This window comes from Prosopis cineraria, unplaced genomic scaffold (genome assembly GCF_029017545.1).
Source record: "Prosopis cineraria cultivar Desert tree isolate PC_DT_omini unplaced genomic scaffold, ASM2901754v1 PC8, whole genome shotgun sequence".
Classification (NCBI taxonomy): Eukaryota; Viridiplantae; Streptophyta; class Magnoliopsida; order Fabales; family Fabaceae; genus Prosopis; species Prosopis cineraria.
In genome coordinates this window covers 21868594-21940682 of record NW_026555339.1, presented here as the reverse complement: position 1 = coordinate 21940682, position 72089 = coordinate 21868594, and the positions used below count along the sequence as shown (strand labels likewise).

Genomic DNA, 72089 nt, shown 5'->3' with positions numbered 1-72089 from the left:
AATAGCAACTTTCATTATCGTTGTAAATAGAATCAGTTACAAAAGCTCTTGTAGCCACCTTAAAAACCTTTAGTGGTGATTTTTCAACTTTCAGCAATGATAAAAAGTCAAATTTTTTGTAGTGAATTATTATTACAAATTATATCTATATAAATTGTCATAAGTTATGTAAGACTTTGTTCGTGAAACAGTTGGTTAGTCTTATAGTTAAACATGATAGATATCTATAACAGAAGACAACACCTTAATTTTGACCAAAGCATATGTATCATGTTATTATGTTGACCATTGATGCAAAGTTGAAATAATCTTTTCAACTGAAGAGTGTCTAGTTAGCAAGTCAAGATATAGACATATGTAAATTGTGAAATTAATTAACATTGTTATAATTGACAGTTAGTTTGGGTACGTTGATAGACTATTTTGCTAATAAATACCTAATTAGTAAAACATGGGACACCTTAAACATGATTTTGATTTTAAAATATAAGGTTTCAATTACTCTTCCATAAATACTTTAAGGACAACAATACTCTTTAAACAAAAGACAATTTGAAATTAATAGTCAACATGAATATTTGTTAGTCAAGGGGTGATTTTGACTCTTGAAAGGTAATATTGCTCTAATGAATAAGTTAAAAAGATCCGTGTAATTAATTCAAAGGCAAAATAATGCCCTTGAACCCTTTTTAAAAAGAAGAAAGGGGAATGACTATTGAGGACCAAAAGATTGAATTTAGGGAAAGTGACAATTAGAGATCACCCATACACATTAATGGCAATTACAGACCCTGAATGATTGAAAAGGATAAGACTTATGAACTTACATTCAAATACTTAATATACTTGTCCAATCAAATCAAGACAAGTAAATTTTAATGTGTTAATAATATTAATAACAAGATCATCTGTTATAAAATAAATAATCTATAAAAAGTCCACATGTCTTGTGTTAATTGGAAACAAACACTTTAAGTATTTAAAGCTAAGTATATAATTTTTTCCCTTATTGAGATCCCAATAACAAACCATGATCTTTACTTGTAATTAAAAAAATGAAAATAATTAGTTGGGAGATCAACAAAAAATACTTGGATTTATTTATAACATCAGTTGTGAATTTATAAAAGTTAATTGTGAATCTTAATTTTTTGTTATCAATATACAAATAAACTACTTGAGAAATCAAGAAAGTACATTTGAAATTATTTGTAATATTAGTTGAAAATTTACGAGAGTCAGTTATAAATTGTAAGTCAGTTACTTGTGATTTTTTTTGCTATTAATATATAGATAAATCACTTGAAAAATTTATAAAAATATACTAAGGATTATTTATAATGTCAGTTAAAAATTTACAAAAGTTAGTTTTAAATCATAAGCTAATCACTTGTGATTTTTTGTCACCACTTGGAAAATCAATAAAAGAAACTTGAAAATCCTTATAACATTAGTTAAGAATTTATAAAATTCTATTGTGAATCTCAAGCCAATTTACAAAAGGTACTTATTGTAAGTAAGGATCATAATTTGTTATTGAAATTTCAATAATTCAGGGTTTTTAATTGTCATTAATGTTCTTATGGGGTCTCCAATTGTCATTTTCCCTTGAATTTATTCATTATCATGAAAAAAACAATTTGAGAATATCATAATAAATATCAAAGGTGTTTCAATGGTTTGATATACTCTTGGTCCTTAAGGAAATAAGATGGTATTTTACATCCTTTAGGATTGAAAAAGCAATGGTTATTGTCTATTTCATTGCAAGTGACAAAGTCTATTATTAGGGATTCACCTGAGGTTACAAATAAGATCAAACTTGCGATCTCTCACTTATAGAAAAACTTACATGCCACTAGACCATAAGACCATTGATGATGTTGTCCTCTTTAGTGGCATTTTATGGAACCACGGTTTCAAGAAATATGAACATGCTGGACCTTGACAATATTTCCATATCACATTTCTTTATAGGTGGCTTACAAAATAGAGGATGATGTTTGACATGGAGAAGATTTTGTGCATTAAAAAACTCAACATAGAAGACTAGGCTGTTGAACAATTAGCAAAGAATATAGTGAAAGTAACTTGGAAAGAAAAGAGGAGCTAACAAGATAGACTATCATTACTCATATGTTTTTGAACAGTGTCCTATCTTTTTGGATATTGCAATAGGTTACCCATTAATAAGTCTCATGGTGCAGATACATATAAGTCTTATGGAATTCATAAATCACAATCAAGTCCCTAAGTACTTGAGTGCAATTTGATATTGAGGTGTAGAGAGAATAATGCCCCTAATAAAAATACATTACATCAATTAAATAATTTACAATTATTTCATTAGTAATTTGCAATTGTCACTTCAACTTCTTATAACTATAACTGTACATATCTAATAGTTGAACTAATCATGTGTTATAAGTCTAATGCTAATTGTATGCAAGTACCTTATCAATAATTTATAATTATCACTCAAACATTTTACAACTATAACTTTACATATATAATAATCAAACCAATCATGCATTACTAATAAAATTTAACACTAATTATTTACACTACCTAATAAGTAATTTACAACTATCTTTAATATTTCATAACTGTAACTTCACATATCTAATAAGGTCATTATTGTCTTTGCACCTCAATTTTAAATTATACTCAAGCCCTAATGGACCTAGTTATGATTTCTAAATTTCATGAGACTTATTTATAAATAAGTTTATTTTACGAGACCTATATGTAATTTTTTCTGATTTTAAGGGTGGGATAGGGATCTTTAATATAAATTGTGTTGTTGTTTGGTTATCTTGTTGGCCTTTTTGTTTATCCATATTTCAATTGGCTACATTTGTTTGTAGCATATGCACTAATCGACTAGGTTCCATGTAGTGGATTTAGCTCCAATGTTGACTAACTAACTAGGACATCATAATGTCTTTCATTTTTGTTTTATTACTTAAAGAGGTCAAATTTAAAGAAGGGACACTTACAACTATGAACTATTTTCCTATGAATTCAATAACTAAGGTTTTACCTATGATGAACTTCACCCATCAAGTGTCTACAATACTTATATGATTGGAAATCAATATTATTTTATGTTTGTAAAAAATTTTGCGTAAAACTATTAATAAAAGTTTTCCTAATAAAATCTGAATTCGACAGCCCAAACAACTACTTGTTTAGACATCAAAAAATAAGGAGAATTACTAGGAAGTTCCACCCCATAAGGCTAAATACATTATAGTCCTATGAAATCTATAAATAATACTGAAGCTCCAAATCCTTAAATTGTAAATTTCCTATGCAATTACCTTAGTGCTCTGCTGCATTAAAAAGAAAAAGAGCTTATCAAAAAGACCTTGAGCTTCTTTGACTTCCTTCTTCTTTGTCCCAAGATTTCATGAGCTTAGTTTGAACCCATCATTCTTTTTAGTCCAACTTTAATTGTAAACTATATACCTTGTTTCATGAATAGCATCCAACAAAGTGTTAGGTTAGAGAAGAAAAGGAGGGATGTTGGATTATAATTGGGGCAATTCTTCAACTATAATGCTCATTAGAAATAAAGAAGCTATTGCCACGGCCACAACTCCGAACAAATGCATCAACAAATCTTTGACCACTACAATTCTCACCTATTCTTATTGACCAACTTATTTCTTAAGATCCATTAAGACCTACACTTATGACCAATACTGGAAACTACATGCTCGACGGTGGGCTTCTAGTTATGCCCAAGTCTAAGGATAGGTCAACCTATAGACTTATCATTGTCTTGAATATGACTCAACTTGGGCAGCTGAACGTACTTCTCTAGCTCTGAGGATAACTTCATGAGCTAGCTTTACCATTGGTCCAAGCCTAGCGAACCCATTGTAACACAGGATGAGGAAGAGAATAAGAGTGAAATAGGAAGTAGGGAAGTAGAAGAATATAGAAAGCGCAAATCTTTTGAAGCCTTGAACTTGGTAAAGAAGTGATAGGAAGTTAAACTGAGGTGGTTTTATGGAGCTCTTAGTCATAGAATTTAGGTTAAACTTGAGAAGAGAATATTCAAAAAGTTTGAACCTTTTATTTTAAGAGGGGATGTAAAGAAAGTGGGAGAGAAAAGAAGGAAGATAGGAAGGCATTTAGGTAATCACATAGGAACACTTATTTACAGTTTAAGGATATGGGACTTCAATGTTATTTGTAGATTTCTTGGGAATATAATGTTTTTAGCCTTCTAGAATGGGACTTCCTAGTAATTCTCCCTAAAAAAAATAATATTCAATTTTATCTAACTTGTCCTTATTAATATCAATAGAATTTCTCTCATGTTCTTACATTGGGATATATCATTGATGTACATTGTTAGGAAAATATTCTTCTACACTAATTTAGTTGAATCACTTTTAAAGTCATAATATTTGAACTATTTAGGATAATTTTGCCTATCCTTAAGAAACTATTAAAATCTTGTGCAAATCTTGTGCTCCTCTAGCTTATAGGCAATAGTTGTACTATCCCATATAAATTCAAATGGGTCTATCTCCAAAAATAGAAATTATGTGCCAACCTTTATTATCACTTTACATTCTATTTATAAATACTGTGAAAATGTCATCATCATATTATTTTCTTAATCAAGAACTTTCATGGTTTATAAGGTTCCTTGTAGAGTTTAGATGAAGTACAACAACTCCAATGAGCCATGATTGTATTTGCACACATAGTTCCTGATTATGAAATCTAGTTTAACATTAGAGTTTTATGAAGTTAATCTTCCTAAGTCTTTGTTCAAACAAGATTGTATTATTTTCTTAGTATTTGAGTAGGATTCCCCCTATATCCACATGTTATGAGGTAACTAGTAGTCCCTTTTGTGTTTATTTACTTTTAACGATGTGCAAAAATTTTAGGCTTTAGCATTTGTTAATTTTCATGATCAAATTAAGTAATCCATATGTTAATGCCCTGTGCAGCTAAGGTTTAACATCCTCCTCATGAAGGAAGTCCCTTATAACTTGTTTTGAATATCATAATGCCTTAGAAAAGGTTAGAACACCTTAGAAGGGTTTTAGAAATTAGAAACAGGGTTCTAAGGATGTTCATTCCTAGATAAGGACATAACAAAGAGCATAAGCTCTTTGTCCACGTCTATGGGCAGACGCAAAGTGTGTTGTTCATATTTGAGGTTGGATATGAATAGAGGTGATAGCCTAGTCACTAGTCTTTCATTTGCTAGAAAATATAAAATGCACTGTCATGACTGCTAGCAAATGTGGATGAAATCTAACCAATAAAGTAGTTTACACAAAATTCTTAGGGTTCTAATCATTCTAAACCTCCCTTTAGCTATAAAAAATACCCTCCTCTACTAGGGATTGAATGTTTTAAGATTTAGGGAAGGTTTTGGGGCCTTAGATTACCAAAGGTAACTTGCTTTAGCCCCTTTTACCCCCTGAATGGTTAGTTTTTATACGTACTTTTCTAGTTTGAGGTATGGAATTTCTTGTTTAAGTTAGTAAAGAAAAGTTAGATTTCAGAATTTTGTAATTAGTCTACATGTTCTTTAGGGTAACATTAGAGTATAAGTTTTAGAGAACTAATACATCATTTATATAGTATTTTATTTAACTTGTATTTATGACTTTTACCTATGGAGGTAAGGAGTGAAAGTCCCCCCAAGAGGCGGGTAAATTAGGCTTTATAAAATTTAGCTAATAATAATAATTTTAAGAGATGAGTTTAGAATGATATCACCAAACATAGAGAGAGTAAAGAAAAGAAGTTTGCTAAGATATTTATCCTGGTTTAGCATCAACCACTTGAGCTTACGTTTAGTTTCTAGGTACCACTTGAGATTTTTTTCACTAACTCTACTAAGATTAATCTAGGCTCTTGGTAGCTTCAGTACAATCCTAGACTCATACTAGAGTCTAAATTACTCTCTCTTACAAAGGTAATGTATATCCCTCTTAAACTCCCCAAGTTTAAGATCCTCTATTTCAAGAAAGAAAAATAGAGATAAATAGAATAAGTTCAAGAATGAATTACTTCTATCAAATACTTTCTCTAAAAGTTTTTTATATAAAATCAATAAAGCTCTCTAATTTATAGTTGGGCTTCATAAATGATCTATTAAACTCATGAATACAGCTATTAGAGTCATCGTCTTTTCTCCTCTAAACATTCTTCGAAACAAAGCAATGTAATTGTGCTTTATGATGGAGCTTTCTCTTTTATGAAAAGTAAGAAAAGTAATGTCTCTTTGCATTAAATATTCTAACAAAGTAGGAGATAGACTCTTTCAAAAGAATGAAGCTATTTGATTAAGAATAAGGATTTTTTTAATAGGATTAAGAGCTTAATCCATCCAAAGTTGTGTTTAAAATGATTCTAGATAGATTAAAACATGAATACAACTCTCAGAAAATGAAAAGAAAATAAATAGAAAGAGTTTTAAATAGCCCCTATTATCCTCATGAAAAAAAAGCACGTAACACCGTGCTTATTTCGAAATAAATGGGCCTATTTCAAAATAGTGAAGAACAACCTCATTGAGGATACTGAGAATGCTATTTCAAAGCAACAAGCTTATATTGAAAGAGGATTATGTACGCGTTGATCTGAAGTTCATTATTTAGGAATAAATAAAGCTATTCCCAAATAAGCTATTCCTAAGTACGTTATTCTTGAAGAAGCTATTCCTGAGTAAGATGTTATGAAGTTATGCATTGAGAATAGCTAGAAGGAAAGAACCATTATTATTAAATAAGGATAGCTATTCCCTAATAAGTTATTTTTGAATAAGTTGACAAGGGGATATTTGGGAATAAGGAACGTGCGCACAAATAAGCTATTACGGAATAAAGGATGCTTATTCTAGAATAAGGACCATTTTATAAAAAATTGGCAAAGGCTCTCAGATTTCAAATTTTTTATCCTAAATTCATTTGAGATATCGTTCAAGTAATACAAGAGACCCTTAATGAGTTAAAATCAAGTCAAATACTTAATTTTGAGAGAGAAACACTTTAAGAAAAAATATAGGAGAAGTTTATATGATACTTGGCTATTTGGAAATAAGACACTTATTTGGGAATAAGAGTGCCTACTTGGGAATAAGGCCAAAACCTAGAATATTTTAAAGCAATGAGCACGAATTCCCTTACAAGCTATTAATATATATTTATTAAACTTGTAAATACAAACTTCTCTCATTTTCTTATCATCAAAAACAAGGTTCAATAAGAATTTCTAGTTAATAAGTCCTAGCTATGATTTACCCATTTATTTGGAGAGGCTCTACTATGAGAAAGAGACCTTAAGTTCTATGCTAAACTTGAGCCCAAGTAATCACTTTATGGTTATTTAGTATGCACTATTAGTAGGCAGTATATATGGTTTTAAAATAAATGGTAAATTGAACTAATAATTGAGATTGGTTGTATTTTGGAAAACCTAGTCTAATGGATAGGACTTTCCTAATATAACTCATTAAGTATATGGAATTTGGCATATGCCTATGCTAATGTGAATGTTTAAAAACTTAGGGATTAATATAATTGCTGAAGTATTGTAATAATGAAAGTAGCTTGTATTTGAATTGGAATTATTATAATGTGATTGGCTAGGTTATTAGTGTCTTGATAACAATGTTGCTTTACACCAAATTAAATTCTAAGCTAAATCCTAAGTGTAGCTAGGATGTAACCTAGGTCATCTTTGTAGGAATAACTATGATGAATTGATTTTAAGGTTATTCTTGAGTGTTTATAAGTTACCACAAAGTTAATTTCAAGTAATGACCTAAGGAATTTTGGTGACTATAAAGAAAGTAAGCAAAGCAAGTAAAAGTGAGTGAGTGGATTCAATAAATGAAGGGTTCCTTAGAGGCAATGAATTAGACAATAATAGTTCTTAATTGATTAATATTGACTTAGGTTTCTCTAGCTCTCTTGATTTCAAAATGATCACACCATAGTACTAACCTAGCCTCAAGACCATCTTGAAGACCAATTTAGTATTCTAGTGTGTGTTCTAATATATAAACCAAGTTACGGATTGATTAAGTCCTCTTATAAGCGTTGTGTGTGGTGTGTTCTCTCTCCTAGCAAATCCAATTAAATAAGAGAAATGTCTACTCTAGTCAATCACAAGCCATATGATTAAGATGAGAGGGGTAAAATGAATCAAACACATTTTATTGATAGAATCAATTTGCAAGGTCAATCACAAGTATGAATACCAAGAACAACATAACATTCAAACAATTATCTTCTCTTTACAAGTTTCCAACTAGGTAAAATCAATCTAGATACATCAATTCAATAATCATATTAACATATAAAGATTGAAAGAGAAGAAGATAGGAGAAGACAGTCTTAGCCTAGTTGAAGCCATCTTGAACTCATGTCTTCATCAAAGCTCCTTGGAACTACATGAGAATTAGCTTTCCATCTTCATCTTCAATACCTCTGGAGAATCCTCCAAGAACACGTGGAAGAGATCTATCCAAGTGAAGATTTGAGCTATGGATGAAAGTGAATTTAGTAGGGCTTGAAGGAAAATGATAAGATGAAGAAAATGAGACTAAGATCGATGGAAATTGTTGAGAGATGAGAAATTTATAAGTGAGAAATTATAAAAAGGTAGAGAAAATGAGAGAAAATTAAGGAAAGTATATGAAATGTAGAATTATGACTCAAGTGGAGTAAGATGATTATGGTTAAAACTACCTCATTGCAAGTGGGTGAATTTTTGGAAGGAAAGGTGATAATTCTAATGCTAGCATTTATCAAGTGTGAACCATTCTCCCAAGATCTATTTTCACCTTCTCAACACATGACTGCGGCACCATCTTCCTTTTGTCAAGTGACTAATTGGTAAATGTTACACACACTTTCATTCTCTTCATTTATTTGTCCTATATCCCAAGATAAAAATAATCAAATAAACCATGGTGTGTGACAATTTAATTTAACTAAGGTGAGAGTATTAAATTCAAGAATGTGAAGTCAAATGCAAAGTCAAGATACAAGTGTAAAGATAAACATAGAAATTCACACACACTTGACTAATATGCAAGGCAAATTCACACTCCTTCATAAAATATTATAGTATTATGTCCTTTTCAAATAACTCTCAAACCTAGTAAGAATCAAGAAAAACCAATTCCACCAATCATCTTTTCTCAACAGAAACCATAATATCAAGTCTTAAGTAAAACTTTGAAAAAAAAGTTACTTTTATGCCTAAAATGTCTTCAATAAATGTAATAGCTACAACACTTAGGCAAATTAGCATAAGATACACCTTTTAACACCTTTTAACCCAAATAAGTCTTTTATGATATGAAATGTAGTAATAGAATGGCTTATCATGTACCTTGGATATATAGATGATATAATGTATGATTGTAACCTAATAATCATGGAATATGAATAATTGACTTATATTGGTTTATTGTATGTATGCTATTACTGGATGATTGATTGGAATTGAGTCTTGTTGTTCAATTCATGATGAACAATAGGATTGGAATAACTATTATAATTAGTTGACAAACATTAAACTATTTATTTTAATGTTGTTATAACTATATGAATAATTAAGACATATCACAAGGAGGACGACATATTTGGGGAAAATTATGGGCAAATAAGGTAGGTTATAATCATACATCTGCCCCTTTATAGATCTCAATGAGTGGCATTCTTGTACCTAAACCACCTCAATCCTTTAACTAAGGTCGAGGCAAGTTCTATACCAAGTATGGTACTCCTTATAATCAAAAAGGGAGATTTCAGGGTTTGATTGAGAGTACTAAGGCTTTTGGCAGAACATTATCTCCTATTGCGTATGATCTGTACCAAAGGAAATAAGGTGGATAAAGAACTAAGATAAATGAAATTGGACTTTTATAATTAGACTTGTTCATAAATGTGATTTTTATTTTATATTATCAATTGAAAATGACTACTTACATGAACACTTTGTTAACTATATTGAATATGTTTTACATAATTGATTATTTGTATTAGGTCACGAAAACTAACTAGATTGGACTATCAACCAACCATGGATACTTTGTAACCATTTAATGGTTATGAAGACATCTTTCTCACCCCTCTCTAACGTTTTTCAGGGGATGCTAGTAGAGCTATGGGAAGGGAACCCATATAGGGACCCAAAACTCATGAGAGTAATGTCTAAGGAGGTAGGACTGCTGATGTTTCCATTTAAGGATAGATTCATTCACAAGCATTTTCATTTATTTATTAATGATATACTTGAAATTTATTTTTGGCCTTTGAGCCTTATGGTTGGGGTTAACTAAAGTGCAAGTTAGATATTGGTTAGATCTTTACCATTTTTTATTTAACTTCATTTTAAGGTATTTTTATTGTAATGTTTGCGTTAACATTGCTAGAACATATCATACAAAATCACATCACATTAATAATAAACAAAGGGTTAATAATTAAATTTGAATGTATAGAAAACCCAAGATCCTGCCAAAAACCTTATCAAAATGTTGGTTGAGCTCAACACGATTTAAATCAGAGTTTAAAGCACTAGGGAAGCATAAGGACAAAACCATAAACAATTATTTAACACTAGGGGTAAAACTACAATTTCTCTTAAAAGGGGACAATACACCACAGCATACAATAGATGACATAGAGGAGGAAACCTCCTCGATGTGCCATACGCCATAGTGTGGTGACCTCGTGCCTCGATGCATTACTGCTCTCATGATAGCACACCAAACTAATTTCATACATGAGCTGATTCTCTATTCGATATCCAATTAGAGTGGTTCTAGTGCTCATACCTTAACATCTTAAAAATCTTAAGACTCAAATTTATTTTAAAATAAAATATCTATAATTAAATTAAAATTAAGGACAATTTGATAGAGGTTCAGAGTTCAAATTTTAATAAGAAAAATTTTAATTTTATTTTATTTTTAATTATGAAAAAAATTAATAAAGTTGACCCGAGCTTTTATGCTATGATAAAAAATGTTGGGCCCTTCCTTGTAATTTTTTCCAAATTATTTAAGTCAACTTTTTAAAAGAAAATGCATGCAAAAAAGAAAAATGAAATAAAGAAACTAAAGAAACAAAGAGCAAGAAAATGAGAGAGTGAGAGGAAGAAGAAAGGAGGAAGAGAGGGAGTCAGGCTTGGATCTAGGAGACTTTGCGGCCATTGCGAGCTTTACTACATAATAGGTAAACTGTCTACTTTAATTCTCTTCCTTCTCTCTTGGTTTTCTTATGTTTTTGGAATAGAAAAATTTTTTATTTTGATTCTAAAGGCTTTATTCTTGTAAGTTTTGATTTCCTTGGGTCATATGGAGGTTGTTTTGAGTTTTTATATGGTGCTCTAATGTTTTGAGTGGGCAATTGGATGAAAAAGGGAGTTTTAGGGCAAAAATCAAAACTTAAGAAATTGGATTTCACTCTTTCATGGTTTAAGTCTATTGATTTAATTATAATTTTTCTATTTAAATTTAATAAGATTTAAATTAAGCATTGATTTTCGTTATAAGTGCTAATTATGAAAGTTGGTGACACTAAGTAAGGGTTTTTAATTGATTAAAAATTATATGATTTGAAAATTAGCCTAGTGGTGGCTAATAAATAGTTTTGATAGTTAAGTGATACTATATGAATGGTTGATTTAATATATGGACTATTAAGATGGATTATGACTCATTGATCCAAGTTGTGTGGTATGAGTTATAGTCTTCATTAATGCTATTTGTCATAAAAAGTGATATGGATCACTTATTGGTGGAACTTAATTGCAGGATAAAGAATAAGCCAAGTTTCATTTTGTATTTTTGATATAAAAGAGTTGAGGTAATAGGAAAACTTATATTTCTTATTGCTTTGTTTATTTAATTTTGAATAAATATTACTAGCTATCATGCATTACATGTTTTAAATGATTAAATGTAATTAATTGTGTTTTATGAAGACTTCTAGGGTATTACTTGGATAATAATGCATATATGTTTTCTATTCATTTAACAATAAAGTTTTTATAGAAATGAGGTTATTTACATGCATTGTAAATATAGAAAATGAAAGTTGCACTTAAGGAAGTGTAAATGGGTTAGACACCTTAGATATGCTAAGGAACTGCTTAAGGAAGGAGCAATATTTGTTATATTACCTTAGAGTGTTGAAGTGATCAATACTTAGAAAAGGTAGATAAGAGTGAAAGGCATGATCTCAGTGGGAGTTCACCAATGGAGAGGTGTGGACTTGTGATATTCTATGACACATTGCCAGTACTCAGTGTTGCCTTTCGTATTGTGAGCTTAGTACACTAAAGTGGTTAGTGGATTGAGTGTTTGACACCTCTTAATAGGGAAAGAAATCTGACATATGAAGTATGAGTTTAAGTGCCTAGGCTAAGGTAGCCCTCACATAGAGAGTAAGTCGGACTAGCTCTGGGAAGGAGTTAGCTTTAGCTTCTCAAGATTCACGTTGAAGGAGCACAGGTAGTTAGGTGGATTCGATCATGCCTTAGATTATGTTTTGTACTTGTGGAGGTACAAGGGGGTATAAGGTTTACTTGTGAGCTAAAGAGTGTCAGGGGGCATTATGTCAATCAAGAAAGGTCATACCGGCCTATGTCATACATTCATACACTTTAAATGATTAAATTATATGTTATGTTTAATCTATTATTCATTTATTCGACTATGACTTACTTTATAATAATAAATGTAGATTTCTTTATTATTGAGACTGTGGTTGTCTTACCCCTTTCTTTTTAATATTTTCAGGTCTAGGTAAAGGATCCAATGGTGGATGGGAAAAGGAGTAGCGCTAAGGGTTGTTTGTAGATTGTAAAGGACTATAATCCCTTTCTTTTAAGCAAATCTATTATAATGTATTTAGGATTAAGGTGCCGAAGGATGTGATTATGTATATGTGTTTGAATATGTGTAGATTGTATGATTTTGTATGAATTTTTGTCTGCTTGTAGACTTGTGACTAGGAAACTTGGCTACGGTGTGTGATTTTGATGGATTTATTTGGTAGACTAGGTTTCCACTACAAGCAAATATTTATTTTGGTATTATGTGATTATACAAGCAAATATAAAGTGATTGTATTGCAAATGGTGTGTTATGGGCAAACATACACTTTGGATAGAGAGAGTGGGTGTGTAGGCCCCATAAGAATCTTTGAGCCAAGTGAAAATATTTAGCATGTGTATTCATATGTGTATATGGTATTTGGAATGGTTTTTTACTATTCTTGTGTGATTTGTAAATTTTAAGGGCTTAAGGTCAATTTTAAAAAATGGCATTTAGGTGGTTAAATTTTGATATAAGGGGTTTTTTCATCATTTAAATATTTTATCAGGTACTCCTAGTCCTATTTTTTATGTCCAGAGTGTTTCCATATGTTTGTGACCATTAGGGTAAAATTTGGATAATTTTGAAAATAATTTTTACCAAAAAGCTGTACTTTTACATTTAGGTGTCTAAATTTCAATCTGATTGTTAGATTTTCTTGAAATTGGTTCACAAGTAAAAAATTTTATAATTTTTGTGTGAGTTTTGGAATCACCTTGATCAGACATCGAATGGAGAAATGGAGCGCTCCGAAAGTTACTCTGGAGAAGCTATCATGACAGCAACCATTGTTAAGGTTGGGATGCGCACGAAGTTTGATCAGATCATTGGATCTTTTTGAAATTTGGTACACTTGTAGTACTCTTTGAATGTGACGTGTGGGCTATAGAATCACTCCAATCGAAGGTCGAATGATGAAATGGTAAATTTTGGAAGCTGGTCCGAATGTGCTGTCATGACAACAAAAATGACAAACTTGTAACATGTCCAAATTTTAATCCAACTGTTAGATCTTTTTGAAATTTGGTGCACTACTAATAATCATTAAAAATGATATGTGAGATTCAAAATTACCTCAATTGGAGATCAAATGGTGGAACGGCGACTCCTAAAAGTTGGTTTGAGAGGGCTGTCATGGTAGCAATTTAATGCTGTCATGACAACATCTTTTTACCCTGCTTTTGCCTAGTTTACTTTCATGTGCTATAGGTGAAACCTATAAATTTTTTTAAATATTTTAAATATTTATTTTATGATGGTGTATTTGTTTAGTGATTTAAATGATTTGTTTTCTATGTTGATTTTAGGATCAACTTTTTAACCATATTTAGTTTATTTGAATTGTATGATTTTTGGATAACACTCGGGGCAAGTGTTACATATACAAAGCTTATTCAATTATCTAGCTAAGAAAACTAGTTTTATACCAAAATAATAAGTCGTTTAAAGGTTAGATACCTGAATGCAAAAGGTCACATTTTCAAAACTTATAATGTAGTAAGTTTAATATATATAGATATATATTCATTTACACATTATATAATCATAAGTCCAATGGCATTTACAAAGTAACAGAGCTGATCTACTCTTTGCCCCAACTGGCTTCCCCCATGCCCCTAGCCGCATTGTCATCTACAAAATTATAATGAAGGGATGAGATACAGTCCCAGTAACTAATTAAACTACACTACTCATTAACTAGCTAAAACATAAACAAGTACGTAAAGTGGGGGTACATATCTTAGCACAATCAAGATATATATCATGTACATATATAATAGTATACACATGCATGATCCCAAGTCTAATTGAACCTCCTCAATACTGACAAATGAGTCTATAGGCTAAACACACAACTGAGCCAAGTCTATGTGACTAGGCTAACCTGAGTTGACCTAATAAGGAAGGCAACTAGACCAAGGTTGCATTATACTTCCAAACCATAGATTCTCCCTTTACAAATAATCAAGGTGTTATATGCCAAATTACCTCTATATGTAGTGAGCTAAGACTTTCAAATAGATAAGTTAAACACTAGGGTTACTTATAGTGTCAATGAGTACCATATGGTTTTTCACACTTCTTCACACTTAAGGTGAACCTCCCACCCTTACATGCTCACAATCATGGATCACAATATCACATGATCATATTTATGTTCTCTTTTATCACAAGATAACATCATAACCTTAATTGCAATAGCATAGAGGTATATGAAATCAAAGTACTCTTTTCAATGAAACACTTACTCACTTCACATGTTTTTCTAAAACCAACTCACACACCCACATGCATACACATATAACTACTTATATAGTAACTTGGGCAAATATGCATTTTTTCCCTTAAAGTATTCTCTTCTAAGTGCTCAATATCTTAAACTATTAATTGAAGCAATTTTGCCTTTAAATTAATTAAAATGGAGCATTCTTGCCCATTTTGTCATAATAAGCTATCAATTGAAGCCAATTTGAAGTATTTAACAATAGGCCTTGGCCTGGAGACATCTTCAAGAGCAATGAACAATGCATTCTGTAGCCTACATGTGTGACTGCTGCGGCGACGAGGAAAATTGGCATAAGGTATTGACAAAATAAATGATATCAAGGTGTGTAATAGTTAAGATAAGCAACCTACTAAACGATAGTAACACCCTTCATCAACCAGTGGATCATCATCATCCACACGAAGCCCACAATTTTGCTCCATTGGGAAACCACTTGTGTGACTACCCATCAATCTTGTTTCCTTTAAAATATCCAATCTATACTTACATTGACTAAGCACAAAACCTTTTGGGGAAAGAGCAACTTTGATGCCAAAAAAAAAATACTTCAAGACTCCAAGATCTTTTGTGCTAAACTGATCATTTAGATAGTTCTTTACTTGCATTTTGGTTAAATCAACACCCTCAAGTAACACATCATACACATAGAAAAGTGTAGTAAGAGATACCTTATCATCCTTGTAGAAGAAAAGCGAATGATCAGCCTTAGACTGGATGAACCAATAGATTTTAAGCCTTTTGAGAACTTCAAGTACCAATTATGGGAAGCTCATCATAAGCCATGAAGAGACTTTCAAAGTCTGCATACTCGTGTATTGCCTTGCTTGGCAAATCCTTGCAGAATACGCATGTAAACTTCCTCCTCAAGATCTCCATGGAGGAATGCATTATTTACATCTAACTAATGAACATGCCAACCTCTCTTGGCTACCACTTCTAGTAATGTACGAATTATCACTATTTTGGCAATGGGAGCGAAGGTTTCACCTTCTTATTGAGTGAACCCATAAGTAACAAGTCTTTCGTGCCTTGTATGTAGTTGTAAGGTTTCACGCTCGTCACTGCATACACCAATAGAGCAAATAAACATTAGTTGTTCTCCAGCATGCACATGTATTCATGGGCTTTTTGTGGATTATTATACTTACAATATAGCTTCTTGGATGGACAACAACTTGGCTCTTTTATCAAGTTTGACACAGAATGTATGAAGAGACACCATGGGTTACATGTTAAAGTTTGGCTCAACTTAGATATGCTGCTCATTTTATGAATATAATTTATTCTACAGATAGGCTATCAAGTTGAGGCTCTCGGCTATATTGTAAATGAATCTTTCGTTTTGCTTTAATTGTTTCAGGGTTGGTCACGTTAAGCATCCATGCCCTTTCAAGTATTTTTGACTCAGTTTCATCAAACAAATACATTCTTGTACTCTTCATATTGGTTTGCTTTTTCAAGTAGATAAAAAATACATTTTTGACATGATAATTAAATAAAAAATAATATATATATATATATGATATATACATATATATATATATGATATATACATATTAAGAAAAATATTGACAATATCATTTTTTATTTAAAGTTGTTCAATCATAATATATTAAGGTTTCATTTTTTCTGTTTTTTTTTTCCCATATGTGTGTGTGTATTTTACCTAATTTATACTTTTAAAGCAAATGAGCTTTCATTCATATAATACCTATAAACAAATCATGCATTCAAAATTTTATTATAATAACTCACAAGTAAGTCGGTATTAATATTTTTAAAGTAAATAATATTTTTTATTACTAAAATAAGAATAAAATAAGGGTTTAAAACAATTTAACTATTCTAAATTTCGGGTTAATTTCATTTCTATCAAAATGCAACATTTTAAAACAGTTCAATCACCAAAAATAGTTAACAAGATAGTCCAGGTTTGAAAACATTGTGCCCCTCTATACCTATCTAAGGTATACACGGATACACCAGATCAAACTGTTCATCCTTCTTGTTTGGGGTTTTTTTTTGGGTCATGTCTTGTTTGGGATTATTGAATGTATTTTATTTTCAAATGAAAATATATTTTTGCTCTTATATGTATATTTTTTAAAGAGTGCTGAGCGCTGTAAATGAAACATTTTTTAAAGAAGAAAAATCCCTCCTCCCTCTATCGCTTTAATTTTCCCCCTCAATCGATCCTGTTAAAACGTGGCGTGATGTGGCAATTTATGATTGGCCTGCCCACGTAGCACCCGGCCGGGAGGCGCAAGGTCGCCTGCTAGAAGAACGCCTGGGTTTTACTCTTCTGTACGTCGAGACTCGAGAGACTTCCCTCCTGCTACGATTTGGCGTGCCAAGTCCCAGAGGAAAACGATGAGAAAGCTCCAATTTGAATCGCCATTTTTTCCAGCTCTGTCAATCTTTTTGTTATTTTTCTTGCACATCAACTCCACTCCTTCTTACGCACTCTACGGATCATCATCACCTGTGGTTCAGCTCAATCCCTCCAACTTCAAGTCCAAGGTAAAAATGAAATTGAAAATGATTTTGCTTTCTCATTTCAATCGTTTTTACTCGTTACCCACTTCGTGATCCACTGTGTTTGTTGCTCTGCGCGAAATTGTGATGCAGTCAAGCAAATTTTGCGTCTTTTGTTTTTAAAACCATGTGGGTATTTCTTTTTTACCTTTAAAGTTGGTTATTTGTTCGAATTTCTGATGAAGATGCATTTTGTTTTAGTGAATACTTATGAATGTATGCAGTTTATAGATCTATTCTAAGGAACTAGCCATCATGTGCGTTTGATTCTGGGATCTTATCTTTCATAATTGAATCAATACATTCTAATTCTATTGCAGTGTAATTCCTTCTACTATCCAATCATATTTCTTTTGTGTTTTTCAATCGTCATTTTGCCTGTAATATAGAAATTTTTGGAGTCACAACTCTATGCAATCAATATATCAATCATCCTTGTCTACCAACTATATATATATATATATATATATTAATCATCCTCGCGAGCATGCGTGCAAGTACGAGGTCATGTTGTGCTCACTTTGATGGGATATGACTTTAGGATTATCTTATTATTATCCTCATATAATTAGGATTATTTGTTTTGTTAAGATTAGGATTAGCATTTTCTGTTTTATTAGGATATTGATTTGAGTGATTTGAGTTTGTTTTACAGTTCTTTTTTCTTTATTTTAGAATAGGATAGTTCTTTGGTCATATCTATTTTTTTTTTAGACTTGTCGTCTCTCCCTACTCTCTTTTCTCTCTTCCCCCCTTCTGTTTCACATCATACTGCATGTGTTTGGTTTTATAGCATTTTCATTGAATTGTATTTAACATGCATATTTTATTTCCTTGTAATTCATTGTCTAATTCTAGCTTGCTATTCCACTGTTGGTGAAGCTCTTTTTATGTAATACTTTATGAATAGAAAATCATTGTTTTTATTTGCTGCTTTGATCATTTCAATTTATATTTTCTCTCTGTTTGAATCCCTCTTGGGATCAATATTTCTGTAGCTCTTTGTTTAATCAAGTTAGTAATGCAACTGAATTTAGGAGTTCTATCTGAATGCCGCAGGTCCTCAATTCAAATGGAGTTGTTCTTGTTGAATTCTTTGCACCTTGGTGTGGTCATTGTAAGGCTCTAGCTCCTGCATGGGAGAAAGCGGCTTCTGTCTTAAAGGGTGTAGCTACTGTTGCAGCACTTGATGCTGATGCTCACCAGGCTCTTGCTCAGGTTGCTTATAGTTCAAATCTTCATAGCCCTGTGTTGTGTTTTGTATCATAAGGAATCTGTTTAAACTGATTTATCCCTTCTTGCAATGAACCTTCTTTTATTATGAAAATGATTTATTATACACACTATTAATGCTAAACCTTTCTTTGGAGGACCAAGAATGATGTAAAATGTCAATTGTTATATATCATCACTGATTTCTTGAACGTGGTATAGTTTGATATAAATCATTGGAATAAGATAAAATGGACCTTTCCATTTTGGACGTTTTGATATGCCTTGCATTGCGTCGTTGCATTTGGTTATAGAAATAACATGCATTGAATACTAAGTATATTGTATCAGTAAATTTTTTACCACCTTTCATTTCTAGCATCATTTTATAACTGAACATGACAAATAGTATCTCTGCTGCATTTGTTTTTAGTATTCTTTATGCAACTAAGATGAAACCAATGTTTAATATTTATTTTCTTTTTCTGTTCCTGTCTCCAATATAACATGTATTGCTGTTTAACTGATTAAATATATTACCATGTACACGTTGGTTCCTTCAGTGATAATGTACACGATTTACTATTTTCCTCTCTAACACTTTTATTTGAGCTTGTTTCTTTCAATGTATTATAGGAATATGGGATTAGAGGATTTCCAACTATAAAGGTGTTTGCGCCTGGAAAACAACCGGTAGATTATCAAGGAGCTAGAGATGTCAAACCTATTGCTGAATTTGCTCTACAACAGGTTTGTGAGAGCTTTTATAAGCTCTCTTTACATTTTTTTCTCCTGATGTTTTGCATGGAACTGTTACTGTTTGTGTATCATGTATGAGAAGCATTGTTGATATCCTCATGCAGAAATTTTTGGCATGGGAAAAACAATTTTCTTTTTCATTTAGGAAAAGTTGGATGGCTAAAATGTTTATAACAAGAATTTACTTGGACTAGACACATTTTTTGTGTGTATTGCTTGGAGTCTGAGATGAGTTTCAATGTTCATGGCTTGAATATGGTTTGTATAATTTTTATTTTAAATTAATTTTCTGGCCTTGCTAAGATTTTGTTTTGTTTTGTTTTTTTTTTTTTTTGTGGGAAGCTAATCTGGTAAGCTCAAGCAAATTTTATGTCTCTGATAATTTTTTTTTATTAATACATGATGCTATATTCCAAAAGGGAACCAAGAACAGCTAGTTATAGATTTCATTGAATAGTTTATTTAAGCTTCTATAATAAATTTTTGCGAAGATGGCCACTTGAGGTTAGGTTATATCTCTAATGTGATTTATTGCTTACTGCTAATTTTTTATCTTTGTCATTGAAAGTTAGTTATGATTAACTATTACATGCTAATTTTCTGTCTACATGTGCAGATAAAGGCTCTTTTGAAGGAACGTTTGAGTGGAAAGGCAACAGGGGGATCTGGTGAAAAGTCAGAATCCAGTGCTTCTGTAGAGTTGAACTCTCGTAACTTTGATGAACTGGTTCTCAAAAGCAAAGAACTTTGGATTGTGGAATTCTTTGCTCCTTGGTAAGTGCATTCTAATATGTTGAATGTAGTATGGTGGTGACTGCCTATAGTTGAACAGTGAGTTGTGTTTTTTGGATCTTAGATATCTATTGCCTAACTGAACATAAGGTACTTCTATCAGATTTTGAGCTTTATTTATAAATTTCTTCTGTTTTATTTCTTGAAGGTGCGGCCATTGTAAAAAGTTGGCTCCTGAATGGAAAAAAGCTGCTAATAATTTACAAGGGAAGGTGAAACTGGGTCATGTTGACTGTGATGCAGAAAAGGTATTCTGTTAAGTCATTAATAAAACTAACCTATCCCCTTGGCTTGACCAAAAAGTTTTCTGACCATCTTGATTTTGGTTAATTTTTCTTTTTTAGGACCTGCAAATTTAGTTGTATTCTCAGTTTCTAGACCTCAATTTAAACTTCAAGGCAATATGTAATTGTATGTACTTAAGGCATTTTTACATACTCCCTCTGGACCACAATAAATGTCACCGGTAACTAATTCATGCTTTACAAAAAATGTTAGCTGAAGCCTTATTTTCCTAAAAATGTTCTGATCTTTACGTTTATGCCTTTGAGTTTTCCTAGTAACATATGTATGATCTTTAAATATGGAGCCTTTAAAGACAAGGAATATAAAAAAGCAAGGGTATAAGTGGTAAAAAGACATAAAATTTACCCAATGCCTTATATTTTAGACCAAGGGTTTGGAAAGTGATTTACTGTGTTCAGGAGGGAGTATATCTTTCGGTTAGTTATTTTTTTAAACTTCATGAGCAACAACTCAAGTTGACTATTATGTATAGCCAAAAACTGATGAAGTAGTTATGTACTAATGGAAAATTAGCTCAAGAAGGAGCTGAATAGCTACTGAACAGCGGTAAAGTGAAAGAAAATTGATGAAACAGTACCCTCTCACCCTGGTTTCTGAGAGAGTTGACCTGTATTCACTCTCATGCACCTTCAGTACCCTGCCATGTCCCCCTCCCTCTATTCTTAGTGCCTGTTTGGATAGCGTTTTAATCGATTATTTGAGACAAAAAATCGATTTTTGCCAAAACTATCGAAACACCCATAAAATGGGTTAATCGATTTTTGGGCAAAAAATCAATTTTCTTCCGAAGCTGAGAAGCCGAGCGTTCGCAGAGAAGCTAACCAAAAATGTTGGGGAAAATTACAAAAAAAGGCCCAGGAAAAAATTACAAACAAAGCACATAATTTAATAAAAATAAAACCAAACTCTCTTCTCTTCTCTTTTTTTTCCTCTTAATAAAATTCAAACTTTGTATCCTCAAAAAATTAATATTTGATATTTAAGAATTGAATTATATAGTAATTTATATAGCTAAAATTGATTTTGATTAAATTATCCAGACATCTTCAATTCTGTTAAAATCAATTTTAGAAAAACAGTATTCAAAGATATTGTGTTATAACATAATCAATTATGATTAAAATCTACCACCTAATCAATTATTTTCATAATCTATTATACCCAACTGAAATCCAAACGAGCACTTAATTATCTGACATGCTGGCACTGTGATAGAGCTGAAGATTTAGAAAAGATATACCAATCAATTCCTAGGGCCAATAGCATAACCTATGGCAAGGGAAATAGTGTAGGAAAGAGCAACTTCAGTGGACAAAATAATTATCCTGAGGCTTCCGGTCATAGGGGAAAAGAAGTGGCATGTGAGCAGGACTCAAGTGCAGCTAGGGTGTAGCCTTGTGGCTTTTTGGTCTTTAAATCCTCCAATTCTACCAAAGGGAGGGGAGTTGAATCTTTTGGAGTGTGAAGTGTGCTTGGTAGACTACGGCCTCTTGGAAAGACCATTGGCTCATGTCTTGTGCTTTTGTTCTTTGGGGGTGTATTTTATAATACTCTTTGACTTTATTTGATTGTAGTTTCAGTGATTGGGTGTTGAGGAGTTGGAGTTAGCTTGACTGTTATCCAATTTTATTATTCAGCAAGAGTATTTTCAGTCCCATTTGTACTATATTTCCCGGTTTTTTTTTTTTTAGGCTTGTTAGAATAGAGGGTTCTATCGCACTCCTGCCAAGGTAGTCTCCCTTTGGTTCCCTGGGCTTCTTTTGCTTGTTTACCCTTCTTTCTAGTTCAAGTCTCAGAGGGCTCGACCTTTCTAGCATGAGTCTTACCCCACAGCTCTTTTTGTCCATCAAAAGTCTCCTTGCTGTTGTTTTTACTCTTTGTTCATAGTATCCTACTGAATGGCATATCTTCAAACTGCTTGAGTTGTTTTCTTGGTGTTGACTCACTTGTCACTATTGGATAAAACCAAAGGCTTCACCTGGATCTCTATAATTTCGAAACTCATGCTCTGATTTTCATAGATTCTGACATTTCCTCTGGGCTCATCATGCTTTACATTACTGTACTGTTATTTTATAATTATGACTCTGATGGTTTCTGTAATATTTCTGTGCTATATCTTGTGTTTTATGTTTTTAAAGTTTGAGGCGTCAACATGTTTGTTTCGTGTGAAGATTCAATGTTTGTAGCTTTATATGATTCTAATTCCATCATTTAACTCTGACGGCTTCCTATTTTTCCACCTTTTTCTGTTTTACATCTGGACTAGGCAGTCTTATCTTAATTATTGAATTTAGATTAAACTAGATTGTCTTAACTAGATAATCTTTTTTTCTGGATTTTTTACTTTTTATTTTCTTCCTCAAAATTCTGATTGTACTGTTGTTGCCAGTCTTTGATGAGCAGGTTCAATGTTCAAGGATTCCCAACTATACTGGTATTTGGTGCCGATAAAGATATTCCAATTCCATATGAAGGTGCAAGGACCGCCTCAGCTATTGAATCATTTGCACTAGATCAATTGGAAACGAATATTGCACCACCTGAAGTGACTGAGTTAACGGGTCCGGTAAGTTTTCACATTACTGCCAATTTGTAGGTCATTGGTTAGTTTGTACCAGTACATATAGAATTATTTACATAAGTTTTTTCTATAGGATGTTTTGGAAGAGAAATGTGGTTCTGCTGCTATCTGTTTTGTTGCTTTTCTTCCTGATATTTTGGATTCCAAGGCTGAGGGGCGAAACCAATACCTTCAACAATTATTGTCAGTTGCTGAGAAGTTTAAAAGGAGCCCTTACAGGCAAGTAGATATGGATCATTTTTACTTAGGATTTAGCTTTAATGTTGCTTTTGTGATCTCAATTTGTTCTTTTGCCAAACTACATATCTTTCCCCTTTACATTTTCTAAAAAATTGAGCTTATTTTTTAACATTTAAACCATGTCCAACTATGTAGAAAAAATATTGAAATACTTGCACGGAGCCATAGAAGAGTCTTACTATTGTGCAACTCCCAATAAATTTTTACATTTTTATATTGATTCTTCCATAAAATCGGCAGAGTAAATTGGTGCTCTGCTTCAGTCTTATTCCTTCAATAGATGCATATATAGTAAAATACTAGGTTTACATTAAGAGGATACCTCGGTGCAATTGAAAAAAAAAAAAAGGTTTATAGAGATTAAAAAAATTCTAATAATATCTCAGAATGTCCTAAATGATTATATCTGATAATGACAGAATCATATTAGGATAAAATGAAGTAGTACTAAAACTAGAGAATGGGCCAGGCCCAATATTGCTGATTTCCAATATTCCTCGTTGCAAAAGCTTTGGGGAAATAGCGATCGGTGGATACTGGGTCATTTTTTTCAATATCAAAATAGGAAACATATATCCACAACGTGAACCCCTTTTTGAATCTGAAAGAATTTGAGTTCAAGCTCCCACACCTGAAATAACTGATATATTAAATTCCTACAATTGTAATGAAAACATAAAATCCCTGAAATAGAAAAAATATGTTATTTGCATGTTGAAGGTTAGTATTTGGTACCAGATAAAGATATCTGAAGTATCCGATAACCTTATTCACCTTTTAAGTTGTGCCTGATAGTATTACTTCTATCCCAATTTATAAGATACTTTTGAGAGAGATTCGGTGCATTCCAAAATATAAGACATTTTGACAAAAATAAGGTCTCATTAGTGATGTTTTTCTGTTATTACACTACATTATATTCTCTCTCTTTAAATGGAGTATTAAATGAATGGCATTTTTGAAAATTTATATTTTTGTTTTAAAAAAATAAGGTTGTAAAGTGTATTTAATGAGCTTAACTGGTATTTGTAATTTTGTATAAAAGTGTCTTGTAAATTGGGACGAAGGAAATATTAATTTAACATAAAGTAATGAATGTAGGATAAGCTGAGACGCAGACACTTTTTTATGCATGATTAACTGTATATTTTAATGTAAAATACGGGAATTGGAAACCCTATCCCTATCCTTCCTTGATCAATTTGGATATCCAATTTCAGTTGGTCTGGTATCCCGTAGTTGATTGGATATTTTGTTGGTTCCTTCCGTAACTGATTGACTGTTGTGTATCCTTGTGGCTTAATACCGAGTAGCCTAAGGACCCGTTTGGTAGCTGAAAAGGAAAGTATTAAATAAATTAAAGTTAAAATAAAATGATCAAAATGTGTAAAGGATGTAGGTCAGCCATGCCCATGAAGGGAAATTGTGATTTAGTTCATAAAGATACAAATCATGATTTATAAGGTTTATAGAGAGTATGGCGATTTCCACATTTGTGGTGTGTAGTATTGGGTTTTGTCATTCTTACTATGAGAAAGAAGGTAATTTAGTTCAGTTTTGTTCTTATTTTTTTAATCAATTCCATTCTCATCCTCTCTAGTAACCAAATAGCTCCTAAATACTCCACTAGCTTGCCAGAATCGGATGCATTATTTGTTTTAGACCAACTTTGGTCATGACTTTTGTTGTTGTTTCTTTTTTCTGTATGTCTTCTACAGCTATGTCTGGACAGCAGCAGGCAAGCAGGCGGATCTTGAGAAGCATGTGGGTGTTGGTGGCTATGGTTATCCTGCTCTAGTGGCTCTTAACCTTAAGAAAGCCGTATATGCTCCTCTCAAGAGTGCGTTTGAGCTTGAACACATTGTGTAAGTCTGTCATTTAATGCTTTAAGCTGATAGAAATACTGAGTACTTTTATGGAGAAGTGTACAAGTATGTGATACTGCCAGTGGCAGAGCCCAGACTTGGAGTCAGGGGTGCAAGATAATTTAATTTCAAAAGTAATATTTTTTTTAAAAAAATAATAATTACATTAGGACTAAAATTGTAATAACATAAGTAGATTCATAATCATTTTTCTTTTTGAAAAATTATATGAAATAGGTTGATATGGTCTTTTATATGAATATGTTTTTATATCTTATCTCAATTATTAATATATTACATAGGTAATAAGCTTTTGAGTTCAAATATTTTTTATTTAGTCCAAAGGATGTAAAATATCAAGAGTCAGGAAAATTTACATACCCTGCTAGTAATTTTTCCCATTGCACCTCCTCACTATAATGTGCCTCCGCCACTTAGCGTTGCCAATTTGCTTTCATTGAATTTGTGAGGGAAGTTGGACAATATGGTCTTTTTTATTAAAATATTACATATCTAATAAGCTTAAGTCCAAATATTTTTTTTTAGTTCAAAAGGTGCAAAATATCAAGAATAAGGGGTGTAAAGTTGCAAAATTTACATGCGTGCTTGTAATTTTTCCCAATGCACCCTGTCACTATAATGTGCCTCTACCACTATTGATCATCGCCAATTTGCTTTCAGTGAGTTCGTGAGAGAAGCCGGACGAGGTGGCAAGGGCAATTTACCCTTGGGAGGCTCGCCTGCCATTGTGAAGACAGAGCCATGGGATGGGAAGGATGGAGAAATAATTGAGGAAGATGAGTTCTCTCTTGAAGAACTGATGGGGGAAGACGATGCTTCTAGCAAAGATGAGTTGTGATACTTGAAGAAAGAGAATGATTTAGGAGGTAAACCTTGAGGTCCTAGGCGATTTTGAAGTCACAGGAAACAAACATGTCAGCATCTGCAAGTCATTGTTTTTAATATGATTGAATGGCTAGGCATGGAATGAAACGTAGTATTTATTTAATAATTGTGTTCAATGTTCGAAACTGAGTGATTCAATGGTTCATGTTAAAAAAAGGCATGGCCTGTGACTTGTGATGACTGAGGAGCATCATGTGTGTATCTGATGCTGATCTGTTTCATGTTGCTGGTACGTATTCTCAGGCGTTGCATTTAGAGATATTTTGTTAATTTTTTTTTTTTGGAAAATGACAATTAAATAAAATAAGAAAATGATAAAATAATATAGAGAAATGAGGTAATTAGTCTGAAGTTTTTAGGGATTTATTTATCATAATTTTTTTTTCTTTTCTTTTTTTTTTCTTTTTGCTAAATTATGTTTTTATCCAAAGTGTGGTTAAAATTTAAACTAGAGTTGTTAATATTGGAAGTATAGTTATTACATGATTACATTAAAATTATAATTAATTGTGTTGTTGATATTTAAACTGAAGTTGGTAATCACTAAACTAATGTTGCTAATATAAGAAACATAATTTTTTAATTACATAATTAAACTAACAATTACACTTCATATATTAATAATTTTATCTTTATTATTAACAACTTAAGTTTAGTATTGACAAGTATGTTTTTTATTGTTTTGCTTAGAGTTTTAAATGTAATTTTGCAAGACAAAAAAATGTCAAATCTCTAGAAACTTCAGAATAATTAACGCATTTTGTAATGTTTATTTGTTATTTGACTATTTTAATAGAATTTATTTGTCATTCTCCCAAAACTTTTCCAAAGTAGCTCTTAATTTTTAAACCTTTCCAATTGATGGTGCTATAAAGAAAAGAAATTGGGTAATTTTCAAAAGTTAACAGATAAGATAGAGAGCTAGTTATTACATTCTATGTTGGTGGGAGTTTGGGGGGTTTTGGTTTGTATAAGTGAATGTATTACACATTTCATTGAGGTAATTTTTTGAAAAAAGGATAATGATTTCATAATAAAATAGTATTAGAATGGATCCTATTTTGCTCATTTGGTGGGCCTTTTTGATAGATCACTGGTGATGAGGGTGTCATGAATTGGTTGGAGGAGCTGTTACATATCATATCAAAGGGTCTTGAAAAAAAGTCATCACCATATAAATAGATATGCTGCACATTCTATTAAACTAAGTTTTCGAGAAAAGAATAATGGTCATGTGATATAGTGTCTTCCAAAATATTGGTTAATGTAATCAATATGATACGACCACTTGTTGCTAGACAAATTTCTAGTGGTCAAAACTTGATAAAGCTCTTTGCAGTCAACCTCTAAAATGTAACATTGATTATTGACATCACAAGCAGCAAATGACAGCAACTCAACAGCTTTTTCGGCAAGCAATTAAATCGGCTCTGGATCCCGAACCAGTAGCAACAGATTCACACCATTCCTTGAGAAATTTGCAAAAGTGATCACTCCAAATAATACCAATACCGGCTTGTCCAAATGTGCTTAAAGTGCCATCACAGTTTATTTTTGATGATATGTTAATAATCAAAATTTATGTTGATGATATTATTTTTTTATATTACTATGTTATTAATGAGAATTTTTTGCTGAGATGTGCTGATATTATTTAGGAAAGATTTGAAATGTCAATATGGGCAAACCAAACTTCTATCTTGAACTACAAATCAAGCAAATGAAGGAATGAATGTTGGTCAGCCAAACCAAGTATTGACATCAGATATGCAATAAATCTGGAATGGAGAACTCAAACTCAAGTAAGACTCCAATGAGTTTTTCTATCAAAATGGATATGAATAAGAAGGGCATAAAGACTAATCAAGACAATATTAGACAAATGATTGGATCACTGTTATTTTCTCATTGCCAGTAAATCTGGCATTGTGTTCAGTGTTAGCATGTGGACAAGGATACAATCAAGACAAAAAGAATCACATCTTCAAGTATTTGAATGAAACAACACAGCTTGGGTTATGATATTCGAAAGGAGAAGCTAAGCAAACGACTTACTCTGGGGCTGACCATGTTGGTTACAAGGATGATATAAAAAATACAAGTGAAACTTGCCAATTCTTTGGAGGATCCCTTATCTCATGATTTAATAAGAAGCAAAATAATGTATCTCTCTCCTCAAGTGAAGCTAAATACTTGGTTGCTAGAAGTTGTTGTGCTCAAGTGTTATGGTTGAAGTAATAATTAGAAGACTTTGGAGTTCATATCAAGGAAGTTCCAAGATGTGATAACACTAGCACAATCAATCTTGCCAAGAATCCTATTCAATAGTCAAAAACTAGGAAAATTAATGTGAGATATCACTTCCTAAGAGATCATTTACAAAACAAAGACATTACTTGAGAGTTTACGCCTACACAGCAATTAGCCAATATCTTCACAAAATTCCTTGCAAAAGAGTCACTTACTAGGTAACCCCTACAAGTTTAGATCTACCAAAGAACTAGAAAAAACCAAGAGAAGTAATGAAAACAACCAGAAAATAACATATGAGAACATTAATATCTTCTGTCACTATGTCATTTGATGTTGCTTTCACAATGTTTAACTTTAACTTTTAGTAGCAGGTTTGTCATTTTCCATTTTTCAATTATGGCTATATATATATATATATCTTGCGTGCCTTGGAACTCCCCTTTATTATTATGGGTGTGTTTAGATTTGAGTTAACTAAATAAAGATACATGAACTTTACCATCGTTTTAGGGAATCACTCCCCTGTGCCGACAAACTTGCCAAAAATGCTCAGCAGATGGTGGAGGATACACGCATGATGATCAGTAGCGTTTCTTTCTTTTGTATGGTTGAATATTTAGAGGACTCGAGGTTCAGATCCTCATCATAGGTTGCTTTTGGTGTTTTTTTCTTTTTTTGTTTTTTTTGATCAGGTGCTTTTGGTTTTTTACTTTCAAGCTTTTGTAACATGCCCCTTTGATATTAAAAAATATGATAAATTATTTTCATAATTACTTTTACTTAATTGAAATCCAAACACACCCACAATAATAACGGGGATTTCCAAGGCACGCAAGATATATATATATATATATAGCCATAACTGAAAAATGGAAAATGACAAACGTGCTACTAAAAGTAAAACTTAAATATTGTGAAATCAGCATCAAAAGACATAGTGGTGGAAGATCTTTATTCTCAGGCACACCATTTCCCTGTTGTTTACATTACTTTTTCTTTTTCTCTTTTTTCCCAGTTTTTGGTAGATCTATTCTTGTCAGGGTGTTACCAGATGCAACAAAACCTATAGACATAGTTACCTATGAGTTTGCTAGGGGTGATAAGAGTATAATATAGTGTGTGGATATGTATATATAGTGTGGAACAATGCATATTTAGGTTGAGTTTTTGCTATATGTCAAGTCCATTTGCCTTACTTGTAACTATTTGCTTGTTGCTATTAAGCTGATAATAAAGTTACTTTTTTTTTTTTAATGGAAGAGCATTCAAGTGAATTGAGTCCTAAAAGCTTACTAAAGTCAAAGCATTTCTTCAGGTTCAATAAACACTTAAAGAAGTATTTACAGATCATCCACCAGTAAGATGATTATTATATTAACAACGGGATTTGATTTTATAATATTGTGAGTTATGAGTCAAATTATTATTAATTGTACCAATCTTTGTTATTTAGGTCACTTGTTATTAAGGGAATTATTTAGAATATCTTAGAAAGTCTCTCTCTCTCTCTCTCTCTCTTTCTCTTCTTGTTTCTCGTTATTAGTTGTTTCTTTTCTTTTCTTTTCTTTTTTCCTTTTTTTTTTATAGCAATGGAAAAACTAAAGAGTAATAAAGTCATGTTATAGCACACTAAATCAGGAGAGGAGTAAAAGACAGGGTGAAACACAAAAACACAACATAGAGACTGTTTGGCAAGCATGTCAGCAGCTTTATTAGCATCTCACAAGATATGATGGACTATCACACACCAATCATGAGCCAAAAGGCCTTGAATCTCAGAGATAAGCTCCATATTTGTTGCTTGTTTCTTAACACATGTTAAGATGACCTTTGTTGTTGCCTTTAGAAGGAACTTAACATAGTGTGTAGTGGTAAGTAGGATTATTTACGTCAAATAAAAACAAATGTAGATAAGACTATCCATGCCGATTTTTAAACCAAACCGACGCAAAATGTGGCATTTCTGTGTCAATTTGCTTTTTAAACCGACATAGATAGTTTTACCTATGTTATATTTCTGTTATCACCATCGTAGAAAGATTTGAGGGCACAAATAGAAAGACTTGAGACAGGGAGAAAACTCAAGAAAGAAATGATGAGGGTTAGCCATAAGTGGCACATTGCTATTCAAAAATCTGCTTTACAATCTCTTTCTAGGAAAATTCAAGAATCTCTTTCTCCTACTCTAATCTGTTTCTTTTAAATACTTTGTGGTTCTATTTATAGGGTAGAGAAAGAAAGTAATTGTTTTGATTATATTTATATAATACCTCAATAATTGTTGATGCATTCATCTATACCATTTTTTCCCCATTAAATGTTAGGAATGTTAGTAACTGTTAGAGTATTTTATAATTAAAATATGTATATTTAATATAAGTGAAATTGAAAATTTGTTGAATTTTAAAGTAGAGTTAATAAGATTTAAGATTTTCTTTAATTTTAATGAAAATATCAAAAGTAACTTATAAATAGAATTAGAGAGAGTATAATGTTATGCACTTGCAAACATGAATCATTTTCCCAGCTTCCAAACAACTCACTTTAGTATCAAACACTAGCCTCAAAAAATAGAGATTTACATGTCCCCTGAATTTTTTTTTAAATTGAAGGATTTGTTTCACAACTTGTTCTGAAAATAGGTTTTTATTTTTCAAAATGAAAAACAAATTTGTTTGGTAATATGTTTTCAAAGTGTCTTGGAAAAAAAAAACCAAATATTTTTTAGAAAATAGAAAAATAAAAATATTTTTTAGATGTTTTGAGATTATTGTTCTTCAAAACAAAAGAGAATGTAGAAAACACCTGCTTTCATTATTTTTTTATTACAAAACACCTGTTTTCAAAATAAAAAATAAAAACAATTTCAAACAAGACCTAAATCCTTTATAATGAATTTGTATTCCACCATCCCACTAAAAGGTTATTTTAGTAAATAAATGACTGTTGGGCAGCTTTTTTAATGAAAGAACAAAGAAAGAACGTAAGCACTATTGCCAATGGCCTAACACATGAATTATCTGTCATTGTGTGGCGTGGAATTTCGAAGCTGATGTTGAAGATAAGATTAAACACATTAGTATGATGGTTAACTCATTTACTTTGGTGATCCTAATTTGAAACAATCCACAAATTTTCATGAATGCAAAGTGCCATAAACAAGAATTGGACGAGGGAAATGGATTACCACAAGAGCTTAAACAAATTCTTCCAGAGCTATATAGTGAGATAGATGATAGAAGAATGTGGGAAAATGTATTTTTCATTCATACCCATATGATGTTCTACATCTGAATATATACACTGAGGGATATCAAGAGATTAAAAGCTAATTAAAACTAATGAATGCTATATAATCACATCCTGATCACTAGCACTATTCTATAGAATATTTACAATAAAAGAAAATATATTTTCACATTCCCCCTTAAGTTGGATCATAAATAAAGATCATGCGCAACTTATTTAATCATTTGTCAAAGCTTTCTCTTGGTTGTTTCTTGGTGAGAAAATTAGCAACTTGCTTCTTTGTCGGGCCAAAGATTAGACGCGCTATTCCACTTTCAATCTTTTTTTACTTTGATGAAATGTCTGTGCATTTCAATATGCTTTGCTCTATCATGTTGAATTGGACTATGAAATATACTCTGCTGCCCTGCTATCATAATAGAGCTTGGTAGGCCATTTTATATCAATCTACAATTCTTTTAGGAGTATTTGCAACCAGAGGCCTTCACGAATTCCATGAGCAAAGGCTAAATTCAACATTTGCAACACTTTTTGTTGCCACATTTTGTTCCTTGCTTCTCCAAGTTATTAGATTACCCCAAAAAATGCTATAGTTCCCAAATGTAGATCTATCATCTGAAATGCCTACCCAATCAACATCAATAAATTATTTCTATGTTGGTTTGTTCACCTCTCTTAAAGAAAAAGCCCTTTCCTAGACTGGCCTTTTAACAACAACAACAACAACAACAACAACAAACCTTTATTCCACTAGACTGGCCTTTTAAGTACCTCAAATTTTGCACACAGCTTGTAAGTAGATTTCTTTTAGTATGTACATTTACTGATTTACAAAGCTCATAGCAAAGACAATATTTGGTCTTATATGTGACTAGTATATCAGTTTCCCACCAAACTCTAATATCTCTCCTTGTCAATTAGTTGGCTGCCTTCTTTCTCCTCTTCGTCTTCATCATCGCCTTCCTCTCCTTTCTTTCTTTTTTTTTTCTTTTTTATTGCAATAGGAGTATCAGCCATATGCAGCATAGTGTTGTAGTCTTTGTCAAGAGATCAAGAACATATTTTCTTCATGAGATGCATATTCCTTTCTTTGGCCTAGCCAATCCCATTGCGTTTTCTCCTTCCTTGTGCCTAACAATGAATGCATGATCAAACTGGACTTGCTAATAACTGTCCCTTCTTCAACAATTAGGAGAATCTATCAAATCATGTTCTAGGAGATTGCTTCAACCCATAAAGAGATTTCTTTAGCTTGCAATCCATGTTGCTTTTACCTAGTTTTCAAATTCAAGACGAAGGGTCATGTACACTTCTTCAGCTAAGTCACTATTAAGGAAGGCATTGTTGATGCCAAGAAGATAAAGTGGCCAGTCAAGATTTGCAAATAATAATAAAAGAACTCTAACGACCTTAAGCTTTGCAACTAGGACAAATGTTTTGATGTAGTCAATGCCATTAGTCCAAGTGAACCCTTGCGTGATAAGATGTGCTTTATATTTGTTCAAAGTGTCATCTGAATGATTATAATTTGGTATAAAGACCCATTTGTATCCTGCAAGTTTCTTTCCTCAAGGCAGATAAACAACTACCTATATATTGTTCTTTCCCAGAGCATTCATTTCCCCTATGACTGCACTCCTCCACTCACGATACAAGAGCTTCTGGGATATTATTTGTGATCGTAACCATGCATGTCCAAGTTAGTGGAATTTCTGTGTACTATTGTTGAATCTAGTGGTAGCACATGTGAGAGCCACCTGCCGTTGCTCAATGCGGGATTTCCAGGTTTGGCCGAATGGCAGCCTCTAATCCCTTCTAGCAAGGCGATGAGATCCAAAACCTCACCTTCCATGGCATACTCTCAAAACAGTGACCCTGGAAATGTGGATAGGCACAAAACAGTAACCCTGGAAATGTGGATAGGCGAGACTTTGAAACCCTAGGCACCCACGCTCTGATACCATGTGGGAAAATGTATTTTTCATTCATATCCAAATGATATTCTACATTTGAATATATACACTAAAGGATATAAAGATATTAAAAGCTAATAAAGACTAATAAATGCTATACAATCACATCATAATGACTAGCATTATCTCATAGAATATTTACAATAAAAGTAAATATATTTCCACAATCTGCTAGAACTTGCACAAAAGAATTAGAATCCATCTATAACTCCAGAAATAATTAGATAGTCCAAAACCTTGACAGTGACAAGCCAAGATTGTAAATCTTCACTAAATAGCATTGTGTTGAAAGATATCAAGGCTAACCACAGGATATGAAGACTAAACTGTGAAGCTTCTGGATGATCATATTGGGTGGAGTGCTTCAAAGTAGTAGAATCACAAGCATGACTAATTGGATCAAGTTTACGAAGTTCTAATCACAGTTTTATATCCACCAGAAGTTAATCAAGTTCAACGACTATTTAACGCAAAATACAAGTAAATTTATTAGGAAAACGCCTAACTTACATCACCCTGAATCTTTAACATTTTTTACCCTGAAAATACAGAGACCTTAAAAAGATACAAACTTTGTCAGCACAGAATTTTAGTGCAGCTTCGCATCATCTGCTTTCTTCCTACAGAATTTATGATGCATATGACCGCTACACATTGATCTACAGAGGCAAAAAGAAAAAATAGAAGAGAAGAAATAGTTTATTGGCAAGGATTTGCAGCAACAAATTTTCTTGGGGAAGCCTTCTCTTCAAGAAATTTACCATCTCTACACATGCAGCCGAAGCCGCACTTTGCTCTTTTCTGGCGATGATGTTTCAAGTGAGAGCATGGAATCAACATGATTTGCCATTGAGGGATCATCACTTCAATTTTCTACCATCTTGCTTAATGAAAATTTTTATGTTCTTGTGAGATCTGTACTAAAAGTATGTGAATCTTAAAAGTTAGCATTTTCTATCCTCCATAAACAATCTTTTCTCAGAGATGAGTCTGTAAATATGGCTTTGATAAAATATTCCACCTGCAAAAGAGGTTACCAACGTGCATTTAAGATTTTGAGGATTATACATAACAAGAAAAATCTCAAGTAAACGGTGATGAAACTTGGTTCCATTCCCATATTGTAATCATAACCCATATGAATCACTGAGAATGCAAAACCAGGAATAATGGAAATGGACATGCAGCATAATTTTCCTTAGGGCATAGATTACGCGTTAATTTGCTTACTTAATGCATTTTGCTGGCATAACTATTCAAAACCCAAAATTTCATTTAACATCTAACTTTCATTATCCTAGTATAAAATTGAAAATCTAGTTTCACATAATTATGGAAGTCATTTGATCGAGACCTTTTAATTAACAATATTCTTAAAAGCTTGGTAAATGATAGAATACAATAGCATAATGTAATCCATGTAGCCGATCCCACCTAATGGGATAAGGCTTGTTGTTGTTGTAGTTTTACATAATCAAATATTAAAACATTCATCTTGAAGAGAACAGAAGGTATAACTAGTAACACAGGAGTCATCAATAAATGAGAGGAAAAGCAAAAGAATTCCCCAGAAAATGTTGCAAATCCCAAAATAAGTACCAGATGGAAGGGTAGGGAAAGAAATATGATATCCAAACAAAGTCAACATCAATCAAATAATACCTCAGTTATTGTAAAGCCACAACAGAGCAACTCTTTACTCTCCCAAGCAGCAGTGATGGATTTTAGAGGCATGTCTAATAATTCTGAGGCAAATTACAAATGAAAATATTAGTAAACAGATGTGATGATCTAACAGCCACCTTGTACAAAAAATTAGTATGTGATGCAACATGCCTGACAGTTTGCGAATTTTACGTAATGATGGGATGAGATCATCAAAAGATTCCAAAGAGAAATCATGTGACTTCTGATCCACAGAAAGCAGGGACTCAAACAAAGATGACAGATTTTCCAGCATCATATGAATAAGTCTTTGTAGCTGAATATGAGAGGAAAGTATTAAAATGACTTCTAAAACCAAAATGTTAGGTTTATAAGCATTGACTATGCTAACTTTTGGTCTGAACTCTACCTGTAATGTCTCATCTGCTGCTATGTCATCTAAGAAAAGTATGTCTCTTGTAATTCGTAAGAAAACTGACTCTAAAACAGTACACATGCTTTTCCTGTAAGTTGAAGGCATCAAAAGTGGCTCCCATATGATGCGTACTTTCTCCAGAATGAAGACAACCTAATCAAGCATATTCAGCTCCAATTCATCCACGAAATTAAAAAACACTTCAACTAATGTAATTAACCAATGGCAACAAACCTACCAGCCCCATTGTGCATGAGAACACAGGGAGTAGACAGGTAAAAAAATGATCAAACAACTTCCACAAAACAGATTACAGTATGCAAGTGATTTTAACAAGTTACTTGATCTATGCCAAATTTTGCTGATTCAAATTGTGGCATCTGATGAGTATTCTGGAATCCATCAGCACCATCTATAGCCTACAAAAATAAACATCAAAACAGCAGAAAGTGAAAGAATGTTAAGGCAGAGTGCAAACCTAGACTTCATGCCATGTGATGATGGGATACACTACTGATGATGAAAGCATTTTAGGAAAGCTTACCTCCTTCAAGTTAAAGATAACCAGATGTATTTGTCTTTGCAGTATTTCTTCTGCCATAAGCTGAAATCTTGGAGCTAGATCAACAAACATAGCATGCTCCTTAATGGAATCTGGGAAGTCTGCACGATACTGAGACAAGAGAGTCCAAATGCATGAGCCAAAAGAAAATACGTAAACATAATATCAAGATGAAAATAGTAAAATGCTTACATTCAATATTTCATTGAAATTTTCAGTTGTTGAAAATCCAATAGATGAAACAGAAGACAGTAATGAGACTTAAGTAAATGCTACAATCTCACATTAAATCAATTTTTTAACATTAAATTAATCCATAATAAATACAAAAACTAATCCATGATTAAAAATACAAAAGTAGTTTGCAATGGGAATTTACTCCTTCTCAATTATAGAAGCATACCTCAAATGCAAGTCCAAGTATCTCTTGGGAGAAATAAAGACAGTCATTGTGCATCAGTACAGCTACTTGGTTGATGCTATCAAGCTGCCTTTCTAGCTTCACAAGTCAAACATGTGAATTGAGTCGACTATCTTAATAAAAGCACAAGAACAGACACATGACACATAAGTACAGAAATACACGTGAATTGAGTTGCGCATCTGCCTTAGCCTAATAATCCTGATTTTTATTCTTATCCAAATAAGTCATTAGATATCCTAGTCAGCTAGAATACAAATATATAACTTATTTATGATAAAACCCCAACACCAGGTAATTGCACATACTAACAACACATTATACATATTCCAGTGTCATATCCATTCCCATGCTACATTAGAATATATTGTACATAACATGCAAGTATAATTGAGTATGAAAGGAACTGTCCTCTATGTAGTTAGTCGTCAAGTCAGTAATATGCTCCATCATGGTATATTAATATTAGTTCTCCAAGCTCCGAGAAAAAACATAGTATACAATAAAATAAAGCTCCAAAGAGCACCTTCACCAAACATCATAAGACATATTAAGAAAACACTTGAGATTTACCTCAGCTAAAGGCCAGAAAACATACAAATAATACAGGAAACGACATTATTAGAGAGTAATTAAAATCAGTGTGACTTTCAACTTTAAGTCACTTCAATATATTTTACCCAACAAAACTACTTCATAATTATAAAATTATAAAAATACTAAATTCAGCATTAAGACCTGTCCAGTATGCCACCTCCATACATGAACTAACCTTGACAGGGACAACAACTTCATAAAGAAGTATGGCATCTCTAGCTGCATGATAAAATTCCAAAGCAACTCTTGTAGATGACAGGCAAACATCCTGCAAGACATTGCCATTTATCAAGATGAACACATGGATGTCTCTACAGAATATTGTAAATCAATTGACTGAAATTTCCTGAAAATGTTAATTTTAAAGAGTCCATAGGATTATGTTAAGCATCAAATAAGACAGCCATGTGATCATAATTATACTATTATGTCATACAATGCATAGAGTTCCAGAGTTCCTCTCTCATTTTAAGCATCAAAGTTTGGAATAAAAATAAATGGAAAAAATTATTATCTACCAAAAGTCACTTTATGATGCAAACTCAGAAGGACAAAGATCCTATCAGATTTTTAACCCAAGTATCAAAGAGTTGGGATTTTTTCCCAGTAATATTTATTCAAATATTTTCAAGTTCAAGTGCAACAATAAGGCAGAAAGGACTGCATGTTAAAGCACAGGTATCACATTCACCATACAAGCAGATCATCATACACGTTATCATCGTCCAGTCACCATATTCTCTAATTGCTGCATTTAACCTCAAAACTGCAGCAATTCCCAATTCTAGATGGTACAAATATCATTGAAAGTTTTTTTTTTTTATATCCAGTAATAATAATGAATTTATTGTCTATGGTCCCAACCATGACATTAGTTCAAACTTGTTCTTGACCCTGAATTACCTTTCCCAGAGTGTTATCACATGCAATATGAGGAAGGATATGTATATATATGTATAAAACAACAACACAACAATTGAACAATAATAAACCTTATCCCACTAAATGAGGTGAGTTACATGGATTGCACAACCCATTATACTCTATCATCAACCAAGCTATTAGAAATTTTGTTAACTAAGAGGCCATGTTCAACAACTTTCATAAGTGTTTTCTTTGCTCTACTGCTCTTTAAAGGGTTAAAGATTATCCATTCCACTCTCCTCACTTATACATTCCACAGCCTTGTGTCACGGATGATATCTCCGTGACCGTGTAAAGACCAAGATAATAAACGATCCGCTGGTTAGCCTCGCACAATATGGGTAAAGGGGGCGACATTAGCATTGGGGGTGTTCTGCCTCAGTCTTCGGACTGAGTGCACAACTGGTCAGGGGCTAGTGCCGCCTCCCTGATGAGCCCATGGCAGGGCGAAACCAGTGTGATCCGTATGTGGTAAGGCTTGTCCTGAGGATTATGGGGTCCTCCAGGACGCTGCACGAGCGCCGTGTGCTGCGCCAGACTCTCAGCCCGTGACAGAGTGGTATCAGAGCGGGACGTACTTTACTGTAGTGTGCGCGTGGGGTCCCACGTTGGAACTGGTCGGCCTCGGCACCGCTCCAAAAAGGCCTCTGAGCAGGTGGGTCCAAAAGTGGGGACTCGGGCGGGAAGGTTGGCCGTTGTCGACTCCACTCCTGTTGGCTCGCGGGTGCGAGTAGGTCTGAAGAGTGCAGGACTCGGGTGGCTACTCAGCAGTAAGCTGATGTGTTTGTGGCAGTACTGTACGTACGATCCTTGGGTGGAGTCGTTCTCCCCTAGCACGAGGGCGTGCTAGATTGGGTGTGGGAGAATGTCACGGATGATATCTCCGTGACCGTGTAAAGACCAAGATAATGAACGATCCGCTGGTTAGCCTCGCACAATATGGGTAAAGGGGGCGACATTAGCATTGGGGGTATTCTGCCTCAGTCTTCGGACTGAGTGCACAACTGGTCGAGGGCTAGTGCCGCCTCCCTGATGAGTCCATGGCAGGGCGAAACCAGTGTGATCCGTATGTGGTAAGGCTTGTCCTGAGGATTATGGGGTCCTCCAGGACGCCGCACGGGCGCCGTGTGCTGTGCCAGACTCTCAGCCTGTGACACTTGTCTGTACATATTCAAATTATCTTAAATGATTTTCTACCATTTTTCCCTCAAGAGATGCCACGTCCACTTTTTCTCATACATGCTCATTTCGAATTTTATATTTTCGTATATGGCCACACATCCATCTCAACATTTTAATCACTGCTACTCCAACTTTATGCTCTTATTATCCCTTTAAAGCCCGACATTCACTGCCATATAACAAAGTTAGTTGTATAACAATTCAATAAAACTTCCCTTTGAGGGCCTAACACAACCCTCCTCTTTTACCTTGGCTAGAAACTAACTATAAACATAGGTGGAGTTTATACACACACTCACACATATTGTTTATTACATTAATTCATTGGCAATAGAATTTTGGAATAAGGGTTTGTCGCTAAGAATTTGATTTGCTTGGGCATGGGAAAATCCTGCCCAAAATAAAAAATATAAGGAATGGCGGTACGGGATGAATGTGAATGTTACTATGCTTACCACTTAGCAACCTCTATCTAAAAATTACACATATTTTCACATATTTCCATGCAATTAAGCAACTATGTCTATGACTGACGTTAGAAAATAAAAAGGAATGAGAAATAGCAGTACTTGAACACTAACAAGCCTTGCAGTTTAAACACAATAACAATGTGCGCTATATGAGATTGTTAAATCACAATTTGATACAATGAAAACAGTAAGGATCAAATGAATAAAGTGCCAAATACATATAAAAGTAAGCATTGAGCTTGAGTTCAGATAAGCTGAACAACATGGAATTGGAAAACACTCATACAAATAGATTATATAGCATCAGAGGAGCTCATACATACAATGGCAACAGAACAAACTGAAAAATATTACTCACATAAAAAGTCCACCATTCAATATAATACAGAACACATAAAAAGTCCATTGTTCTGCCTCATGTACCTGCAGCGTCTGATGAACTAGCTCCATTAATTGTTTAGCTGCTTTGGACACTAAACACCTTTCCGATAAGAATAATAAATCCACCACATGGCTGGATGAATGTACAGAAGTTCCATGGTTCTTCCATATAGGACCATCCTTTGTATACTCCTAAAGCAGCATTCATTGTCAATAACCATGATGTCATGATAAACAACAGAATGATTCACCAGATCTGGAAAACTCACTCTAGGAATGGCAAAGTCACAACCTAGCAGTAGATTTCTAGCCTTTGCCAAGATCTCAATCTTTTTCTTAGATGCAAAGTGAACCTCGACATTTTCAGAAAAATTGCTCAGCCTGTTATCCTTGTCATCAGATGCTGAAATAAACATGATTTCTTTTAAAGCCATCTCAAAATCTACTGTGCGTTTGGTTATCTTCTGAAAGTCGGGAAGTTTAGATGCATCTGTGGGGACAACCTGAAACAAAAGTTCAAGTGATTTTATCTGCAAGCTTTAAATCCTCTTTTTAAAGAAATCTACATAAAATATTAGACACCACACCTAACACCAGATAATGTCTTAATCATTGGATTTGACCATTTGATCAAATTTTAATTTACCAATGCAGTATTAACTAGACAAAGTTTCTTAAATATTAGGCTTCTTAGAAGAATTACATGGAAAGAATTATGACAAAGCACTTAGAAGCAAACCTTTGAAAGAAAGCTAGATATTATCAGTTCTGATATCCTGGGCCATGTCAACCGTCCAAAACACTGTATCCAAGAAGCATTTTGGAAGCAAATACTTCTGTAAATAAATTTAATAACCAATAGAATCCCTGAATAGAGAAAATCTCCATCCGAATTTTCAACCTGCAAATTGGAAAAGCAGACTTTTAGGAAAAGTCCATGGAAGTTAAGTAACAGGAAAATGCAATCAACCTTTGCTTTCCAAAAAAAAAAATGTTCATGCTATATACAGGAAAATTGATGGAAGCCATGCCAGCAACAAGCAGCTCAACATTTGATTCTAACAAAAACATTATTTTTTCATATAGAGGTGATAAATAATCAATATCATTTCAATAATAATATTGATATAAATTATAAAATAGAAAGGAAGCTGCACTTTTCACAAGCTGTGGACAGTGTGGCTCAACCTCGAGTTCTATGTAACTGCCTGGGCCCTACCTAGCTGTATTTCAAAACCTAGCAAATGCATGGATCCTTTTAGACATCAATGATTGGCAATGCATGCAAGTTCATTCAAGAAATCAGTGATCAATAAATGAGAATGGCATTCTTTGGGGGGTGGGGGAGCTCAATAACATACCCAGGAAAGAACCCATCCCACCTTTTTCTAAGACAAGCATATCACTATTGCCAGATTTGCAAAGAGCCCATGACCTAGCAAGGCATGAAAGCAAAAAAGATTATGAAACCATAAAATGCAACACTTACTTTTGCATCTGGAGATGAGACTGTCTTCAATACTGCTGAGTCTTCATTCAGTTCCTCCAGAAATGAAACAGGCTGTCCAGAATTTATGAATGGAGTAATGATATACTTGATCATCAAATCAGCAACTTTAGTGAGCCCATACTCTAAAATGCCAACCACCTATAAGTAGTGTTTAAGTAGGAAACGAATGAATTCATGCAATTTAGCCCATCAAACAGAGGGTGTAATAATGGAATGAATTAACTTACTTCCATTGCCTCCATCATTGTTTGGAGCTCAATCCCATTAATACTATCTACTTCCAAATGATATTTGACTTCAACTCGATTAGATTGCCCATCAAATTGTACAGCCTTTTCCATAAATTTTAATAGGACCTCTTGAATCTACAAACCCAAAACAAATCAAATTCATTTAAATACAATCACAAATTCAATAAAAGTCACAAACTCCTCAAACATCATTACTATGAAATAAGCAAGCAAATCATATGAACATATTGTTAATTATGCTATAAATATAATTTGACCCTGTTTTATGCCCTACCCCTGTAATTACCTTCGAATTCCTTTTTGTCCATGGATGTTCCTGCTCTAACTCATTGCTCTCTCTTTCCTCAGTCTGAGAGTTTGTCCATCATTCTAATTCCTTTTTTTTTCTTTTCTTTTTAAACAACAACCAGTCCAGTACAGTATAAAACATTTCATATCCAGATAACTTAGTATGCAGCCTCCATTTGAGAAAGACAGAAGAAAAACATACAATGATATTGCATTGCATCCTGTCTTTACCCACCAAACAATTTCATTTGCTGCACGCCTACACCCTACCTCAATGTTGCAGAATTTTGCACACAAATTCTAGGCATGCTTTGTCATGTTCAATACATTTTCTTAACCATACTTTCTTTTTCTAGAAACTAAGTTCTCCTTTAATCCAAAGTACCAATATTTGCGTTTCACTTTGTGATAAATTGTCATTGCCACTTTTTTACAACTAATAAATTGATGTTAAGAAATATTAGAGAAAAATAGAACTATCCAGCATTGCCCAACCCAGGAGCAATTCTATGTACCCAGTTCTCTAAGCTTTCATATTCAGGAGAGGCATCAATGTCTTGTATCAATTTATTTCTGAAGCTGCAATCCAAAGTAAACCTCGACTCTCCTATTTATAAATTTAGAGCATTACAAATCAAAGAAATTTTGTTTAACACTACATTCTCTGCAATAATCTCAGAGCCTAAAACTTATGCCCAATAGAAATTATAACTGGAAATATATACATATATATATATATATATATAAGGAAGAGAATTGAGTACCTCTTCAAAGCACTGAGACCACTCCTTCCTCAATAACTCATATACCAATGGCTCCTCATCAACCCCATGATTATCATCGTCAGCAATCCTCAAACCCATTTTCAAGTCTCTTAACCCCTCAGCAGCAAATTTTAGCCTTCCATTCGTCAATCCATCCCTCACACCCTGCAACATCCCGTTCACTTCGACAATGGTTTTCAGCAATCCCAGCAGCTCCCGTTTTACGTTCAACTCCTCCCTCTTGCTCCTCATCTCCTCCAACACCTCGCGTACCCCCGCGTCAGCCGGAGAGTTGGAAAGTAACCGCATGATGTCGGCGACGCCACCTGAAATCTGATGGGACTGCGAAACGGCATCGTTGCAGAGTGAAAAGAGATTGGCAAAGTCCTCGTGGTGAGAGACGAGATAGGACTGAACTTTCGATTTGATGTGCAAAGAATGGGACTCTAGACGCTGGATGAGGAGGCGCAGATCAGGCGCGGAGAGAGGGGAGTTATGGTCAGAGAGGTCTTGGGTGGATAGAAGGTCTCGGACGTTGATGGAGTCGAAGAGGGACTCCATGCGGCGGATTAGACGGCGGTGGATAGGAGAGCGTTACAACATGAATGGGGTTGAAAATGGTGAAGACAGGAGAAAATCGCCGGGGAGTTGCTAACGTGAGCCTGGGCGGGAGTGTTAGGCCATGCTCGGACGGCGAAGAAGTGCGCTTGGATTTCAAGTAGTATAATTGGTTATAAAAATAATTAATTAATATAATTAATTTTAAATATAATTGATTATGTTATAAGTTCTAACGTGCTCATGTTTGGATATTATTTTTTAAAATTAATTTTAATAAAATTAAAAATATTTAGATAATTTAATAAAGCGTTAATGAGCATTTTGCACCCTAATGTATTATGCAAAAAACACTATGAACTATAAACTCTTAAAATGTACAAAATGAACCTGAATTTTTAAATTTATAGCAAATTAACTAATTTTTAATTCACCATTAATGTCATCACTGTTTATCAAGTGGGGCCTACTCAAAATGTTGATATAGTAATTCCTTGTTAATGTGTTATTTTATTAGCATTACAGATCCTAAACTATTGCGTAAGCAACATCTTAGACTCTAAACTTTAAAATTCATAGCAAATTACCTTCATTGTTTATGTGTAGAATGCTGATTATTATGAAAACCAAATTAGTCTTAGCATGGTCTGCCGCGATAAATGTATCATTAGCCACAGCAAACGACTCATAATTTTGTAAAATGAATTTTTTGCCCTTTTTTTGTAATATTTTTCAAATGATTGATATCTCATGATTTTATAGATTCTATAACTCTGATTTAGTTTTATTTTGAATAATATTTATTTATTTTATGATGAAAATTTGGGATCCCATTTGAAAAGAAGTTTAAGATTTAAATTAATCGCTTAATTTGGTTTGAAATCCGTTGATGAAATTGTTGGCCTTCTCATCCATCATCAGTAAAAATCTCTTATATTTAAACTTCTTTTCAAATGAGATCCTAAATTTTCACCATTAAATAAATAAATATTATTTAAAATAAGATTAAGTCAGAATTACAAAATATGTGAAAGTATGAAATACCACTCGTTTGGAAAATATTACAAAAAAAATGCCATTTCATAAAATTATGGATTGTTCGCCGCGGCCAATGATGTATTTACCGTGAGGAACTGTGATGAGACTAATTTGATCTATACAATATTCAATGATCTACACATAAATGATTGGAGTAATTTGCTCTAAATTTCAAAATTCAAGATTTAGGATGCTCCTCACACAATAGTTTAGGATTTATGGTGCTTATTAAAAATGACACATCAAGAAGAGACTGCCACATCAACATTTTTGACTGGGCTGAACACTTGATGAACAATAACGGCTTTAATGGTCAGTTAACAGTGAGATTTAATTTATTATAAATTTAAAATTTTATGATTTATTTTGCACATTTTAAGAGGTTATGATCCAGAAAACTTTTCTCGCAATACTTTAGGATCCAAAATACTCATTAACCCTTTTGGTAAGAATTAATTTTAGATATGTAAATTATCATAAAAGACATTGCTTTTGAAAATTAAAAAATTAATAAAGTTGTATATAATGTTATTAAATTTGTTCAACTTATTTAATAAGTAAAATATATTATTTAACTTATATACTTGATTAATTATAGAAATTTAAATTATAAATGGCTATCCAAACCGGCATAGAGATGTTTGGATGATTAGTCAAAATTCATTTTAGATTTGTAAATTAACATAAGGGATATTTCTTTTTAAAATATAAATATTAATAAAATTATATATAATATTATTAAAATTGTTGAACTAAATAAAATATGTACAATAATGATCCATTAAATATTTATATAATTATTTAACATATATATACTGATTATATATATATATAAATTTAAATTATATTATGTTATAATATTAGTGATCACCATCCGTTGTGCTTCCATTTCAGAATCCAAAAATATTTGTACTTTTATATGCAAACTTATCTTGCTAGTGAAACTCCTAGGAAAATTGTTTGAACATCACTGTCATTGGTAACATGAAATGCCGCATCCTTTACCGGAAAATAAAGAGTATATTTGCCCCACCCCCCCCCCCCCCCAACACACACACACACAGATAAATGTGATAATTGATTAACATAGGTTGCTTAAAGCAAAACGGAGTTTCAGAAGAAAAGTTGGATGTGAGAAAAATGAGGTGTTTGGATGTTTGTTAATCAAACCGCAGTTTTGATAGGTAGAATTGATTATTTTTGAATATCCAAATAGGTGAGAAATATGGTAATGTTTTGATTGATGAATTTAAATTTAAATTTTATATTTAAAATTTTTTATTTTGGATAGTTTAAAAATCTCAAATGAAGAAGATAAATGAGTTGATATTTAAAATGAAAATGAAAAATTAGGAATAATAAATTTATCTCTTTTTTAATCAAGAGAAGCAATAACAAGAAATGAGAAAAGATACAAGAATTATAAAATATTAATAATAAATGACTAAGTGTTGAGAGAATTTAAAATTATAAAAGAATTGTAATAAAAAGTGAATTTGGATGTAAATCAAATCTAATTCAAATTCAAATTAATCAATTTTTATACATCCAAACAAGTAATTTGAATCAAATTTAAATTGAAATTAAAACTTTCATTAATCTAAATCCACTATGACATTAAGGTTGGTACTCAACCAACTATCAAGAGAAGGTACATTTTGTTCCAGATGTAGTAGAGGGAAGGAGGAAGAAGGCTCCGAGGAGAGAATCCAATTCTAGAAAAAATTATGCGAATACAACAAAGTACACCCATCAATAAAATTGATGAAGTTGCAATTAATGCAAAATTAGCCAATTAAAAAATAATAGTCATGTTTTTAATCCTCCAATTTACCTACTAATAAAAAAAAACTATGCCATTTGATCCCCTTGTCAAACCATTTGATCCCTTTATCCATACAAAATTTGTAATATAAAAATTATCATTGAGGGTTTTACAACGAATGACTTATTACCAACCCTTTTGGACATAGATCAAGTGTAGTTTCTTTGGGAAAATGACACTTATTTTCTCAGTTTAAAAATGTAAGGCTTTTAATTTGTCTAGGTATAATCATTGCCTTTTTAAAAAAGTATTTATATTAATAAATGACTTTATATTTATTGTAAGATGTTTAATAAGGGTAAATATAAAAAGATAGCATTAACTTAAAAGTATATAACTACTTTATTAGGGCAAGATTCGATTAAAAATGCTTTATATTTTTTAATAAAGAGAGTAAGTTTTGAGAGGATGATTTTATTGAAGTAAAGTCCAAACAAATTTTAAAATGTAAAATAAATTCTTTATATTCTTAACTGATATTTTTCACATAATACAATCTGTTATTAGTTTTGAAAGAAAAATAAGTTATAAATTCAACAAGACGAAATTATAAATTTAAAATTGCAAAATATCAAATTATCAAATTTGGGAGACAAATTTGCAATTTTATTATTTTGAATTTCAAATTGCTTTTCCAATTTTAATAGGGAATGTAAATTTTAATAATTAAATTTGAAAAATAACATGTCATTATTTGAATACTTATATCAATTTATAACATTATCTTCTAAATTCACAATTTTATCTTGTTAAATTTAAAACTTATTTTGTCAAATTTAAAATTAGAAACAATTTGTATTATATTAAAATACCAATTAATGGTTTAAGAGATTTACTTTACATTTTAAATTTTGTTTGGGACTTCAATGTCATTCCTCTATTTTTTTTTTCCCTTGACATAGGGCACGCTCGACCCTACACACACACACATAATAATAATAATAATGATAATGATAATAATAATAATAATAATAAAGTTAAGGATGCAAAATATTTTTATGATATTCTTAATTGTACTCTTGATGCAAGCTATGAAGAACAAATGACTCTCATTTTGAAGTGTGTTGATGATACCTTGACTTCAATAAAAATAGAAGAATATTTTGCAGATTACTTTTTTAATGAACTTATTAATGCATTGAATCTGTGTGTGTAAACAAACTTGATATCAATGACATAAGGGGACAAGGTTATGACAATAAATCTAACTTGAAAGGTAAAAATCCTATATATAGCATCATTTTAGACACCATGTGAATGCCATGATTTGAACTTAGTCTTATGTGATCTGGCCAATTCATCTCCAAGAGCTTTTTTGTTGTTGTTGTTACGCAACACATTTATTCTTGAAAAAATTACATGAGTCCCACCTAAGAAACTCGTGTACAATTGAATCTCACATATTTATAAAAATACTCTCAAGTTTCATGAAACATGTTTGTAATTAATTTAACATGTGAAATGATATGAATGCCCTTAAACTTATAGCCAAATGACTATCATTGATTGACTACCAAGTATTGGCTGATGTTGACCGGGCACAGGCTAACGATCACTAGTCAAAAAACAAGTTTTTTGAAAAAAAAATATTTTTATTGAATTATTCATATTTTAATATTTATAAGTCAAATATCACATATTTACAATTAAATCTTCAAGATTTACAGCTCAATTTTCTTACATTTACAAACTTGAAAACAAAGTTATAAATTGATATTGCACATTAGGGCCACACAAAAGACTAGCTCTATAGGACTTTGGCCTAACTGGAACCTTGGTCCTTTTCATAAAAAGAATTGAGTTATACAACTCATGGTTTAGTTTAGTTTAATCCTTGTATAACCTAAAGCCGAACAGGACCAAATTAGTCCAATAGGACTAGAAGACAGATACCAATTTTGTCTAACATCTTTATTTTTTTTTCCTTTTTCATATATGAGGTAGTAATTTATTTCAACATAATAAATTCAATTACCAAAATAAAATTACTTATAGTCATACAAAATTTATCACAACAACAACAATTATAAATCCACAACAATTTCCAACAACAACAAAAAGTATTTCAATTACAATACAAATTATTTAAATCAAACAACCTTCAATAGCATTAAACAACCTTTAACATGTTTAAAATCTATTACATCAAGTTAACAACAAATTTCACCAATAAAAGGAGAAGATCGAAGTTGATTAATGTTGGAATTTTGATCAATATTCATGACTTCATAGGTATAAAACAAAAAATACTAATTATTATTATAAATTAACTTATTGTAATAATAATAAATTAATTAATTATAATTATATTAAATAAATTTATAGGATCAGACCAAATCAAGTGGTCGAGATACTCGATCTCTTGTCCAGTTCAACTTGAAGAAAGAGTCTGGCTTTTTTGGTCTTGAAAGACTAATTTTAATCTAAATTGGACAAGATGTGGTTTGTCTCAGGTTGGACCAGACTGAACTAAATTGGAAGATTTTTGCACAGGTCTATTCAACATGCTAGAAACAGAAACCAATAGGACCTAATTGGAAATTAACTTTTAAAGTAAATCCAAATCAAGTTTCCAATGATTAAACAATGTATACAACCACACAATTTAACATATTGAATTAGTATTAGAGCGAGGCAAACATGTGAATATAACAATAAAACTCAAAATTCCAACAAATATTCCAATAGCCAAAATACAAGTTTCTTTAATCAAATGTCACAACATTTTATCAAACACCCCAAGTGCACCAATGACAATCTTCCAAGTAAAATTAGGAAACCTAGAAAAATTGCAACTAGAATAGAGAAGAAAACTAGTATTAAGATTGCTTAGCCTCTTTGATATTCAAGACTCAAGCAATACTGCTTAACTCCATAGAACCAAGACTCAGCCACAAAAATCCATCTCCAAAGCACCTTCAAGAGCCCAAAAAATGAACGACACAAGCAAAAGGAAGATCAATTAATGGAAGATTGAATTGAACGATTTTGTGAAGCATGAAAGGGAGAATGTTTTGATCAGTTTTTTGTATGATTTGGTGGCATTAATCTCACAACTGACCACTGTGAGACTAAGCTCTTGAGAAACTTGAGCACTATTTAAAGAGTTATCCTCTCTCAAGCAATATTTTTTACACACACTTCCAAAAATTGAATCCTAAAATTATGTTTAAGAAGCCCAAACCATTACTGTCTCTATTATACCCACTTGGTAGATATGTTTGATAATTTTATAGTGAATGGAATGGAATTGGAATTACCAAATGAAAATTATTGTGAAGGTGTGGAAAGGAAACACTATTAAGAATTTGGGCGGAATGGAGTGGAATTAAGTGTAGAAAGTGTGTAGTGGTGAGGGAAATCAAAATTCCAAGAGAACAATAGAGAAAATAAGAGCTGAACATGCATGCATGTAGGAAATGAAATGGATAGTAAAATAATCAAATCTACCTAATAACCTAGGCTAAAATAAAGCTAAAAGAAAATAAAGAAAATAGGGAATTTTCACCCTTATCCCTTCACTTTCCTTTTTTCTAATGTAACCTTCACTCTTAGAACATATTTTCATCTCCCAAATACTATTAGGATAGTGCCACAAGTCCTCAAATGGTGACTAATTGACTCAAGTTGCGGATAAACAGATACGAAAATGTGAAAATCAATAGAACATATATGTCCCAGGAATTAAAATAATATTCAATAAAATCTGAAAATATGAAGTAATTCCTACAATTTCCTTAAAAAATTGCATTTCCCTTTAATTATAAATATTTTCCAATTGAACCAAATTATAACAAAGCAAGTATTAAAGGGCCAAGAAAAATGAGGTAAAAATATATGTAAGAATTTTGATTTATCATCATAAAGAAATTGATATGATTAAGAGACTCAAAAACTAAAAGAAGCAACAACAATGAACATACTACTCCAATTTAAACATAGCAAAAGACATTCTAACTGGAAGCAAAAAATAATCTAGGGCTACAAGGAAACTATTCGCTTTTATACCAATGTAGGAACTTCTCTTCTACCACATGTGAGAACCCATGTAGATTAAATTCACAAATCTAGTTGTGGTTTCATATTAGTCACAAACTTGGATTGTAGTCTATTCTCAATGATGCAACAATACCAGAAAATTACAAATTAGAGCTAACATTATTCCTTGTTGATTTTGCATTTTTCGTCACTAATTTGTATTTAGCCAAAAATTAATTTCCTCACTAAAATTGTAGCTAAATAATAGCTTGCTAATATTTAGTGAGGAATATTGTGTTTTTCACGAATACAGCAAGGAATTGCTAATTAATTTTGATCTTTTACCTAATGTGCGCACCACCTTATGTTATATCACTAGCCATCTCACGCAGCAACACCCAACCACTTCCATACCCCGTGTTTGCCATGCCTCATGTCATGTCACTAACTTTCCTCTTTAAATTTATTCTTGGAGATGAAATAAAATGGGATAAAGTATAAATTTGCCCCTAAAGTTTTTCCAGATATGCAATTGCGATCCTAAAGTATTTAAAGGAGCAATTTTACTCTAATATTCTTCAAAATGGTAAAAATTTGGCCTAAGCTAACACAATCAAGATGTTGACCATTAGTTTGACCTTCGACTATTGTGTTGGCAGCCACCTAGCTTGATTTTTGTGAAGCTTTCTGACATGGCCATTTTAAAATTTTTAAAAAAATCCTTGCCTTCTCTAATTCACTTTCCTCACTACTCCCTCTTCCACATTAGTCCTTGGTTTCATTTCTTTGGCCACTTTTTAGATCAGCCACTTGGTCTTCTTCTCCAACTACATTGCCATCTTCCCTACCTATTCCCTCAATATCATCAACCCTATCTCCCCACTTGAAATTGAAAATGGAAGGGTTCGATGGTTTTGATTTAGGTTTCATTACTTTCTTATTTTCTATGGCCTGCCCGTTAATCCTAGTGAATAAAATCCTAATTTCCTGAATTCATTCAATAGTGATTCTAATTTGGGCTAAAGCATTGTGCAATCATAGGTATTAGGGCAATTAATAACATCCTAAATTCCTAATTTTGAAACTAATTGCTAATTAGGGATAAATTAATGTGTGATTAGGATTTTGGATGGTGAATTGATGTTTTGACTTATTGGGATATTAGTTAAATAGGATCGAGTAGAAGAACGGCATTATGGACTAAAATGTGCAAGCACGGTGAGAGTTACCCTCACTGTGCCACAGCTGCATGTGCCATAGTGTATGGCACAAAAATTAGCTGAGAATTAAGTAGATAGCTCATGAAATTTATAGGAAAAAGAGAGAGAATCATAAGGAGAGAAGAAGGAGAGTTCTCTTTGCTAGGGCATCAGATTTTAGAGCCTTTGGAGACCTTTTTAATCAATCGCTTGCCAGGTAAATTTTGTACTACCTTTAGCTCCAATTCTATCCTAATTTCTCTTAGCTTAAGTGATAGAGAAATTAAATTGGGAAATTTTAAGGGATTTATTTCTTACCCTTTAGTAATAAAAAGATTCTCGGGGATTGAACTAAGGTTTTGCGACTAGCTTAGAAATTAACAATAAAGCATTAAGGTTATACACTTAAATTAGCTCTAAAATGTATAGTATAGGGGTTGAAATTGTGTATATGTAAAATTTGGGTGAGACTAGTAAGATTACCCTTACTAATCTACCTTACTCACCAAAATCCATTGTAATTACCAAATTTGCAAAATATCACAAATAAGGGATCCCAATTTTTCAATATTTAAAGTACTCTCATAAGATGTTAATATATCCAAATCAGAATTTAAAATATGCATGGAAGCATGAGAATCAATGAAAATCAAAACATTTGTACATAAACTTCAAAATAGTGAATTGTATAAAAAGTAGCACACACACCATAGCGTGTGTGACTCTATACCACGCGCCGCGGCATATTGTATGAATTTGACAACAACTAAGACAAACTTTTGACTCATCCCATTTATCTGTTCGATGTTTGATTGAGGTGATTCAGATGTCTATAGAGAACCTTCTTCTAGCTCTAGCAAATGGCCTAAATTTCACAGTCAAATCATTTTCCTACAAAAAGTTAGACACCCAATGCAAATCTTTCTCCTTTTTCACATTAACTCACATCTAGCGTGTCTAAACTCCAACACATGAGTCAAAAGCCTACACCAATTCTTAAACCATACTCAATGGACCAATTTGAACTTATGCAACATACCACAGTCAATTAATTACACATATTACATCAATTCACCACTCAACCCCTTGATTCACAAAAAAAAAGAGGGAGATAACTTGCATAAAATTATTAATATCCATCTAAAAATAACCTAATTACACTTTACCCTACTTGTACTAGTATTTAGCCACTAGCTCATGGCATAAAACACACAAAGCAGTTTCAATTATAATGCAAGTAAACAAAATAATGGAATGAAATCCTAGTTGAAAAATTAATAATGTTTAATACACATAAGCAAAACAAAGAGGTCTATAAGTAGGATTTAATAATGGGGTAAGTACAACTATTCAACAATCAAGGTCAATCTAGCCTATACAGTTGTATATTAACTGATTATGGATGCAATTGGCAATAAACTCAGTTATCCCATATACATATAGCAAATGCAACCTCGGCCACAATAATAACAACTATGTGACTGGACATGCAACATATATCATTGAATATATCACAATTATACACATCTTAGGGTCACAAAAATAACAATCATACGCTCCTAAAACACATCAGACTATAAAAATAACCATGTGGTCAGAACTAAATGCATGATCAATGTTAACCTTATACCGTCCTGTTACCTCCAACATGAAATTGGTGGCTGTTAAGTAACTATGTTTATAGTCAGACTTATCCAGCCTTCCACTTGTAAGAAGCTACCAGGCCAGAGTTAATTCATTTACTTGTGTACTATGGTTTTCCCTAATACTAATAACCATAAGGTGTTGTACCTTTAGTCTAGCTTCCTCATGAATCGGTGGAGACTAGTTAAATTTGATTCCCTTAAAGAACAAGTAGGATAGCCCTGAATCAATCATGGGATAAAGGCTACCTCTCAATTCCAACAGTTGGTGCTGGGCAAGCTTCTGATTCTAATGGTAAGCTGCCATTACCACATAAATTTACCTATCTACTCCTCTTTAAGCGAAACTCTCGCCAATGATCATGTTATGCACATATTGACACTTAATTTGTCATTTTAACATAATTCATAATCTCATTTCATATTCACACAATTTTTTCACTACAACATACTCTACATGTTAAATATCGCATGTTCTTCATTTTCATGATATTGTTGTTTTTTAACCATCATCATTAGTTAAATGAATAAACATGTATATTATTATTTCAACAACTCAACATAATTTCACACATAATCATCACAGTGCCAAAATTTGTATCAAAGAGTTTTTAAACACTTAACAAGTTCTAAAGAATCTCATTCAATAAATAATTAATTAACATATAACTATACAAACTAGATCTTCCCCCTATTATCTCTAACTTTTGAATGATCAAAGGTTTACCCCTTAAAATGTTAACTCTAAAGCTTCTTCTCAAGCTTGAATGGTGCCAATTGATTAATCTATAATTATATCACGAGGACATTTATTAATATCCTTTCAAGAGAAATTTATAACATTCCACTCCACATTCCCTTTCATCAAAGTCATAAACTCACTTCCAATCATGCCTAATAAGTTTACTAGGTCCCAACAATTCACATTGTCCTCCATGAGCCATTAAACTACCATTAACAGCCATCAAACACACCCAACAACCTTATTTATTACTATTTTTTAGATATTAATGGTCCTCAACAACCAACAACTCATAAAACCATAAATTTGGGGCTTAAATACTCTAAACAACTCTCATTATATCTATTTTAATCAATGGGTTTGAACCCATAGCTCATATAGACTAAAAATCACACTCTCAACTCAAACCCTAACTTTAACCTTCATAAAAATGGAAGGAAAGGGGAGGGAGAAGCATAATGTACTTATCTTAGGTGTTAGGAAGCTTCAAAATGTCCCCAATTGTTCTTAAGTTCATGCCCTAGCAGAGGTAGTGGTATGCTCTCGTTTTCTCCTTTTTCCTCTCTTTAATTTTTTGAATAGAGCATGATTGGTTTAAGCAAAAATATGATTGTACACCATAGTGCACGCAGCCCACACAATGGTGTATGGCACAAAGAGGTCCATCCTTCATTTATTGCCCCTGTGTGCTACAGCGGATGTTCCTCACATTGCGGCATTTGGCATAGAGGACCCTTCAATTTTTTCTCCCCTTTCGATGCTCGAATGGCTTAACTTTACTTTAAACTAGTATTTAGGATTGAAATCACAATCAATTACACAAATTAGACCTCTCTGGCACCACATCAATAAACTTAATTACCCTCATTAAGCTTAATTAATCAGGTTTAAAGTTTTAGGTTGTTATAGTATGGATCATATTAGGATATGTGGATGAGTTGGGAAGGTTAAATAGGATGCTTGAGGCTTAGGTTAGTTGTAGGAAAGGAAATAAGTAGTTAAATGTGATCATTAGTGAAAACTAATATTTGTGGTCAATTTGTAAATTGATTAATTGTGCATGTGATTTAAAGAGAAGTTAGTGTGTGGTGGCAGAGAAGGGTAGAGGTAACTGAATAACTTACTTTATTTGATTATTTAGCTTAATTGTCTGTGAGCATTGAGTTTTAGTGTTTGAAATTATTTTAAAGTAATGCATGATTGTGAAAGAAAATGTTTCTTGTATATAATGATTTTAAGAAAATGAGATTATGATGGTGTGTGTGTATATATATATATTATATAAGTATATGTGAACACAATACAAACATGTAGTTTATACGTGAGCATGATCATGATAAGAGTGGAAGTTCATTCGTAAGGAGTAGTAAAAGTCTATATGGCATACCCAACGAGGTACAATGTTAGAGAATTTTATCTCCTTAGTGCCTAGTGAGGAGTGGTATTGGAGATTATTTCCTTAGTACCCATGTGGGATATGGTATTAAAAATTTGTGCTCTTTAGCATCTATGTGATAGATATTAGAGTAACAACACCCTAATCATGTGTGATAGGAGAAACCATAATTCAAAAGTGAGACACAACACCTTTGGCTGGGTGATTGTGCTTGGATCAATGAGAGTGTGATTGGCCTAGTGAAGCTTATGGTTTTAGTGAGGTGTTATGTAAGATCGAATGGTAGATGATTATGCTAGTGAATGAGTTAATGTAAAAATGGTTTTTTTTAAAAAGAAACATATGTTTATATGGCTATACTTGTTTAAAAATAAGTTTTACTTGTTTACAATTATGTGTGATAATTAGTAGTTGTGAGTTAATCTATTACTGAGATTATTATTTAACTCCTTGGTTATATTTTTACAAGCCTCGATAGTGAGCAAGGAAAAGGAAAAGATTCGGCACTAGCATAGTAGTGCTACTACCGTGTGACTAGAGAGCTTGTGTAATGATTTTTGATTAGTTGTAGATTTGTAAAGAATTAAGTTTTCAAAAGATGCATATGTATTCTTTGATATGATATGTGTTGATTTTTTTAAATCTCAACCTAAATTGTGTGAAAAGTGATGAAAAGTGACTTGTGGGCTAAGATTTGGTCATGAATGAATATGTGAAAGTTAATCGAACATATATATATATGTGTGTGTGTGTGTGTGTGTGTGTGTGTGTGTGTGTGTGTGTGTGTGTGTGTTTGTGAAAAATAGGTCCTATTATGTGTAAAAGGGTGGTTTAATAGCCAAATGCGATTGTATATGTAATTGTGATGATATTATTGGTCAATTAGGTGTAACTAATCCCTTTGAACTTGGTTCCAGGCCTAAAATGGCCTAATAATACAAACTGTGAGATCTGAACACGTTGAGTGCCTAAATTTCTAAGGAAAGTGACTTTTTACACTCGAGTATCCAAATTAAGATTGGACCATTAGATCATATCTAACTTATGTCATTAGTTAGCTTATCAAATAAGCTTCATGTGGAAGCTTGAATTACTCCAATCAGACTTTGGATGTGAAAATGGCACACATCAGAAGTTCACATCTGTGAACTGTCATGACAACAGAATTTGTCATGCGTATCGTGGTGCATGGTGACATGCCATGGCACATGTCACAGAAAGGGAGCTTGTGGCTTTATATTACATGCTGTGGCACATGGCTTAATTTTGAACTTCATGAATTTATTTTCTTTCTCCCATTTAGGGATTAATATATAGCATTATATCTTTTGTTGTGCTCTATAATGATATTTTTTTTGAATTGTTTCAAATGGTTTTATTGAATTTTGGGATCTTAGACTTTTTAAAAATAATTATTTCCTTATTAATCAATTATTGGTTGTGATGAGTGTTATAAACTTTTCTAGTATCAAGTGGATGTTGGAAGAGGTTACAAGTTGCGCTTGCATAACTAGAGGAGAAGGGGTTAAGGAGTCATGGTCATGAGCATCAAACATAAAGGAAAAAAATCAATGCTGCCAAAAGTAGAGGAGAAGAGGCTGAAGTTGGAGTCCAGCATAAAAATGACGGACTTAGGGTGTTGCGATGATCATGAGGCCTTAAGCCAGGTTAACTAGATATGGTTCATTATAAATTTGACTCTATGCTTGTAAATTTATCTATGACTCCATATTCATGAATTCCATGGTCTCCAATCCCATCTCTTAACATCTAGAATTGTAACATTTCAAATCCTTACCCTTTGAATTAATTAAGTCAATAATATTTTAAGAGAGTTCAAGGGTATTTATATATATTGAAAAATGATTTTATAATCAATTAGGGCCTAGAAGAAGATAATAATATGAGCTTCTTTTGAAATCAAAGGTTTTCAAAGGGCAAATGATAATAGTTTTAAGTAATTATTTTTGCATTTGAAAGTAAACACCTCAAGCTTTCTATAGAATCTTCAGCTAAAAAAAAATTGTAGAGTCTTATTTCATAATTTTTGAAAATGTGTGGAATTAATTATGAATTTTTGAAATTGAGTTAGTGAAATTGTGCCGTTGGCCATGGCGAGTGACACTTTTGGCTACAACACAAGATATGTTTTCATACTTAAATTTTCTATCATGAAATAAAATGGCAAAGGTGAATTTTTGAGAGGGTTGGGCAATTTTTGAAGAGCTCTGCTAGGGTTTCATGAAGCATATGTAGTAAGCACGTTTTTAGGCCCCTAATCACTTAGGCAACCTTCCATAATCCCTTCTCTACCTTCTAACCTCCTCTTTAAGCTAGTTTGTGTAGAGACTATGTTACAGTTTTCATTTTTTAGGATGCCTAGCCATTGGATTCAAATTATAAGGCTCGTTTGAAGCTAAATAATTATTATCTAGGTTGTTTTGATGATATTTATCATAAAGGGGTGCTTATCCGAAACTGTAGAGTTGTTTTGGGTTAGATTAGGCTAATAACAGTGGTTTAAAGTTAACCCTAATGCTAAAAAACTAAGTTTAAGCTAATGATGTTAGCTAACAATGTTTATTAAGTTTAATAAAGATTAAATAAGTTATTGGAAGTGAGTTTTGGAGTTGTTTTGCTTAATCATGCTTAATGAGGTTTTAAGGCCTTAATTGTGATTAAGGTTAATTAAAGACGATTAGTCATTCATGTTTTATGTTAATTATTAATTGTAGTTGATTGCTTTAGAGCTCATTGAGCTTGTTGGAAAGCTCATTTGGAATCTAAATTATACTTTTAGGGTGGTAGTCCAAGGGCGAAGGTAACCGGGAGTTAAATTCTTTTAGATAATTATTGTTTGCAATTACAAGTTGTATGTTATTGATTATGGAGCATTATGTGATATATGGTTATGAGTTTGTTAATGATGAAATGGAGTGATTGTTTTGGTTTAGGTTGTGTGGTTACTAAGCATAAGGTGTTGATGGCATTAGGACTATTGAAATCTTCATGAGTGTCAATTATGGGCATGTGAATTTATGAACATGAATATGAGAATTTGGATATATGATTAAGTGATTGAATGTTTATGGCATGATGCTAAAAATTGAGTATAAATATATGACTTGATAGGGTGATCTTGTGCATGAACAAAGTTGTTAAAGTATATGTTGATGATATGTTATTGAGCATAAGCTTATGATATTAGCATGAAATTTAAACATTAGTTATTTATTCTTGGCTTGATAGTATGTGATTGATTATGAAATAAGTTATTTAAGTTTGTATTTATGACATGTCAATAACACGAGCATGTTGCATGATCATGGATGGGTGGGAATTCACTTAAATGAATAAGGGCATTACAAAAAATTCATATGGTGTAGCTACCATCAAGATTTGTGCATAATAGTTAGAATATTTGATTACAGTGCGTGCTATGTCCATTGTCTTTAGAGAACAATATATGTTAGTATGCTTGCTTAAGATCACTAGTGTTCTAGAAAGGATGATATAGGTCATGGCAACTATGACACCTAAGTATTCGAGAAGGGAAAATTCATGGTCTGAGAGTGGGGAGCAAGTACCTTGGCTAGCTAACCTCTCACAATTGGAAAGTGGGCCTAATCTAGTCACACATGTTAGTTTTATATGATTTGATAGCTCATATATTCAGTTAGAAGATATAAAGAGAGTAAGAAGGATGGAATGTATATGCTCAAGCATAATTATCATCATTGCATTATATGCCTTGTGATTAATGATTAATAGTCTTATAATACATGCTGAATATTAAAAGATTCTTAATTATGATTTCTTGCCTACGTGCTTGTATTTGCCATACTTTTATATACTTGAATTTATGTGCCTTGGTTACTAAGATTGTAAAATCTCATTCTAGTTTGTTAACATATTTCTAGGGGACATCAAAGTGAAAGGAAAAGGGGAAGCCTCCGAAGTCAAGGACTAGAGCTTGTTGTTGTAAAGTCTCTAGTCTTCTTGTAGTGTAATTGAATACATATTTTGTCAACTTAGGGATTAATTTTAATATGTTAACTATTTATCATCTACATGTAACTGTCATTGTTACATTTGGGCAATTTTTGGTTATTAGGCCTTGGACTTGAGAAAGGCCATTATTTGCATATTTGTGGTTATGATTGGTACTTCTTATGTCTTGGATTTACTTGATAGGTTATTATGATCATGAGTATTTACAGTTGTAAATCATTTATAAGTGGTAAATTATGATGGTTCAAGAAGGGAGGCACTTGAGGGTGCTTTTAGCATTAAAAGTTTGTTTCGTGCTTAATGTTCTAAGATCCTCATACAATACCCAATTGGAATTAAATGGAGCCTGTGGGTAGATTTTTAGATTATCTTTATGTGATCATCTAGAACACCTAAAGCAAAGATTCACGCTATTAATTAGGTGATTTAAAAGTTAGAATTTTATGTTGCATATTTTTGTTTTGTCAGGGGGCTTCCACAGTGGCAGACTATGCCATTAGCCACACCGAGTGGCCTCCGTGCCATTGGTCATGGCTAATGGTGTGTTAGTCATAGTGAACACACCTTATTTCGTGAAAATTACTGTTTTATCCCTATTTGACCTATTTTCAAATGTTCAACTCTTATTCCATGTTTTCCACAATTTTTTCTACTTTGATTTAAAGTATTTTCAAGAATTATATTTTATTGTTTACTTTCAATAATTTTTGGAATCCCACTATTCTCAATGCTTTCAAAGTCAATTGTTACAACAATCTTAGGCAAGGTTGATTCTTAGTTTTAATATTTAGTTTAATTATTTTGGGTTTAAGAATGATTAATGACAAAGGTCGTTACAAGAATCACTAAAGAAGGTTGTCCTCTTTGCTGCATCTCTAGAAATCTCTAGAACCCAATCTTCTATCCCAAATTGTCATCGTCCATGGATTCCTAGTACTACATTTCCTAATTGTTGCCATCCATCTTCGGACCCCATCTTTGATTCCTTGCGTTGTGATTTTTTTTTTTCCCAGCTTCCATGGATTGATTTTTTATTTATATGCTTCATCTCTCAAACTTCAATTTCTTACTCGTTAGAGGTTAAATTGTTGAGATACTTCAATAATCAAATGATCATCGGATTTTGATTTTTGGTTTGATTTTCTCTATTCAAACCTAGCCCCCTTAAAGATTTTTATTTTTGGTTTTTTTTTTCATTTCTCGTTTGCATTCTGATTTGTTAATTTGTTCGGTGTGTGAATTTATGGTTTTTGTTTGTTTTGGTTTGCATCATGGTTATTTCATTTCTGGTTTGCATTCTAGTTATTTCACTCAGATTTCCCGTAACAATTGCTAGGGGTGCCTTAGTGGAGCAAAATGATGATAGTCGGGGAAGATGATGAAAAAAAATGAAGGAAGGAGTAAACAATTAAACATACAACCATTATTTTTTTTCTTAAAACAATTTACTTTCAGATATGAAATCTCAGGTGGCTTATTTAACAGTCAAATGGTCAAAATAAATAATTAGTGTGGTCAAACCATTAACTTAGGGCAAATTCGTACCATTTTAAAAAATTTCAGGACAAAATTATGTCTTTAAATATTTTAAAATACCAAATGTATTTCCAGAAAAACTTTTGGACATATTTGTACTTCAATCCAAAATAAATTTCCTCATCATCAATTCTATCGTTTAGAGAGGAATAATTAAACTCCTTGCTAACCCAACTTTTTCTAATAGCCCATGTTTCATCATAGAAAATTTTAGGCAATTACATAATTGCACCAGCTTCTTATAACTACACCTATAATTATTTAAACCAAATTAGATCTCTGTCGCTTGACCCAATCCATCAACCGTGTAATCTAACAGGTTTTTTCCCCTTTTAACTTCTAGCTGTCTCTGTCGAGGATATTACCGACTGTGTTAATAGTGTATTTACTGTAGCAGCACTTGACTTCAAACAAAAATACGATGAAAAGTCAAATATACTACTTTTCCCCTACAAAGTTCCACCGCTTTCAAGGAGACCACATATATCTTCAAGCCCTTTCGATATCACGTAAAATAAGTTCTGAACTTTAAATTTTACACCTAACATATCAAAAGGCTTCAATAAATGCCCAACCTCATAATCTTCAATCACACTGATTTTCGCTAAGCAATTATTATTCCCAACAACTTCTCCACCCAAGCCTCAAAAATCATACTTCCATTAATATTCCAAACCAATATTTATTGTATCACATTAGGCCTTTCTCATACCACTGATCTCAACACAATGAAGGGCCAAAGAATTAGCAATATGTCATTCACCTTCATGCTGTGCTTTTTTTTCCTTTTGGTTGTTCAGTTGCTTTCTCTGGCTACTAGAAGTACTGCCGCTGCCGGCAGTGAAGTTCCGGCGATCATCGTCTTCGGTGACTCCTCGGTGGACGCCGGCAACAACAACTTCATCCCGACGGTTGCCCGGAGCAATTTCGAGCCGTATGGCCGGGATTTTCAAGGTGGGAAGCCAACAGGGAGGTTCAGCAATGGAAGAATACCAACAGATTTCATATCTGAAGCTTTCAGAATCAAATCGTACATTCCTGCATATTTGGATCCCAAGTATAACATATCAGATTTTGCCACGGGTGTTACCTTTGCTTCTGCTGCGAGTGGTTATGACAATGCAACTTCAGATGTACTGGTGAGAATTTAACTATGCTATAATGGTTCTTTTATTTTTTGGGTAACTATATACAGCTCAAAAAAATGTTAAATAGCCTAGCTATACCTTTACTTGTTTAACTTTATATGAGATTTTATGTTGGCCATTTAATTTTATAAAATATCTTTTTAATTCTTTAACTCTAATGTTATTAGTTTTATCATAGAAGATTTTTATATTAAATTTTTAAATATTGACATATTAAATTTAATTTTTTAAAAAATAACAATGGTTGGCACAAAAAATAACAATTTGAAACTAATGATATTAGTATTAGAACATGAAAAAGATACCTTATAAAATTAAGAGATCAAATTAAAACCTTATCTAAAGTTAAAGAATTAAAAGTATACTTTAACCTTTTCAATTTAATCTGGTTAATTTTGTGAATATAATTTGAAATTTGTTTAATTATTTTAATAGATAGAGCAGCAAAATTGTATTTGATTATCAATATAATTACATATTGACATAAAGATGATAATAATAATAGTAATAAGAGAAAAATAAAGAAAAAATGTTTTTATATTTTTAATTAATTTTTATAATTTACTTTTTATAGTTTGAAACACTCTAATTCGGATCTTATAGTTTAAATGATTTTTAATTTAGTCCATATTTTATTTTTGTCAATATTTTACTGCATATATAATTTAGTTTTACTTTATCATCCACAATTTGTTTACTTTTATTGAAATAAATCATAACATTTTCACAAAATTTTAACTCGACAAAAGCAAAATTTCCGTAGACTGGGAATGTTCAACTATAAAGTTCTAAAATGAATTTCGGACCAGATTTATTATTGAGAGAATTACAGTTAGATCTTAGAATATTGAATTAATGACAAGTAAGTCCTTGGCAAATTTTTTTAAAAAATAAGTTAAAAATATTGATTCAGATAATTACAAATTAAGAAGTTTTAATTTCAAATAAATATTTAAATATCAAATATAACTTTCGAATTAAAAGAAAATTTTTTATTTATAACTGTTTGAATTAATATTTATAAATAATTTTTTAAAAAATTTTATTGGGACATAATCATTATTAATTCAATTTATTGGGACCTAATTGTCATTTTTCCTTAATATTTAAATCCAGGGTTATAGTTAGGTACCGAATACATAACCTGTTTTTAATGTTTGACTATAAGGGTCATTTTCAAATTTAAAGAATACATAAAATATTCCTTCTTATTTTATTTAAAAACACTTCTAATTATTTATCAAAATTAATAAGAGATAATTAAATTATTAATTTTTTATAATAAGATAAAAATTATTAATTTACCCTTATTGAATATATCATTTTTTAAAGGGGCTTTTGCAAATATAGCTCATATTATCAAACCAAATCAAATAAATAGCCCAACATTTATTATATTTTATATTATAACTAGTTTATTATATTTGTCAATGATATACCCTTGTATATTAATAATAAATTCTAGATAAATTTTTAAATTTTTAATGATAAAATTCTTATATATCAATGTAAATTGACCATATTTTCACATTTTTAAAAATTCGATCCATATTTTTCAGGCACAGAATTTTCATTAGCTAGTGAGCCAATTTATCCTTTTTTAAAAACACACTCTCTTAGTTAAGATTTTTACTGTTTACTGATCAAAAATTGTGAAAAGATAAAGTTGGATGAAAATAATTTAATGATCCACCTTTTTAATGAAAGTGACTTATTAAAAAGACCTTACTTTTAAAAAATGACTCTCATATAGGATGAGAAAAAGTATTTGTTTCACATGCTGCCCCTTATCAATGCATCCATTAGTAGTTATTTGAAGAACATCTTTTTTGAGAAAGTATTAGATTAATTTTATACAATTTATATTATTTAATGATTTTAGTGGCCAAAGTAAAAAAAATATTGTTGTGACCATTTTAAATTTGTAAAATAGATGGAGTATTAAAAATGAAATAGATCATTATATTGAATAGATCAAGACACTCATCTACAAGAAAAATGATCAAACTATGCAAACAAGTTATAAATAAAAAAATAAGGAGAAAAAACATTCAGGTTTCACAGAAGATAATTTATTACTAAAAGGTTCTATAAAATTTATAAAATACTTCAAGCCCCACATCCTATACACTTATAATTTAACTAAAGGCATCGATAATTGGGTAACAGCCATTTACAACTTACTATTAGAGATTGTCATTTATTTTCACAAGTTATAAATGGCCGACTTTTAATTGTTAATACTCTTGATCAAGTTGTAAATATGCATGATCTAGAACTTGAGAATATTTTATAAATTTCATAAATCTTTTGTTATAAATTTCTTCACATGGGACTTAAATTTGTAATTTTTTTTCATATATAACAAATTTTATTGGCGGTCAATGCATGGGTTCATCAGTTTACAATTCAAGCGGTGGTAATTCAATGCTATATGCTTTTTTACTTTCTGAAATTTCTTATTCAAAACAAAGATCACTCAAGAATCTTCCATAATTATTGCAGTCGGTGATTCCATCATGGAAGCAGCTAGAATACTACAAGACTTACCAGAAGAGCCTCCGAGCCTACCTCGGAGAAACAGCAGCGAGCCGGACGATAAGCGAAGCATTACACATGATGAGCTTCGGAACAAACGACTTCCTCGAGAACTACTACGCCATGCCCGGTGGCCGGTCGTCGGAGTACTCGCCGCAACAGTACCAGGACTTTCTGGTTGGGATCGCCGGGAACTTCATCCGGCAACTGTACGGCCTTGGCGCTAGGAAAATATCCCTCGGAGGGTTGCCGCCGATGGGTTGCTTGCCTTTGGAGAGAGCGACGAATATTGCCGGCGGGAACGAGTGTGTCGGTAGATACAATGACGTGGCTATCGAGTTCAATGCAAAGCTTGCGAACTTGACCATGTCGCTGAACATGGAACTTCCTGGGATCAGATTGGTGTTTTCGAATCCGTATTATATGCTGCTGTACATCATCAAAAACCCTGCTCGCTTTGGTAAGTTCAAAGTAACTAATTAAGACATGACTTATATGTGATTTACTTGCCATGGATGCTCTAAGTAAAATGTAGGGAGAATGACAATTAACTCCCAATAAAATAAATTAATAACATTTAAGTCTTTAATAAAATTTCTTGTAAAAATAAATTATAAACATCAATTCAGATAATTAAAAATAAAAATTTCTGTTATAATTAAAAATTATATTTAATATTTTAATATTTATTTATAATTAAAATTTCTGAATTTATAATAATTTGGATCGATATTTTTAACTTATTTAAAAAAAAACATTATTAGGAATTTAACTAATATTAATTTAGTGATTTGAGACTTAATTGTTATTTTCTGTAAAAATTTATTTGAACAAGTTTTTTGAATTTAATTATTTTTAAAATTGTTCTTATCATTTTTGTTTTTAAAAAATAAAAATATCTTAAAGTTATATTTTTTTAAATACATTACATGAAAATTATGTATTCATCTTGACTAATTAGTATCACAAGCCACTATTATTAACCATTAGAAGCCATCACTTTGCTGATTTTTTTAATTCTAAAATGATTTTTAAATCAACACAATCAAAATAGATTTTGTTCTTTTCTTATTTTGAAAAAAATTTTAAAAATTGTATTGTAAAATAATTTTTTTAAAAAATAGAAATCAAACAAGTCTTTAACCTTTTGTTTTCTATTTTTCAAAATAATTAAAAAATTAAAAATTTTATTTGGACAAATTTTTGGATTTTATTGTTTTATCATTTTCTTAAAATAAAAATATCTTAAAGTTGTTTCTGTTTCTATTTTTAAAACACGCAATATTTTATAATTATAAATTATCTTTAGATATGACAATCACTATTAACAATTGGCAACCATGACTATCTTCCATTTTTTAAACTCTAAATTTTTTCAAATTAAAATTATCAAACAAATTTTTGTTTTGATTTGTTTTGAAAAATATTTTGAAAAAAACTGGTTTACAAAAAAGTTTTTAAAAAATAGGGTGGGGGGAAAAACTATACAAGCCGCACATTTTGAAAAGGATTTGGACATAGGAGCCATGTATTGATCAAATTCCCATGGTGAACAAAGGAATTTAATTTAATAGTGATAGTTGTGAGTAAGTAAATTTTAATGTATTTTATTCAACTGTAAGGCCTCCTCCACTCAATTAACACTTATTAATTAAATATTAAAAAAAATAACCCACAGGGTCGGATCTAGCTAAAGAGATGAGTCCTTTATAACATGATAAACTAAGATTTAAATTTTTACTAAAAGATGTGTCTATATTTAATGCTTAACTGTATTTCAAACTGCATTCCCTTCCCTCAAATACCTGTTTATTATTATTTTATTTAATTCATAAAAAAAAAATTCAAAACAGGGTTCAAGTCGACCTCCGTGGCATGTTGCGGGACTGGAATGTTCGAGATGGGATATGCGTGCAGAAGAGGGAACATGTTCAGTTGCTCTGATGCTTCCAAATATGTCTTTTGGGACTCTTTTCATCCTTCTGAGAAAACCAATGGTATCATTGCCGATCACGTTGTGAAGACTGCTTTAGCTAAGTTTTTAGAATAACAACAACAATAAAGTAATTAAAATGACAATTTAACCCTTAAATTATAAATCTAGTTACAGCATCTAGTATCTTAAACTCATTTTTTGTATGTGTTTTCTATTCTAAACATTTAAAATTGTAACAATCTCTCCCTACTGTCAAAATTGAGAAAATGTTTTTCACTTTACTAGTGTTGAGCCCAGATGTTCTAATGGCCATAGTGTAATGCCATGTGTCATTTGAATGTCTAGGCCCCATACTTTTAAAGTAATGGACATTTCCTCAAGTTTAACGGTGAGAAAGGATTATAACAATTTTAAACGTTCAAGGATAAAAATACATACAAGTAAGTTTAGAATTCTAGATGTATGCTTTTGATTTATAGAATTAGGGGTTAAATTGTCATTTACTCATAATAATAATAATAACAACTTTTTGTGTTGTCAGTATATATAAATGTCAAGGTTTAGACTTGACAGTGTAAAATATAATTATAAACGCTTAGTATATGACTATTAAATGTGCTGATGATTGAGAAGGAAAAAATAAGCAGAATATTCTGTACTGAGTGTTGTAATATTGTTGTCTTTGATGTGAATACGATTGTGTATTTTTGTAATATGGTTGTCTTTGATGTGAATACAACTGCGGATGTTTATTTACTGTTTTATAGTATACTATATAGTCAGTTTTGCCAGTTTATTTTACTGTATATCAATTGCTTCCAAATTAATTTTTTATTATGAGAAAGAATATATTTTTAAATTTACAATTTTAATCAATTATTTTTTTCCATATAAATTAAAAAATTTTAAATGAGTAATTATCATTTACAAATTGATCGATATTGAGTACCGTTAAAATTTAGACATATTTTATTTTCTATGTAATTAATTATATATTAGCTTAAAAATATATATAGACTTCCTCTACACTTCTACCATTATATATTTTTTTTAAAAAAATAATATATAACAAGCTATAGTAGTTTACCCCAAAAAACGTCACATGTCAATTAAAATTATTACTACAAAAAATGAAATTACAGCAAAATCCATCATTAATTTTCATTACAAATATAGTGACAGAAAATACTTATCACTAATTAATAAATGTCTGTCATTAATTTATTTTATAATCAAAAATTTTTTGCTAGTTCAAACATTGCCACGTCAACTCCCTGTGCCTTGTCTCAAGTACACATTACCCTCATCACTTACCGCATCATCGCCACTTGTATCTCCATGTCACATCACCACCATATCAACAACTTATTTTAATTCTCTTTGCTTGTGACATTAACTCATCTCCAATCCAAGATCTTTTTCCCTTCATCCATTTCTTTTGTCAGTTGAATTGTAATAACTTTTCATACTTAATACACAAAAATTAATATATATTACTTGATTGAACACATACATTTAGCTTAATGTATTTTTTAATGTATTTAATATATTGTTATTTAAATATGTTAATAATATGTATTAATTTATATATATACACATTAACACATATAAATATATAAAATAGTATATATTATTAGTTAATAAATATATTATTTAATATCAATATTTTATTGAAAATAAGTATTTGTTTATATCATTTTATATTATCTATGTTATAATTAATTAAAATATTTTTATATGATAAAAATTTTATTTTATATTTAAATTTATGCAATAAAGAAAAATATTTTTATTTTATCTATATCATTTTATATTATATATTTTATTATAATAAGAAAAAAATTATTCATGTAATTATTTAATTTCGTAATTATTAATATTTTATTCATGTAATTCTCTCTATGTATATTATAAATTTTTTTATTTTTATATAATATTTAAGCACATTTTATCAATTTTTCAATTAAAAATATCAATCACTAATCTATCATTAACATAAAGATTTAGTTATAGTAATTAGTGACGGATTTAAATCTATCACTAAATTTATAAAATTTAACCAAAATATGATGACATCCTATATTTGCCACTAATCCTTTACTAATTTATGTAATTAGTGACAAATTTTAGTCCATCACAAAATTTTTATCACTAATAATTATAATTAGTGATGGATTGGAAATCTGTCATTAAATATCTGTCACTAATTTTAATTTTTCTAATAATGAACTGCACTTGTAGCATTTTCTTTTAAAAATAATTTTGAGGAGATTCCCTGCCTAAAAATAAAAAATATTTTAATAAAAATAAAATTTTATTAATGATACTTTTTTAATATTATTCTTCTAATTATATTGTCACGCCTCAAAAATTTGGGTGTAGTTGGTAGAGGATATTCATAGAAACCTGTATGCCTTAAGCCCTAACTTGAATTTTTTTTATTTTTAACACATGAATGTATTTTGACATAAGATTAGATTTTCCCACTATATATCAAACAAACAAGCATTTTAATACATATCTTTTCAACAAAAAATTCAGCACAATAACTAAAAGGAGCTCTGCTTCTACTAGCTACAGACAAACAATAATTAATTACAATGAGGATTTTAACTATAATATATGTAGAGCATCTAGTCATATTTTTAAAATAAAATACATAAAATTTGTAATTACTTATAAAATGATAATTTATCCCTTAAACTATAAGTTTAGCTAAAATATTTAATATTTTAAACTCATTTTTTGTATGCACTTTTTCCTCTAAATATTTAAAATTGTAACAGTCTCTCCGTGCTATTAAAATTTAAAAAAAAATGTTCTTTTTTAACTTTAATAGCGTGGAGCTTAGATGTTCCAATGGCCATAGTGTAATGCCATGTGTCATTTGAACGTCTAGGCCCCATACTTTTAAAATAATGGACATTTTCTCAAGTTTAATGGTGAGAAGATTGCAACAATTTTAAACGTTCAAAAATAAAAATACATAAAAATAAGTTTAGAATTTTAGATATATGTTTTTTATTTATAATTTAGGGATCAAATTATCATTTATCCATAATAATAATGACAACAACTTTTTTTTGTAGTCAGTATATATAAATGTCAAGGTTTAGGTCAGACTTACAGTGTAAGATATAATTATAAACGTTTAGTATATGACTATAAAATGTGCTGATGATTAAGAAGTAAAAAAGCAAGCAGAATATGTAATATTGTTGTCTTTAATGCGAATACAATTGCGTATTTTTGTAATATTGTTGTCTTTGATGTGAATACAACTGTGTATGCTTATTTTACTGTTTTATAGTATGCTATATGGTCATTTTTGCCAGTTTCAGGATTTTTATATCAGTTGCTTCCAAATTAATTTTTTATTATGAGAAAGAATATATTTTTATCTTTATAATTTTAATCACTTATTTGTTTTGTCCATATAAATTAAAAATTTGTAAGTGAGTCCTTATCATTTACAAATTTATAAATATTGAGTACCATTAAAATTTAGACATATTTTATTTTCTCTGCAATTAATTATACATTATATCTTCGCTTAAAAATATAATTCCTCTATTAAAAAATATAGGGCATTTTTAATTAAATCTCACCCTCTAATAAATCAGTTATCTAATTTCAAATTAACCTTATCTTTTTATATTTACTCTTATTAAATAGTCTATAATAAATATAAAGTCACTATCAATAGGATACTTTAAAAAAAGGCAATGATTACATATCAAAAGATTAAAAATATTTTATATTTTTTAACATTCAATTCTTCAAAAAATGTCTTACATTTTTTAACAGAGGGAATATATTGTTTTAAGAACTGGTGTTTTGTAAAACATATTCTGAGGATAAAAAAATGATAAAAATGAGTTTTTTTTATTCTTCCTTATTTTTCAGGATAATAATTTCAAAACACCTAAAAGATATTCTGTTTTTCTATTCTTTAGAATAATATTTTATTTTTTATTTTTAAAAACACTTTTTGAAAGCATGTTATTAAATATATTTTTTATTTTTTATTTTGAAGAATAGAAAACTATTTTTAAAATAGTTTATAAAACATGCCCTTCAATTTCCACTCGAGTTATATATGGATGTTAGCACATTTAATACACTGATGACCTAACACCAACCATATTAATATGCCACCCTGCATGCTGGTCAAAATAATAATAATAAAATGCCACCCTGCACTTTGTCTAAAAAAATTAATTTTGTGTCTCATCTATTTAATACATTTGCCTATTTTTTCCGCCATTCAATTAGAAGAACATTCATGTGGCCAACTTTCAACCCCTAATATAATTAACTACACTAAATGATTAAAAAGATTATTTTGCATAGGTTATGCACATTTTCACCAAGTCATTAAAATATATGTAATTCAATGTTATGAAAATCCAGTGTATTGGCAAATCAAATTCACAACTAATTTGGTCTTAATTTAACTTGATTAGGTTAATCACTAGAACCAAAAATGATGGTTACTTTAGCATAAATATGATGATTAAGGATCATTATATATTAATCTTTCATATAAAGTTCTACCTTTATATCTGATGGCGATTAAATCGTCATATATACTAAACATATATATGATAGTTAAATGAAATCGTCATATAAAACAACCCACAATTCGATCATCTTGATTTGGTACCATCAAATATAATGATAACTAGCAATACATCCGTGTGATACATGGGATATTTTTTATTTTTGTACACAATATACACACACAATCATTAAATGGTAAATTAGATTAATATGTAATTTAAATCTTGAACTATATGTCCAGGGGTGATTCAAACCCTAAAATTTTAAAAGATACATTTTGAACATTTGGTAAAAATCACACATTAGGCACCAATTTTTAAAAAACTAATGGATGTTTTTTAAATTTAACAGTAGAGATGAAATTACCTTAACTTTAATTATTTAGAATTCAGAATGTACCTTTTAAAATTTTAGGGTTTAATCGCTCTTGAATTTATAGTTCAGGGTTCACATTGCATATTAACTCTAGTAAATTTTATTTAAATATAGTATATAATTGGAATATTAAAACTTGTCACTTGTTACTAACAGGCATTATTCTAGGTATAATGGGTCATATAGCCGTTTAAATATGAGATCTTAAGTTCAAGTATGTGTGAATGCATAAAATATCTTTGCAAGAGTTATCTTCAATTAGAGCTAACAATGTTTAAACTTGAGCCAGTCAGATAAAAAAATTATTAGTTGTCATTTACTATCATCTAATC

General features: G+C 31.5%; 3 protein-coding genes across 4 annotated transcripts; 2 read left to right on the top strand and 1 right to left on the bottom strand.

Annotated features, from left to right (window-relative positions):
• Positions 1-17390: 17390 nt before the first annotated feature.
• On the top strand, positions 17391-26636 carry LOC129318641 (protein disulfide isomerase-like 2-3). The gene is made up of 9 exons (XM_054963524.1): positions 17391-17687; positions 18762-18920; positions 19551-19664; positions 20290-20447; positions 20614-20713; positions 23164-23340; positions 23429-23574; positions 25314-25460; positions 26142-26636. Exons 1-9 carry the CDS (start codon positions 17538-17540, stop codon positions 26317-26319), a joined length of 1329 nt encoding a protein of 442 aa, XP_054819499.1. The 5' UTR covers positions 17391-17537; the 3' UTR covers positions 26320-26636.
• A 7609-nt stretch (positions 26637-34245) lies between these two features.
• LOC129318661 (centromere/kinetochore protein zw10 homolog) lies at positions 34246-43973 on the bottom strand. Of its 2 annotated transcripts, XR_008595283.1 has the most exons (15): positions 43272-43973; positions 42196-42333; positions 41948-42106; positions 41198-41359; positions 40728-40961; positions 40501-40650; positions 37677-37769; positions 36887-36982; positions 36466-36594; positions 36263-36340; positions 35916-36074; positions 35678-35822; positions 35504-35586; positions 34603-34862; positions 34246-34500 (listed from the first exon to the last, which is right to left on the bottom strand). XR_008595283.1 is itself a non-coding variant. In XM_054963548.1 (14 exons), the coding sequence occupies exons 1-14, from the start codon at positions 43830-43832 to the stop codon at positions 34779-34781; spliced, it is 2271 nt and encodes a 756-aa protein (XP_054819523.1). In that variant the 5' UTR covers positions 43833-43973; the 3' UTR covers positions 34246-34778. The 2 variants fall into 2 exon arrangements, 1 of the variants encoding a protein (XP_054819523.1); XM_054963548.1 differs by having other exon boundaries at positions 34246-34862.
• A 17920-nt stretch (positions 43974-61893) lies between these two features.
• Positions 61894-67574, top strand: LOC129318703 (GDSL esterase/lipase At2g04570-like). Its single transcript, XM_054963617.1, has 3 exons — positions 61894-62336; positions 64851-65343; positions 66737-67574. The coding sequence occupies exons 1-3, from the start codon at positions 61926-61928 to the stop codon at positions 66931-66933; spliced, it is 1101 nt and encodes a 366-aa protein (XP_054819592.1). The 5' UTR covers positions 61894-61925; the 3' UTR covers positions 66934-67574.
• Positions 67575-72089: the final 4515 nt, after the last annotated feature.

Bases quoted from the DNA above. Each gene is read 5' to 3' on its own strand.
- LOC129318641 (XM_054963524.1), top strand. From the start codon at position 17,538: ATGAGAAAGCTCCAATTTGAATCGCCATTTTTTCCAGCTCTGTCAATC. The intron at 19,665-20,289 runs GTTTGTGAGAGC...CTACATGTGCAG, and splicing joins CTGAATTTGCTCTACAACAG to ATAAAGGCTCTTTTGAAGGA. The intron at 23,575-25,313 runs GCAAGTAGATAT...TGTCTTCTACAG, and splicing joins TTTAAAAGGAGCCCTTACAG to CTATGTCTGGACAGCAGCAG.
- LOC129318661 (XM_054963548.1), bottom strand. From the start codon at position 43,832: ATGGAGTCCCTCTTCGACTCCATCAACGTCCGAGACCTTCTATCCACC. The intron at 37,770-40,500 runs GTACATGAGGCA...AATGTCTTGCAG, and splicing joins TAGTTCATCAGACGCTGCAG to GATGTTTGCCTGTCATCTAC. The intron at 36,595-36,886 runs GTATGCTTCTAT...CTCTTGTCTCAG, and splicing joins TACTTGGACTTGCATTTGAG to TATCGTGCAGACTTCCCAGA.
- LOC129318703 (XM_054963617.1), top strand. From the start codon at position 61,926: ATGAAGGGCCAAAGAATTAGCAATATGTCATTCACCTTCATGCTGTGC. The intron at 62,337-64,850 runs GTGAGAATTTAA...TAATTATTGCAG, and splicing joins ATGCAACTTCAGATGTACTG to TCGGTGATTCCATCATGGAA. The intron at 65,344-66,736 runs GTAAGTTCAAAG...AATTCAAAACAG, and splicing joins CAAAAACCCTGCTCGCTTTG to GGTTCAAGTCGACCTCCGTG.